Genomic DNA, 72089 nt, shown 5'->3' with positions numbered 1-72089 from the left:
CATGAATCTTTTAAGTGAGGTGAAACTACTTCTACACAAGGAAAGTGCAATATTAAATCAAAAGACAAGGCTTAAATGGATAGAACAAGGGGATACTAATTCAAAGTACTTCCACTCTAGAATTAGATGGAGGAGGGTCAAGAACGAAATAAAAGGGGTGGAATTGAACAGGACATGGTGTGAGGATCTAATGAAGATAAAGAGGAGATAAGGCAAGTCTTTCAGAAAAGGTTTTCAGCACCTAAACTGTAACATCCCATTAGGATATTACTGGTTTAAATAAATAAAACAAATAAATATATAAAGACATCGCATTTATGAATAACCTCATTTCCCAAAACCGCGGGAAATTTAAAATTTATTAAATGTTCGCATAAAGTTTATGAACATCTATTCCATAAACTAAAATAACAATGTTATAGTTTCACCCATCAAGGTTTACAACAGTTTCAAAAAACAAATCAAAGTAAATATAAGAAGTTCCCCCAGTAGGACCCCTACTCGCAGCTAAGCATCACCGGCTCCACCTGCATCAACATCCTCTGCTCACGTGTATCGCGTACACGATCATTGCCAAACACAAGCAGATAGGGTGAGCTTATAAAAACAACATACATCATCATAGATATCATATAATCAATTTATCAGATATAAGCTCCATAAGTATCACAGTACCATCACCTAACCAATTCTCTATCATCTGGCCACAACCAGATCGTTCGGGTTCTACCTCTTCTAGTGATTTCTTCAAGGTAATTTGCTGCCAAACCTATCGGCCACAACCGACAGAGCACTGCGAGAACCAATGCTACGGATCACACACCGCAACGCTAGGTGGAGTTCCCAATTACGAACATAGTTCGTACTGTCCCAAGACTACCAAACTCGTCAGTCAACAACTGAGGAGGGCAATCTAACTGGATCCATCCATACTGGTCACAACCAGCACACTCACACCGGCAACACTCGCCAACCCGAGCTCAACTCAAGGGTTCCTCGTGTTCATCCGCCATCCCGAGCTCAACTCAAGGGATGCCATTCCGAGCTCAACTCGAGGAATGTATGTGCTTAACCCCTATCCCGAGCTCAACTCAAGGGATACGTTCCGAGCTCAACTCTAGGAACCCAACAATCTTACCTTTAAAGCACCACCAAAAGCTTTGTAGAACACCCTACAAAGTCCAACAACTAGGACTTACAGCAACCAAATCGCCTAGCGGGGGACACTTACCGCTAGGCGCCACAGCTTCCAGACCGCCTGGCGGGGGACACGTACCGCCAGGCGCTAAGCGCCAAGCGCCTCAAAACCCTCAAACCCAGCAGTCATCGCCCGGCAGGATAGTCCCCACCGCCAGGCGGACGTGCTCCAGTGGTTCACTGTTTCCGCCGCTATCGCCTGGCGGGACCTTCCCTTCCGCCAGGCGCCACCTGCACCAGAACCCCTCTGTTTCCTTGCTATCGCCTGGCGAGTGCTGCTACGTCGCCAAGCGCTGCACCAGCGACCTAAATGGTACTATCATACAGGCCACCCGACCAGATTACGCTCTGATTTAATTACCGGACCTCCCTACATAATTTTCTCCTAATTCTTTTACCTTCACCCTTAATGGTTAACTTATTACTCACAGTTTGAACTTCCATTTAGATTCAACTATCTAAGTTCTTCAAAATTTGTTTGCTTAAGTAACCCCATTCGTTGCTGCATAACCCAAGGTGCTCACAGTACCTATTTCTTAATGTCACCATTGCCTCAACCCTAGAGTCACACTCGTGCTTATTCCAAATCCAGATTCGTATTACACCATACTTTAGCTTGGCAAAGTGTTGAATCACCAATATCAAAACAGTTCACATATCAATCATTCCCAATCTATTTTAAATGCTATCTTTATCCCCTGAACTGATTTTCCACCTGGTCATACTCTTTCTTAATCCAATCGTCAATTTCTAATATATCATTACTAAGCCTCAATAATAATTACGTTAAATGTTCTCACCTGAATTCACCTCCCAATCCATCCCTCATTCTCTGACTATCCACTACTAATCCCAATTATATTTTCCACAATACATTGCCCATCAAAAACCTCCACAACAGAATTATCCCTCGCAACCAAGTATAAATGCCAACACTGCGCTGGCGCCTGGCGGCAAGCCCCGTGCCGCCAGGCGGTGCATCAACCTTCTGGTAAATTTCCAGAATTTCAACACCTACGCAGCCCCAACTTTTCCCTGTTTTTCATTCCAGATTAATCTCCATCCCTACTCGCGCATCTCACTTATATATTATATTCCTCACAGTCTACACACACAAACCTTAGGAATTTTCCAAAGCATTTCAATCACTAGCATACTCACGACATCAAAACCCCAATTGTTCAACCCTAAACACTTGGTCACTGTTCCATTGAATTTCACTATCAACTACACTCGAAATCGAAGCATTACTACACCTGATCAACTCCTAAGACCCACCCCTTGATTTCCCTCCGAGCAATTCACGCCAAATGCTCAGGAACAACTTAAACCGCGTATCGAACCCGCGTCGCCTGACGCTCACAACCAATCCCGCCAGGCGGTTCATACAGAAACACCCAGAATAGCCCAGACTTTGAGTCGCCTGGCGGTCCAGGGATTCACCGCTAGGCGCTGCACCTAGAAACACAGCAATATGCGCAGCAATAGGAGCCGCCTGGCGGCTATGTATAGCCCGCCAGGCAGTTTCTGGAAAATTTCCAGAATTCAACAAAAATTCAGAATGAACACAGTGCATGCATAACATAAATATTATTTTTACACAATTCACGCCAAATAACAATATAATCGCGGTAAACTCCCCTAACCTGGATCCTTTTGAGCTTTAAACCTTGAAATTTGGATAATTCTCCTTCGACACTAGCCCTCCTTGGTTGCTCTCTTTTCAGCCTCTCAATCTCTCCCAAACCTCACCAAGTTCCAAAATTTTCTTGCTCTCTCTGTAAGTCAAATTCCCAGATTGCCAAACCCTTCTCTCTACCTCACTATGGCCTTTTAAAGGTGCCCTAAAAACTATGTGATAACATAAAAACGAACATAAATTTAATTGGGATTTTAATTGCCATTCATGGACCCCTTTATGATCCGTTTTCAGCCTCTCTTCTCCCTCTTGGCTGTCATTTCTTTAGGGTTTACGTTAACCCTTCATCTTCATGCCAAAAACCAAAAATGACTAAAAAATGTTCACTTTAATTTCACCAAGATTTGAACCCATGACCATGCTAATGCCAACTCAATACACAACCACTTAACCAATTCATTTTTCAAGCTAACAATCATAATTCAATTATCATAGTATTTCACCACACGATCATGCTATATTAAAGTAACAACGAATAATAACACAATATGGCATACATAGGACTCGAACCTAAGTCCTCTCACACAATTGAAGTGCTCTCAACCACATGAGCTAGTACTTTTCCATGTCATTCCACTCATAATTAATGTCATAATTAATTCTCCTACCCGCATTTATTAATTAATTATTTATTTAATTAATTAAATTTCACGGGTCTTACATAAACCATTCAGTATTAACCTCCAAAACATCAAGTTCCAAACTATATAAGAGGAAGATAACATGTTACTAACAAATGAAATTGGAGATAAGGAAATAGAGGAGACGAAAAACCAATTTGGGAGACTAAAAGTCCTGGCTCGGATGGGTTTAACTTCCTATTCCTAAAGCATAATTAGGGTGCTTTAAAGAATGATGTAAACCAAGCGGTGATATGGTTTTGGAGATAAGGGAAAATCCCAAAAGGTTGTAATGCATCTTTCATTGCACTAATACCAAAAAAGCGAACCCTACTAGGTTTGGATGATTATAGATCAATCTCACTAGTCGGATGTGTGTACAAAATAATCTCCAAGATCTTAGCAAATAGGCTTAAACTTATGCTACTAAGGTTATAGACAGCTCTCAATCAGCATTTATTAAAGGAAGAGGACTTATGGATATTACCTTGGTAGCCAATGAGATAGTGGAGGAATGTAGGAAAAAGAAAAAGAGGTTCGTAATAGTGAAGGTTGACTATGAAAAAGCATATGACTCAGTTAATTGGGATTTCCTATATTATATGATGAATAGACTAGGGTTCTGCAACAGGTGGATCGATTGCATTAAAGAGTGCTCGAGTTCCTCATCGATTTCAGTTCTAGTTAATAGGAGCCCTACCAAGGAGTTTATCCCTATGAGAAGTTTTAGGCAAGGTGATGAAGGATTGACCCCAAGCAAGGATGGAGGCACATGCTTAAGAAGACTAAGCATGTTTAGAAAGGAAGTTCACTAATCCTTCATCCCTTTCATTTGTGTTTGTTATTTTTGATTCCCTAAGTTGACTTAGTTGAATCAACTTTAGTTGACTTGTTGACCTTTGATTAGGTTTGACTTGTTGACTATAGTTAACTTGACTTAAGCCAACATGCTAATCTATGTTTATTTGCTTTGTAGGTTAATTAGGAGTAAGAAAGCAATGCTAGGTGGCGCATGGTGATTGGGGAGCATAAATGATGTGGAGGAGAGAGTAAGGCAAAGGCATAAAGCATAAAGCATAAAGTAAAAGGCATGAAACAAGTGTACCTATGTACCTTTGGTCTCCTTTGTTTTTAGCACACTTTAGCCACATTTTGGAGACATATGAGACACATTCTTTGTTTCCTTTTGTGCTAGAACGAAATTAGCCTTGCACACACCATAATTAGCTCTTTTGTCTCTCATTTTTTGTAACCTTATTTGACCTAGTTTCTAGTAGCTAGGGTTAGGTTTTTGCAGAGACATCCTTAACTATCTTTTATTTTCTTAGAGGCCCCTAAACTCTTCTATTTAAGGGGTGCTCTACCACTTGTAAACGGGTTGAACATTTTAAAGTAAAACACTCTTGTGTCTCAACCATTTGTCAGAGTTTCCTCCCTTCGGAGTGAATACTTTTAAGCCTTATCTTGCATTGCAAGTAGCGGCACACATCCACTCATCTTCAAGGTTGTCATGGCTTCTAGCCTAGCCTTGTAGTGGCGTGCTTCTCACATTTTTACCATTTCTTTCCTTTCCATTTTATGTTTTCTTCTTCCTTTAATTGTTCTTGGTTTTCTATGGTTTATGTACCTTCCATTTCCTTTTTGTTTTGAATCAATCCATCATCTTCTTCTCTTGAGCTTTGTGAAAGGAACCTTCACATCTAGATAGCTTGCTATCTTAATGTTCAGTGGGGATTTCCCTTAGCTTTCTTAATCAACTCACACCATATTCAATAATCTTAAAAAGGAACAAGATAATCCTTCATCACAAGGAGACCCTATGGCCCCCTTCCTATTCTTTATTATAGCAAAGGGCTTAACAGGGTTAATAAGACAAGCTGTTAAGAAAGAATTGTATAGTGGGATAATAGTGGGCTATAAGGGAACTAATGTGGGGCTATTATAGTATGCAGATGATACGTTATTCTTGTGCGAAGTAAAAGCTCAAAATGCACGGATCTTAAAAGTCGTACTATAAAGTTTTGAATTGGCATCCGGGCTTAGGGTTAATTTGTCCAAAACCAAAGTTGGGGTGATGGGCTTGGATGAATCTATGATAAAAATCTTTTCAAAAACTCTAAATTGCAAACATATGAAAATCTCATTTGTGTACCTTGGATTGCCGATCGGAGGAAACCCAAGGCACAAACAATTTTGGCAACCTATGATCGAGAAGGTTAACAACCGCTTATCTAATTGGAAAGGCAAACTTATTAGTATGGTTGGGCGATCATGTTTAATTAAATATGTACTATCCACGTTGCCAATATAATACTTGTCCTTCTATAAATTGCCAACAAGCGTGTGCGCTAAACTTGTAAAAGTCCAAAGGAACTTCCTCTAGGGATGGGGCTCGAAAGATAAGAAAATAGTGTGGGTTAAATGGGATAATATTTGCAAACCAAAGGAGGTGTGGGGCATAAGAGACATTCAAAATTTTAATGCCGCACTCTTAGCAAAATGGAAATGGAGGTTACGCATGGAAGACAACGGCCTGTGGAAACAAGTATTAGAATCTAAGTATGGAACATGGAGAAACATCAGTGATCCCATCACGTTAAGATTTGCGTCAAGGTGGTGGATAAACATCCACAAAGTTTGCGGAAGCACAATGCAAGGACTATGGTTTGATAATAATGTTCAATGGGTGGTAGGAGAAGGGAAAACAATGAAGTTTTAGGATGACAAATGGGTAGGGGGAGATTCACTCAAAGATAGGTTCCCTAGACTATACTCGATATCAGAATGCAAAGATAGAGTTATTGGGGAAGTTGGCCATTGGGAGGATAATGTTTGGCTATGGGACCTAACTTGGAGAAGATCTAGATTTGATTGGGAAACAACTATGGAGGAACAATTCCTCTATGTTATTCATGGTCAACGATTCTGCAAGGGTCGCCCTGATTCCTGGAAATGGAAAAGAGAAGCGGAAGGGGAATCTCGGTAAAGATTGCTTATAATACACTGCATGGGAATGGTGAACAAGAAGAGGATAAAGACTTTAAAATGCTTTGGAACACAAAGGTAACTCCAAAAGCTCAAATGTTAGGCTGGAGGGTATTTCTAAATAAATTACCAACCAAGGACAATCTTCTAACCAGGGGGATCCAACTACAAAATAACCTTTGCGAATTGTGTTGTGCACACGAAGAGAATGTAGATCATTTGTTCTTCTCATGCACAGTATCCCAAATGGTGTGCAATATGTATGATAGGTGGCTGGGACTAAGCACTGTACACCACGTCAAAGCTAGGGCTAACTTTCAACAATTCCATCTATTTGACCTTAATAGTACACAAAACTTAGTGTGGAAAGGAATGTGGCTAGCCATTATAGGGGAAATCTGGAATCATAGGAACGGGGTAATTTTTAATCATAGGAAAGTTGACCCGATAGAAATTTTTGACCAAGCTCAAGCGGTAGCTTGGGCATGGATGAAATATAAGATTCAAAATATGAAATTTTCATATAGTAATTGGCACTTCTCGCCACATACATGTTTAAAATTTCTATGATTCGGTAATGTTGTGTGCTTAAATGTGATAGGTAAGCAAACATTGATATCAAGCAATGAGCCGAAGGAACACTATAATGACAAAAGGAAAACGTGAAGAGGAATTGTCAATGCGCAAAGGCAAAAATAACCAAATTTCAAGATTCAACAGATTATAAGATGGTGTGTAGGAATGGAAGTGGCTGCAGCATCACTGCATTACTAGCTGGAACAGACAGGACTGGCTGAAACACACGAGTAGGATAGTCATCATTGGCAGGCTAATTACTTCGATGGAGGCGCACATTTGTTGGAGGCACATATTGGGGTTGACAGACATGTTGATACATAGCAATGCAAAGAAGCTGTGGCTGAAAGAGCCGTGACAGTAACTTTTGGTGTGTAGATAGACCTTGTGGAGAGTTCAACATGGCCTAATAGTAACAACATCTACCATCATGAAGAATAGCTACGACAGAGTTGGAAGATGATTAAGTATTATAACATTATTAATCGATGCAGTATAAGGTTTTAGGTAAGAAGTAAATATGTCATCAATTGGGCTGATTGTAGAAACATGACAGATTTAAGGGAGGCATACATACTTATAACACTTTTGTCAATGAACCACAAAGCTGGTTCATATGGGTTTGATTCCGGAACAATTTTGTTCTTGGAGATATCATGCTAAACTAGAATATCAATGTGTATAAATCGTTCTGTCTTTAATTTAAATTCATTTTTTGCTGATAAAAAAAAAAAGTTCCCAAACCAAACACTGAGGTTTGAGATTCCTTACCAACTATTTGATACGAGAATCGCATAAGTGTCGAGATCTCATGCCTTTGGATTTTCCAAATGGGACTAACTAAGCAGAAGAAATATTTGAAATAATGTATGCCTTAACTTTTTCTACGTAAATAAAAATAACAATCAATGAATCGATAACGTCGATAAACGGTTACCAAATATTCTGTTTTTTCACACCTCTTGTCTCTATTTACTTTTTCTCATAATGTTAGTGAAATATGAAAAAAGAAAACTAAATAAAAAGAAAAAACACTATTTTTTGTGCTCTTCAATTAGTTTAGTTGATCAAATTTTACCAAGAAACAATAAATTCTATAAAAACTTTGCCAGCCAAAGAAAACAAACAACAATACTACTTTTTTTTTAAATACAACTATGTGATATTTATTAACATTTATACAATAAATTAATTTCATCTATAGTAACATTTTTTAAAAGTGTTACAATATTACTACTAATATTAAATATAATGACATTTTTAAGAAAATGTTACTATAACATTGTACAATTTTATATACAGTAACATTTTTTTAATAAATGTAACTTAAAATGTGTTACTTAAACTAGTATATCCTGTAGTGGTACAAAGTTGCCAATTACACTTAAATTTCCTCTATTTACTTTTTTTATTCTATATTTTCTTTAATTTCACAATCACTTGGTTGCGGAATGAGGAATATGTATTAATCATAAGTTAAGATGAAAGCATCTACTACTATTTTAATATTCCATTTCTCCTTGTTTCCTTTCCTTATTAGAGGAAATTTATCCTTCCTAAATTATGGGATTTGGTAAATTTGTAAATAAATAAAACATATATTAGTAAAATTTCAAAAATATCATTTATGAAACTTTACTAAACAGTTAATTACTAAGTACAGTTAGGCGTTTTCAATTTTGGAATTAGTATTTTAAGTTAAGATTTCTCAAATTTCAGACCTTTATATCCTTTATATTCTTATCTCTCCATCCAATTATAATACACAAATGCCTTAAAAGCATCTCTAGAAATCGTTCAGGTGAGTTTTTTCTTTCTTTTTTTTAATGTCTTTAAAGCATCTCACAATCATTTGATCGGGGAATATATATATATATATATATATATATATATATATATATATATATATATATATATATATGTATGTTCATGTAGAGAACAAACAATATGAGTCAGGCACAAGTGTCACCTTACCATGTAATCCGCTATCTCCTCAATTGGCCTCTTTCCGGTTGATACATGACGGTTTGCACCCAGAAGGGGTTACCTGCAGAAAGGACTCCGAAGCTCAAGTGAGTCAAAACTCTAAAAAAGGTCAAATATGTGATTAATGAATGTGTACCTTTAATTACTGGGGTCCACGCGTATTTATAGAGTATTAATTATGTCTGATTATCTCATGGGTCGGGCCTTGGTTTGGGCTGTGAGTGGGCCTTGGCTTGGGCTCTAGCTTGGGCTGTGAGTGGGTCTGGGCCCTAACCTAGGCCCTTAAGACCTATTCAACGCGGGAGCTTCCATTTTACTAAGTCTTTAAGAGCGGTCTTAATCCGTTTACTTCTCAACTTGTCGGATGTCGGCCTTAGCCGCACACTGTCCTAGGTTAGCCGTTTTGCTGTTTGTATAGCCTTCGTTAAGTTACGAGTTTAAGTCCATGCCGGTCCAAGTCGTGTACTTGGGTTGTTTCCGGCATATATGTGAGGGTTGCCATTTATATGGTTAAGTTCCCCACCCTTACCACAAGTAAGCGGCCTGGGTCGAACACCCTTAACTTGTGCTTAATTCGTTTAAGTTCCCCACCCTTACCATAAGTAAGCGGCCTAGGTCGAACACCCTTAACTTGTGCTTAATTCGTTTAAGTTCCCCACCCTTACCACAAGTAAGCGGCCTGGGTCGAACACCCTTAACTTGTGCTTAATTCATTTAAGTTCCCCACCCTTACCACAAGTAAACGGCCTGGGTCGAACACCCTTAACTTGTGCTTAATTTGTTTAAGTTCCCCACCCTTACCACAAGTAAGCGGCCTGGGTCGAACACCCTTAACTTGTGCTTAATTCGTTTAAGTTCCCCACCCTTACCACAAGTAAGCGGCCTGGGTCGAACACCCTTAACTTGTGCTTAATTCGTTTAAGTTCCCCACCCTTATCACAAGTAAGCGGCCTGGGTCAAACACCCTTAACTTGATGTTAAATCGTTTTTAGTTCCCCACCCTTACCACAAGTAAGCGGCCTGGGTCGAACACCCTTAACATGATGTTAATTCGTTTAATGTTCCCCACCCTTACCACAAGTAAGCACCTGGGTCGAACACCCTTAACTTGATGTTAAATCGTTTTCAGTTCTCCACCCTTATCACAAGTAAGCGGCCTGGGTCGAACACCCTTAACATGATGTTAATTCGATTAAAGTTCCCCACCCTTATCGAATGTAGCCGGCCTGGGTCGAACACCCTTAACATAAAATAGCGTACGCAAACATTCCATACATACACAAATATAAAGAGCAGTTAACCCGCAAGTAATCGACATTCATATCAAACATCAAAATAAAGCAATGTACGAGTTATTACAGACTTAGAATCATTAAACCAAATTGGAAGTATTAAATTAAAAATCCTAAGCTGCCTTCTGCTCGATGTCTTCTACCACCACCTCATTACCACCAACATCAGCGTCCACCGCCTCCCCATTACCTTCTGGGCTAGATTCCGCCTCATCTACAAGCACACCATCGACAACATCCTTATTCACATCAAACCTAACATCATTAGCATCAACATTCTCAAAAAATAATGACGCTTGTCGAACACCCTTCTGAAAGCCATTGATATGTTCTTGTATTATGCAGCTCTTCAAGTCCTCCAGTTCACCCTCCAGCCCATCATTCTTTTCCTTAATATCATCATAGTCGGCCTCAAGATCTGCAATTTGACCCTTCAGCTTTTCCTCAGAATCAAGGCATCGTACCCTCCACGAAGCGAACCGCTTCCTTTCCAATTCCCACTCCTCCTCCTTCTTCTTCCAAGCTTCCTTCTCTTCATCGTGCTTATCAACTTTCTCCTGCAACTCTTCCACCTTGATCTGGCTTCCTTCTCTCAGCTCTCGTTCGTATAAAGAACCCACACACCAACTAATCAGCAAGGTCTTGCTGCTAAATTCAACCATGGACTTCACCAAAGCTCTTGGCTCCATATTGTCAATAGAATTTATCAGCGCTTTCGACACATTAATCTCAATGTCTTTGCTAACAGTAGTTTCCGGAAGCTCAATCAACCCAACTTCCGGCCCCTTCACCCCACTGGCCGATCCTAACCCCATCACGGCAGCAAGCACTTTCTTCACGTCCTTGCCCTTGCCCGCGCTAATAGGCAACTCTGCCTTCCTTTTTGTACCTCCATGCACGTGAACGTCTACTAGCGAATCCTGCAAATTGGGAACCACAGTGTTCTCGGCAGCTTTAGCCTTCACCGCCTTCTCCTTACGAAGGGCTTGGAAAAGTGTCAAGTTCTTCTTGCCAAGTTGCGCCATATGCCCTGAAGTACACAACACACAAATCGTCAAAATACTCCAATCAATAACAACACTCAAAGTTACAAAAAAAAATACCTTCAATATCTAAAATAGGGTGAACTGAATTATACACCCTAACTAAGCCCTTAGTGGGCATCTTATCGCTAAATTGCATCAAAGTATCCACCACATCCTTCTTACCCACCGACAGATCTTCCCTCGAAATCACCTTATATCTCCAAGGGTTGTCGGTCCAGAAGAACTAAAACTTAGTATTACCATCAACAGTATAGAAATGTGACCGACCAACCGATTTTACTACAACTTTGAAGAACCCATCTTTGAAATGCTTAAACGATTGAGTGAAGGCCTCCAATTTGTTGAGACCAGGCCGGCTGATTAACGACAACCATGTTATCGGACTCTTCGGCCTCGTAACAAAAAAGTATAGGAATGCTCGGGGAGACAGTTCCAGGTACAGCACCATGCACAGTAATTTGAAAGCTTGCAAGTATGCCCAGCTGTTCGGATGAAGCTGAGTAGGGGCAACATTCAACAATCGCAGCACTCCCATAGTGAATTCGTCAAAAGGTAGACGGACGTGCAGCTGTGAGAAGTGGCACATATACATATAGAAGAATTCTTCGGCTGCTCCTTCTCGGCCATGGCACGCGCATTCAACGGTAGTAACCCGCTCTGGAGCGATTATGTCCCTTCGCACACCTTTTTCGAAAATGGGCGTACAATTCAACCACAATTTTAGCAAATGCGACCATCGGAACAACGACCGCTGAGTCCGCACATCTGCCGCTACCCATTCATATCCGGTCTTCGCCGGCCAATTACTCTCAGCCAGCTCCTCGGGCGGATCTTCCCTAATTTCAACTATCCTCTCCACTGGAATTCTCCCTACACTACCCACTTCTTCCCTATCACTACTATCATCTCGACTACTCCCGTTATGCCTAGACCGCTGACTACCCGAGTCTGACAACGAAAACCTATCGCTACTACTAGACATACCTGATTTCTTTAGAAAAGATGACAGATGAGGAAGAGAAGATATCAGACAGCTCTAAACGCACGCGAACGAATTTTTTGCAAATGAGACAGAGTGAATGAAATGCAACTTCATCTTCATTTATACACACGAATTTCAAGCGTCATAACCCTTTCACGCCAAAAACATAACTCTTTTCAATCATCACAAAGTACCAAAATGGCGGCGCCAAACCTCCCTAAGCAAGCCTTCAGACGCCCTTTCACCTGCCACAAACCTTTTCAATTGCCACAAGCTTTTCACTTGCCACAAACCTCTTCTAGCCTTAACACTGTTAATCACACTTAAAGACTGGGGGACTGGTGTATCACACGTAGCCGATCTCGACTAGCATATCAATACATATCATACTTCACCGACACATCGTATCGACAAAGGCTGGGGGACTGGTGTACCGGACCTGGTCAACTTAACCATATAAATGGCAACCCTCACATATATGCCGGAAACAACCCAAGTACATGACTTGGACCGGCATGGACTTAAACTCGTAACTAAACGAAGGCTATACTAACAGCAAAACGGCTAACCTAGGACAGTGTGCGGCCAAGGCCGACATCCGACAAGTTGAGAAGTAAACGGATCAAGACCGCTCTTAAAGACTTAGTAAAATAGAAGCTCTCGCGTTCAATAGGTCTTAAGGGCCTAGGTTAGGGCCCAGGTCCACTCACAGCCCAAGCTAGAGCCCAAGCCAAGGCCCACTCACAGCCCAAACCAAGGCCTGGCCCATGGGATAATCATACATAATTAATACTCTATAAATACGCATGGACCCTAGTAATTAAAGGTACGCATTCATTAATCACATATTTGACCTTTTTGAGAGTTTTGACTCACTTGAGCTTCAGAGTCCTTTCTGCAGGTAACCCCTTCGGGGTCCAAACCGTCATGTATCAACCGGGAAGAGACCAACTGAGGAGATAGCGGATTACATGATAAGGTGACGCTTGTGCCTGATTCATCTTGTTTGTTCTCTGCAGGAACTATATATATATATATATATATATATATATATATATATATATATATATATATATATATATATATATATATATATATATATATAAGAGTAACAAAAACTTTATGGTCCAAAAGTAACAATAAATAGAATAATTAACGTTAACAATAATATTTCGATAGATTTAAAGTCTTCGGAACACAAAATATCATGGTTCCTTTTAAGTTGTAAAAATGTAAAATGTAAATAAGTTTCAAATTTCAATGTGAATTTACTTAGTTAAATAATTCCAGTTCTCTATACTTTATAAGTATAGAGTTTTAAAATTTAAACAATTTAGATTAAAATAATATTTTTATTCACATATATTTCTCATTATGAGAAAACTAAAGGTCATAAATATGTTTTCATATCAATTATAGTCCGCATCTTACGGCTTTATATGAGAATAATCATAATATGTTCTATTATAAAACAAAATTATATATTATGTCCATTAAAAGAAAGTTCATCTAAACTTATATTTATTTTCCTGTCTATATATTATTTTTAAAATATCTTATTGACTTGATATATTTGCATTACAGAGAAATATTCATCCCTCGTAAAAGCCAATGCAGAACCAACAATGAACGATGGAGAATTGTACTACCCTGATGGCGGTCCCTCTGGTAAGAACACTATGGAAATAATTAGGGATGGCAAAATGGGCTGGGCCCGACGGGCCAGCCCGCCAGCCCGACAAAAAAAACATAGGCCGGGTCAAGAAATTCAGCCCGCCAACCCCATACAGCCCGGCTCGTCAAGTCTGTTGGCCTGTCAGGCCAACCCACGTGCATATTGTTTTCAGTATCCTTCCCTCACCTCACACACTCTGCGCTGTGCCCCACCCACCCAGTCCCTCCCTCCACACTTCACACTCTCTCTTTGCGATTTCTCTGCGCTCACTTCTCTTCTACTCACGTCGCCGCTGGCCACCGCGAAACACACAGGCCACCACGTCATCGCCGCTGGCCATACCCGCTTCTCTTCTCCTCCACCTTGACATGCACCACGTCGTTGGCTATTTCGAGAAAACAGCGTCCACGACCACCGCGAAAACAGCAGAGCCACCGTCAGACTGCGATTGGCAAACGATTCTGACCGCCACGACCACCGCGAAGACAAGTATGTTCCTAATTTGCGTTCTGGTTCCATTTCTCCCGATTTGTAACCTAAATTCCCAATTTTCTTAACCCTAAATTTCTGATTTTGTGATTTCCGACCACCACGACCCATTATGTGAATCATGAATCGTAATTGTTGTTGCTGCTGTCGTTAATCGATGTTCATCGTTAAATCTTCCCCAATTTCAATTTGCGTAGCTGCTGTCGTTAATCGCTTATTTTGATTGGAGGTAACCATATCGATCCATTGCTTTCAATTGAGATGAACGATTGGTCTGGATTGTTTGTTGATGTTTGTGTAGTAAAATGTTATTGGACTGCTGTATAATGGTATAATGGTATTGTGTTGCAGTTTTGAGCTCCTAATGTTGATATTTTGTGCTAAAAATTGTTGATATTTTAGCACACGATTTTGTGCTAAAAACTGTTGTTGTTTTGAGCTCCTAATATTGATGTTTGTGTAGTAAAATGTTGTTGGACTGGACTGCTGTATAATGTTGTAATTGTGTTGCTGTTTTGAGCTCCTAATGTTGATGTTTTGTGCTAAAACTGTTGCTTTGGTTCTTGTTTGTGTTTCTTTTACTGAGTTTTGTTATTCTATTTGTTTTGTTTGTGTTAGGATTTAGTGAACCAGATTTAATATCATGGATGAACAAGAGTCTAATACTAGTCCTCCTCCAAGTAAAGATCATGAAACTGAAAATGTGTGTACTGAGTCTGAGAATGTTGATGCAGTTGAAGAGGATATGGATGATAGTGTAAAACTTAGAGAATCCTCTTGTAGTAAGAAAAGTGAGAAGTCAAGAACTTCTGATGTATGGAAATATTTTACAAGGGTTGGGGTTGGTGATGATGGAAAAGAGAGGGCAAAGTGTAATGGGTCCAACAAAAAATATGTTATTGGTAGTAAAAACTATGGCACATCTCATTTGAAGCGTCACATGGAGAAATGTAGTAAACTTAAATTTGAAGATGTTAGGCAAATAATAGTGGATGGGCAAGGAAAGTTAAAAGCTAGAAGAATAGATCCAATGGTTTCCCGTGAGTTGTGTGCCAATTTAATTATCCAACACGGTTTACCTTTCAACTTTGTTGAGTATGAAGCTCTTAGAATTTGGATAAGCTATATCAATCCTGATGCATGTTCAGTTTCTAGAAATATAATAAAGAGTGATGTCATGAAAATACACATGAAAGAAAAAAACATGCTAAAGGAGGAGTTCAGGAAAATCAGAAATAGGATTTGTTTGACATCCGATTTGTGGACTTCTATAACTGGTGAGGGATATATTGTTCTGACAGCATATTATGTTAACACAAATTGGAAATTGTGCTCTAAATTTTGAACTTTTACCACTTCCCTCCACCTCACACTGGCTTTGAGCTGTCAAAGAAAATAAATGGATTTTTGCATGATTGGGGAATTGAGAAAAGAGTATTTTCTTTGACTTTGGATAATGCATCTTCTAATGATGTTCTCACTAGTGCTGGGAAGGGAAATGACAGCGGTTATTTCTAGTTTTTGGCTTCTGCTCCATCTGAGATCGTTCAAAGCCAATCCTTAACTTCTCAAACTTCTTCCGTCGAAGTTCTTGTATTGATCGTGCCTGTGACAAATATAGGAGTCACACAGTAAGTAGAATAAAGCAATCATTGACGTAGAATTTGGGAGGGGAACACAGTGAAGCATCAAACTGTATACCTGTTTGTGGTATATAGTCTCTACTGCATTATATTGCATTGCGTTTGAGCAAATTAAAAATATATCACTCTGCATCCAACGTGTCATGCAAGAGCCCCGCAACCACAACTGTAGAATTGGAACCAATCAAAGCCAGCAACACAACAGTCTCCAAACAATGTTGCACGTAAGGATCCCCACTAGCCTGCATCTAAAAAAAACACAAACAAAAAATCAATTCACCAAAAGTCCAAACAAGACTCCAACACATTCCTCACAAATCCATGGAACCTCTACTGCTACCACTACACGAAACAAGGCCATGAAAACCAGATACGGGACTCTGATCCCTCTTCCACAAAGACCCACCAAACTTGATCGGAGAATACGAGAAGGAACTGCTCAATCTCATCGCAGTGAAGTGGCAGCGCAGCGGTGCTGGCGAAATGGCACAACAACGGCGTTGGCGAAATGGCGCAGCAGCGGTGTTAGCAGAACGGCGCAACAACGGCGCTGGTGGAATGACGCAGCAGCGGCTGCCACAAAACCACCTCCTCCACGGTGCAGCGGTGGTGCAGTGATGGTGCAGCGGTGGTGAAGCTGGAACAAACGGCTAGGACGCAGTGGAAGAAGAAGAAAATATTTGGATCTACATGGGGATGCTTAGAGAAGAAGAATGGAAGAAGATGCTTTGCGCGACTGCGAAAGGATTTGGGTTTTTTTTAACCCTAAGAAGCCATATATGCCTTGGTTGGCAACTGGCCCGAAGCAAAAAAGCAACCTATGGCCTCAGTTATAAAGGAACCGAGGCATATTCTGTCAGTGAATTAAAAATTAAAAAAATATAACCAAGAAACTGCATCGAGTAATAAAAACCTGAAGCAAGAAAGGTATTAGGCCTCGGTTCTGTGGTAATCGAGACATAAAATCAAATAAAAAAATTCAAATTTTGTGGAAAGCGCGAATTCGTAAAATTTTTTAAGCTATATGCCTCGGTTAGTATGACAACCAAGGCATAAAAGGTGCCTTTTATTACAAAAATGCCACCGCGTTTTTATATGCAGCGGGTGCGCAGGAACCGAGACATATATTATGATGTAGAAACTCTAAAATGCACCAGTGTCTAATCAGAACTTTAAAAAGTGAGCTTCGTTTGCAAAATTCTTTGGTATGTGATGGTGAGTTTATGCATATTCGTTGTTGTGCACACATTCTTAACTTGATTGTGCAAGAAGGACTAAAAGCTCTTGGTGATTCATTAGATCATATTAGGGAGAGCATAAAGTATGTGAAGGGTTCTGAAAGTAGGATGATGAAGTTTAAACAATGCATTGAAAAATTAGGGGACATTGATGCAAAAACTGCTTTGTGTATAGATGTCCCTACAAGGTGGAACTCTACTTTTTTTATGCTCGAAAGTGGCCTCAAATATAAACGAGTGTTTGCAAGTTTGCACTTGGTTGATGAGAATTATAAGTATTGTCTGTGTGATGAGAAATGGAAAAGAGTGAAAAAAATATGTGTTTTCTTAGTGCCCTTTTATGAGATTACAAATATGATTTCTGCCACAAGCTACCCTACATCAAACTTGTACTTTTTACAAGTGGACCATCCAAACCCATTTACTGGAAAGCTTAAAAGATGAAGACGAAGTTATCAGAGATATGGCTGAAAGGATGTTGGTAAAGTTTGATAAATACTAGGATGAATATAGCACTGTCCTTGCATTTGGGGCAATTTTAGACCCAAGGATGAAGTTGGAAACATTGGGCTATTGCTATGAGAAGATAGATCCTCTAACTTGGGAAGCAAAGTTAGAGAGGATTAAAGAAAAATTGTACAAGTTGTTCTCTGAATATTGCTGCAAGAATGATACTTCCAATCCCCTAAAGCGTAAGCATAGTGATATGCATATGTCAACAACATCATCCTCAATTGATTCTATCAAGTCCAATGCACTTCATGTATGTCATATTACTTTCTAGTACATAAATTACTATGCATAAACTTATTGATTAAACTATGATTATGGTTTTTATGTTAGGAATAAAAACAACGCAAGATTCAAGCTTCTGTTAATACGGGAAAGAACCAACTTGACATATACTTGGATGAGCCAACATTGGATGCTGATATTACTGAAAGTATGGATGCTCTTGAATGGTGGAAGAGTAATAGTCAACGTTTCTCAAATTTGTCAATCATGGCTAGGGACTTGCTGAGCATCCCAATCACTACTGTTGCATCTGAATCTACTTTCAGCATTGGTTCAAGGATCTTGAATAAGTATAGAAGTCGTCTATTGTCAAAACATGTTGAAGCAATTACTTGTACTAGCAGTTGGATGCATGGGTTTCGTGAATATGGTAACTTCTGACATTTCAATTCTGACTTAAATATTTTCAATAATAATTCCATGTATTTTTGTAAGATGATGATGATGACAATGGAATAGCTGAGGGGAGTACTTCTAAGGCTGCATCTAATAACCTTGGCACTGAATTGGATATTGATGAAAATTCAAGGTGAGTAACTTAGTTAATATAAATTACAGATACATTGTTTGTTGATAAGTACAAGTACTGCCACACTGCATATTTAGATGTGTGTGTGTACTATCCTCTGCATGTTTCTAAATCTTGCCTACTGAATAAACAAGTCTTGCCACTATGATGAAATAACTACTGCCACTGTGATCAAATAACTACTGCCATTGTGATCAAATTGATGTGTGTACTATGATAGTATCCTCTGCATGTTCGTGCGTGCCTTCCTTTTATTACATCTGTTGTAACTATATACTTGCTGTGAACTTTAATATCACTCTGCTGTGATTATTTATAAGTGCAGTATTCACTTGCAAACACCATTGTATTTGTATATTACCATTGCTCCTATTGATTTGGAGGGTTTATTTTATATGCTTCTGCATCACATTGTATTTGTATATATATTCACTGTGATAATTAATGCTTCTGTTTTTTTTATGTAGCTTGCACTTTGGTTATGTTCCATGCCTAAAGTACTCTCATTCAGACTTGTTATTGATGCTGCAACTGCAACCGTGACCTTGATGACTATGAAAGAGCCAGACGTCATTTACATTTTGTTTTTAATCATTTCAATTTGTTTGAACTTTGATGATGGACTATTGTATTAATGCATATGCATACCACCCTGACTATTATTATAGTCACTACTAGTACATTTATATATTGGGACAATATTCAGTCAACTAAATTTGAAATGAAAAAAATTAAAATCTGATTTTGGACCACAAAATAAACATATCAGGAAAATGATGGCGGGCCAGCCCGCCAGCCCGCCAGCCTGCGGGCCTGGCCCAGAAACACAACCTGTTTTGCCTTGTCGGGCCAGCTCGGCCCAACCCATTTAAAGCGGGTCGGGCTTGCCCGTTTTGCCATCCCTAGAAATAATAAGTGTGGAAACGGTGGTTCAAATTTACACACACCTTGTAGAGGGTACATGCACATATAGACAATTTTTTTATCAGTTCCTGTTAAAAATTTAATTTAAAATTAACTTATTGTGATGATTGATTCTAAGTTATGAATAAATAATTAATTGAAAAGATGAGTTAGGGTTATCTCGTACTTCCTACGGGGTGGAGATGATGGGGTTGGTCGATAGATTTTTTTTTGTCACATTTCTCTCAAAGGGTTGAAGGGAGATAGTGCATCAAGGTGTTCGCAAGGGCCAGCGTGATCCTCTTCCCCATTAGTGAGAAGGGGTTGGGAAAAGTTTGAACCCAATTCCTACAGTGATGAATAAAAGTGCAATAAAAATTCCTTGGAAGTTATACATTTGTATATTGATAAGACCATTCACTATTCTTGAAGCTCGATCTCTCCCCCGGATGAACCATATAGCCAAGAGAAACCATAAACCAGAATAGAAGAGCTTGCTCCACCCATGAGTAAATATTTCATAGTAGCCTCATTATACCGTACATCTTTCTTGGTATATCCAGATAGTAGATAGGAACATAAATTGAAACATTCTAGAGCTATATTTTATCAATTCCTTTTAAAAACCTAATTTCAAATTAACTTATTGTGATGATCTGTTCTAAGTTATGAATAAATAATTAATTGAAAAGTTGAGTTATACTATGTTGGACCTCTCACAAAAGGGTTTAATGGAAGGATTTGACTAGAGGCGTAATTATCCATGGGTCAGTCCTAATTCACTCCTTCTTAAGTCCTATTAAAGGGACCCTCAAATGAAGGGTCAAAAGAAAGTTCCATATTTCGAAAGTCTCTTTCAAGTGGGTTAGGGCCATGCTAAGATGGGTTTCGACCACTAAAATACTTTAACTAATTATTAAAAGTAATATTTTGAGCTTGACTCAAAGATGGAGTCAAGTCATCTTAGGCCAACCTAAATCGAAGGTCGAGATTGGACGATAGGGCTACGGCGAACTAAATAACAAGCCAATGGTTGAGACGAGAAGGAACACTTTGGACAAATAGTCGAGAAAGGCCAAGTCGGGGTGAAGGAGAAGACGGGCCAACCCGAGATTACAAACGAGATGGGTCATCCTAGGTCCACACTAAGACGAGCCAACACAAGGTAACAATGCAAAATGTTCTGATAGTGGCTAGCCTAGACCAGCCCGAGCCAACGGCCAATAGTGGCTAGCTCGGGTCGAAAATCGAGACGACTTAGGCCTCCGACCGAGATGGTACGGCCTAGTACTAATGGCCGGGTATAGAGGACTGGCGAGAAGGGTCGGGTCAAGCCAACGATCAGGAAGGGCCGCCACGGATGACAACCGAGAGGGTCAAGACAGGTCCACGATTGACATGGGCCAGCCTTGGCTAACGATCGAGATTGTCCGGCTTAGGCGGTGATAAAGATAGTCTTCCTCGGACCGACGATAGAGACAGTTTGGCCCAGGTCGAAGATCGAGACGATGTAGCCTCGATCGACGAAGGCTAATATGGGTTTTCCCGTGCCAATTGTTGAGACGGGCAGGCCCGAGCCCACGTTAAAGACGGGTCGACCTAGACTAACAACCGAGACGATTCGACCTAGGTCGTCGACCAAAATGACATGGGTCAAGCTGAGACGGGTTGGGCTGATCCCCGAGACTGGTTGTCTTAGGCCAACAATCAAGACTGATCGGCCTAGGCCCACGACAAAGATGGGTTGGCCTAACCCCACGACTGAGGCATGCTTGCTTGAGTCCACGACCGAGACGGACCGTCCTAGGCCCACGATCAAGATGAGTTGTATTGGCTTGATGTTTGTGATTGGCTGGCCTAGGCCTATGATAGAGACATGTTCGTCCTGGTCGATATTTGCGAAGTCGAGGCGATTGACAAGATGAATGGTCCAAGGTTGATTGTCTAGTCAGGCTAACATGAAGCAAAAAGTTTAATGGTATATTTAAAAAATAATAATATATTTTTTATGTTTAATAAGGAAGCCCATGGTCTAGCCTTCATCCACAAGGCTTTTGTGGACTTTTTGGTCATGTGGGCTTATTAAATTGGGGGCTTTTAGGCTATGTGGGAACTTTTGGCCCCAACCAACGTAGGCAAGGCCCAAGCCTTGTGGTTTGGAGGTGTGTAGAGAATCTACTAGAAACAATCTATTAATAGTGTGACAGAGAATCTAGTGCAAGTAAAAGTCACTAAGGAGGAGACGAAGAAGATTCAAAATAATATCTTTGTCTCAGATGAATAAGATTATTAGTGCCATGGTTGTGTGTCTTAGTGATAAGGCACTAAGAAAAGTCACTACGGAGAAGACTTCCACATTGATATGGATGAAACTTGAGTCATTGGAACACAAACTTTGTTTGAAGCAACAATTGCATTCATCAGGATGACAAAGACAAGAACAATGGTGGAACAACTAACAAATTCAACAAGATTCTAAATGAAAAGAGAACATTGAGGTAAAATTGGGGGATTAGATAAGGCTTTACTTCTTCTTAATATATTTCCTAAGATGTACGAACACTTCAAAGAAAGTTTCTTATTCTGGAAGAAGTGTGCCATTACTTTGGAGGAGATGATAACCTGATAAGAACTAAGGAGCTTCAAAAAGTTTCAAAAGTTTAAGAGAAAGGATAATGAGTTGAGTCTGAATGTGTCTAAGTTGAAGGGGAAGAGAGAAAAATAGTTTAAAGGAGAAAAGCAATAGTCATCAAATGATCTAACAAAAGTATAGTGTTACAACTACTACGTGAAAGGTCACTTCAAGATGAGTTGTCTACAAAAGGAAAAGAAGAAATGGGAAAGGTGAGAAATCTCATTTCAAGAAGAAATTTGTAGTTGTTGTTGCTTCTCATAGCTACAAGTCTATTGGGTTTTTAATGGCATATATATCTAATGCATAGAGAAGTTGGGTCATGGACTAAAGATGCAGTTATCACATTGTCCATTGAACTGGTTCTTTAAGGCCTTAGAACTGGAAGAAGGTGGAATGGTCCTTCTTAGAAACAATAAAACTTTAAAGTGAAAAACTTGAGGTAGATCAACTTAAAGATGTTTGATAATTAGGAGATGTTATTGCAAGAATTGAAGCATGTTATGAAGACCAAGAGGAATCTTTTGTCAATCATTGTGCTTGATCAAAGTGGTTTAACAACCAAGATCTAAGTGGAGTGTCTAAAATTGCTAAGGGGGAGAAAAAACGTATGTACATCTTAGACGACTCAACAGTGGTCACACTTGCCTTCATGGCTAGTCAAACAATGCATGACAAAGTAAAGTTATAATAAGGAGGTGATAAGATGAGAATGATTTATTGGAGCTGGAGAAATAAAACCTACAAGAAGGTGATAAGATGGAGTGACTAGAAAAGTCTCGTAAACTAATGTTTTAAACTAGCAAACATATGGGCAGTAGACACTTTGAGTATGGTCACGCATACCTATGGGTTCAACGTGAACTCAAACTCATGGTCAATTGTCTTGTTTCCTTATCATCAAGTAATTACCCATGAAGGGTGTGGATTTGTATCTTAAAAGGTAAGAATGAGACCTCTCAAAGGTTTAAGGAGTAACACACCATGGTGAGTAACTAGTAGGGGACCAAACTGAAAGTGTTGAGGATAAACAATGGGTTTTATTGAAGCTTAATGAGTTTTTGCAAGATAGAAGGAATAAATAGGCATAAGGCAGTTGTAGATGCACCATAACAAAATGGTTGATGAGAGGAATAACACAAACATTTTGAAAAGGGTGAGATGTATGCTTCTAAGGATTGGATTGCCTAAGTCCCTCTAGGGGGAAGCTACATAAATTAGTGTGCACTTGACAAATAAGACTCCAGTGTTGTTGCAATGTGGCTCTAGAAGGGTGGTTGAATAGAGTTTGTAGACATTTTTAAATTGTTTTACACAGATATATTATTGTAAATGAAAATAATAAAGAGAGTAAGGCAAAGAAGAAAGGACACAAAGATTTATATTATTTAACCTCATCCTAAGGTTACGTCAAGTTTCTTAAGCCATCTGCTTAGCAAAATCACCAATTAATACCTTTTACTAGCACAAGTATCAAACTCTCTAGGTTACAACAAGTATCAAGCTCTTCAAGTATCACGAGTTTAAGCCTCTCCTGGAAATACGAGTATAAATCTCTCCATGTTACAACAAGTTTAACCTCTCTAGGTATGCTTTCTCAATCTTTTCCTTAGATAGAGAATTCATAATTACAATGATCAAAATGATCTCTCACGTAGGAGAGTATAACCACGCTCACATGGTATGACTTCACTATGTGAAGGGTATACAATGGTTTACACACAACCCAATGTCACTCTATACAAAAATGAATATGAATTTTAAGCTCACAATGTTTGATATGATAGTATTTTTTATTGTTATGATATTTACTTAAAGCTATGTATAGGTGATGCTGTCATGGCAGATATGGATATGGAAATGGTAAAACCAAGTATAATCATGCGGACGTTCTCGAAAAATCAAAGAGCCCGATCACCAGCCATTATAGCAATCTTAAAAGAGAATAAAGGTAATTTTTGTTGTATAATTATAAATATTCTGTTATCCATAATAGGACAGTAACAATTGAAGATATGAATCATTATCTCTCCACTTTCTTTGTGTGTAGATGGAATAATCAAATTTTAAAAAATGTTAAATTAAAAGGGAGGTTCTTGAATTATTTAATAATTTTTAATTAGGTTTACAAAAACTTTTAATTAAACAATTAGACTTGTATTTGTTTATTAACTGGACATTTTATTTACTTTTGTTATGATTGTATACATGTACTTATGATTTAGAATAAAAACCTTTCATAGCTTAATTGAAAATTATTTTAATTTTAAAATTAAACAATTAAATTCTTTTATTTTCAAAATTTTGTACTTGCACCAAGTTAACAAATTTATTTATTATAAAGAAAATATTGACTATAGAATTTAAATGAAAGAAAAGCATTATGTATGTTATGTTATTTTTTTTCTCTTTTGAATATTCAATTTTTTTCAAAATGTCATGTATTTTCTTTAGGAAACTATTAGATATGATCTACTCATAACAAGATATAATGAATTGGTTAACTTGTTTTTCCAACCATTTTTATTTATTGGTCATATTTTTCCAATATTTCTTTCCTTCTCCAAAATAATTCATGCATTCAGTACTTGTTAGCAATATTTCTACTCATGATTGGCCATTCCTAACACATGACAGGTATTCTAGAGAAAATAGTAAACAAAAAGAAAGAATGGATTCATGTTAAGGATCAAAAAGGAAGAAATGCTCTTCACTATGTAGCTTCCACGGGTTACCTAAATGGTGTTGAGTGCTTGCTTCAAAATTGTGATACTTGTAATATGGAAAGAGATAAAAATGGTTTTTATCCTCTTCATCTAGCTTCGGCTTATGGACATATTGAAGTGGTAAAGAAATTGCTTGAAAACTGTCCAAATCCTAGAGAAATAATTGATAAGAAAGGTCGAAATATTGTTCACATTGCAGCTATAATGGGACAATTTGATGTGGTAAGGTACATCTTGCAAGATGTAAATGATGGAGTTAAAGATATGATAAATGACAAGCATTGTGATGGAAACACTCCCCTGCATTTGGCTGCCTCACACTGCCATCCAAAAATTATACAAGCCTTGACATGGGACACAAGAGTGAATCTCGATTGGCTTAACAACAACAACCAAACAGCTCTTGATGCTTTTGAACAATTTAAACAACAAAATAATCCACCCATTGCACAGTCAAGTATATATAGAGTATTGTGTTTGATCAAAAGTTAAAGATTTAAATATGTTTTTTTTAGTTTACAAATATTTTTATGTTAATATGTCTCCCACTTAGTTCTCAATTAATCAAAATTCATCTTCGAGGAGTTTGTTTTAATTTCTCATTTGCCCTCTCTCTTTTTTCTTAATATGTGGTAAATTTCAAGAACATTATTTGTCTAATTGTTTGGAAAATTAAACAACATCATGACTACTCCCTTACACACTTAGACTACCTATGTTTTATCTATCATCGTGTTGTTGAATGTAACATTGGCTTGTATTTGCAGCGGCTAACATGGTGTCAACTAAAATCTGCTGGTATACAAAATGCTGGAAGAGGGTCACACTTTATTGAGGTCCCTTCTTCTCCTTGGAAACCAAAAGCCAAAGACGTAGAATTTTATAAAGACAGAATCAACACCCTTATGTTGGTTTCAACCCTTATAACTACAGTAGCATTTGCCACAGGTTTTACTTTACCTGGTGGAACTAATAGTTCTGCTCCAGGACAAGGCATGGCTCTTATGCTAAATCACGTGTGGTTTAAACCATTTATTTTATGCACCACAATATCCATGTATGGTGGCATTATTGTCACTATTATACTCATTTGGGCTCAATTAGGAGATGTAACTTTAGCTCTTTTTGCCCTTCAAGTGGCAAGACCCCTTTTAGGAGTCACTCTTGTAGCCCTATCAATTGCATTCTTGGCTGGTGTCCACCTTGTTATAAGCGATCTCAGTTGGTTGGCCACTACTATTCTAATTTTGTGTGTGATCTTCATTCTTCTGCTTTTGTTGTTGTACATTCTTCTTTGGTTTCCCTCAACATCAAACAACCAAATAATGAGATACATTTCTTTCTATCCTTTCGAGTTTCTCACATGGTTACTTGAAAAAGACTCAATTGAAGGTACGTAATTTCTGATACACTACTGAAGTCTCTCCAACTTTCTAGCTTTTTTTTCATCTTTTCCTCTTTAAGATGGAAATTGAACTTCGTTTTCATGTATATTTATTTGGAGTTCTGCATCTTATATAAATATATGATATTGCTCATCATTTTTACGTAAAAATCATTTGGCATTTAAGCTCTAAAATCCTTTATTAAAGTTTTATAAAACTATAAGAAAACCTTGAATTACCAAAGGAATTTTATTGATAAATACCAATTCATTATTTATGTATGCAATGTCGTTGGATAATTACCGATAGAGTGTTTGTGGAAGACAAAGTGCACATTACCGACAAGATAATTCATCAGTTAAGTATATTTGTTTAGAATGTAAAATATTTATGTATCAAATCTGTTGGTATGTTTGATACTTTGGAGAGGGAAGAAATGTATAGCACACAAAAATTCTTTCAATAAGAAAATAACAATCCCAAATGATTTAAAACCCTTAAAAAATTTTGAACTTGTTATCATGTGTTGTCCTTTGCCAACAAGTATTTTCTTCCATTAAATAAGTTTTGATATAAAAAAAATTGAAGTGTTGAATTATCTAATAAAGCATGTGATGTTTTTATTTTAGTTGCCTTTCTGTCAAACTTTCTATTTTACCAATCTAAGTTCCAACCATAGTCGGGCTCTATTTGGTGCATGTTTGGAAGAGAAAATTAATATAAACCTCAATTTATAACCTCACTTCATGAATCAATTGAAAATATCTTCACTTTGTTCCGTAATTTTTGTTATGGTTTAGGGAAAGGATAGGGTTAGGAATCTTTTCCCTATGTTCCATGAATCAAAGATATTGTGGATAAAATGAAACATTTTATAAGCGTTTAGGGTCTATTGGTCTAAAACAAGCATATCCACAAAATTTTTTGAATTGTGAGGGGTAGTTCAATAACTTCTATTGAAATATTTTTGAATTGTCTTTTCAATCTTTCTTTTTTAAATAGTTAATATCGGGAGTCTTTCCATTCATTTTTTGTAGTATATAAAAAATATAGTTGAATTTAGTTAAATTTGTTTGATGATGCTTGGTAGATATATTTTACTATCTCTTGGTTAAACCAAAAAGCAAGTGTAACATCCCGTCAGGATATTACGAAATTAATAAAATAAATCAAAGTAAAATAATTACACTGCATTTAATAATACCTCATTTCCCAAAAACACGGGAAATTTAAAACTTTAAATATACGAGTTATAAAACCAGTAGTCCAAAATTCATAAAACTGAAATAAAAGTCAATGGCTCCTGCCAAGTTTACATAATCTTCACAAGGATAAAATAATAAACATAATACATAGGTATCTACATAATATCCCATGCTAGCCCTCTCTCCAAGTCTAAGCATCTCCTGGCCCACCTGCCACATCATCTGCTCCCGGATAACAAGTTACCCGATCATCGCCATACACACACAGAAAGGGTGAGCTATGCACAACATATATATAAAGAAACATGAGTATAAATATGTTTCCCAACCCAAAATAACATAACAAATTTCATATTTCATATTTCATAATCACCCAACCATGACCTCATAGTCCTTCATGAGTCATATGCATGAACTAAGTCTTGGGACTTCCCTGTGCTCCCACGAAACTGACTCATTCGTGGTCCAACCCTATGAGTCTATCATGCTCATAGTCCTGCCCTACAGACTCCTCGTCTGTAGTAAAAACATCCAAGTCTCACACTTGGACCCTGGCACGCACGCAATCACCATACTATGGACTCCTCGCCTAATAGTAGCCGACGGGAACATCACAGTTCCTTGCCCATCGTGCGCCCGACACATGCAATCACCATACTAAGGACTCCTCGCCCATTAATAGCTGACGGGAACTCAACCAGTTCCATGCCCATCATGTGTCCAACCATCGAGCACATCCCAGACCCCTAATGGGCTTAGTGCATCAAGCCCACACACCACAACACATGCATATAAAATCTAATCATGGTATAACAATCAAACACACTCACAAACACATAGAAACTTAGTGAATCGCATAAACTCGCTTAGGCTAGGGACCCCTCGCCCAAGCTAAACCCTCCATCTCGCTTAGGCTAGTCCACCTCGCTTGAGCGAGTTCAACTCAGCAACCAAAACACGTCGTCTTGCTTAGGCGAGATCCTCTCGCCTGGGCTGAGATACACACAAAACATCAAAACATGACCAAGACATCTCGCTTAGGTGAGAGAGTTTGTCGCCCAAACCCCAAAACCCCTCGCCTGGACGAGAAGTCGAGCTCAACATGTGCACTCACCTGGACGAACCTCACTCGCCTGAGCGAGAACCTTGAGTGAGGTAAGAATATGAGTCCCTGCATGTCTCGCCTAGGCGAGCCCTGCTCGCATGAGCGAGACTTGTAGATTCTGGGACTATTTCACGCACACCAGTACTTCCATTCTGCTAGGCTTTTCTTTACCCCTTCACATTCATACCACAACTATTAGTTAACAAAAATAAAGCTTATTCTTTGCCAACCAAGGTTTGAGCCTGTGACCTTCCATTCCTAAGGCCAAGCACAACCACTATGCCCAATCACATTTAGTGCTACTCACAAATCAACAATATGTTACAATACTAGTCACATACTCATACATATCCTTAAAATCAATAACAAAAACAATCACACATAAATGGCATACATAGGACTCGAACCCAAGTCCTTTCACACAACCAAAGTACTCTCAACCACTTGAGCTAGTACTTTTCCACGTCACATTAAACAACAATTAAAGCCATAAAGGCGGCTTCTACCCGCATTTATTAATTAATTAATTAATTTTCTCGGGTCTTATAGCAAGTGAAGGAGAATTAAGCCTTGAATTTTTATGCATAACCAAGAAATTTAATGTGACAACTTGTTAGAAATTTTTTTCTTCTAGCTACAAGTGCATTTATTGTCATTTCAATGATAAATCACAAAATTATTAAGTAAAACTAACAAGGGTTGCTAGTCTTTTAAGAAAAACACTTTAAACATCAAGATCCTAACCAAGTGGGTTCACAAAAGGTAATAGGAGAACCATTGGCAAACCTAAAATATCTATTGGTCTAAAACAAGAATATCCACAAAATTAGTATCCAAACTCTTCTTTCTTGATTAGAGGATAGATTAGGAGATTGTAATCAAACAACAAAAAACTAAGTAATTAGTGAGAATCCATTAAATATAAAGACCCTAACCTACCCAAGTGACTTGCCAAATGTAATAGGAGAAATATCATAAGAACCTAAAGGATGTATTCGTTTAAATGACACAAACCCTAAGTTTGTGAATTTCAAACTTACAATGATTGATAGGTTAGTGCCCCTTGACGAGATAAACCAAATTAAATTTATATTTCAGTATGTAGTGTGACTTCTTTTCAGTAAAGTACTTTCTTCATTCTATAGTCAAAATTAAATGCACATTTGTTTTTGTTGCTAAACTTGTAAATGCATTTGAATTACATGACTTTGATGTTGATCTTGAAGAATTGGAAGAACAAAAACATGAACAAGAAAAAGAAGATATTGATGAGAATGATGAGTATGATGATGATGATGATGATGATCATGATCATGATCATGATTATGATGTTGATCATGATCATGATGATGGTGATGGTGATGATGAGGATGAGGATAATGATAATAATGTGGAAGACGAGTAGGACGATGATGATGAGGATGAAAACAAGGATAATGATGATTAGTATTTTTTTATACAACTCAAAGCATAGGTCAATTATGCTTCCAATTGTAATTCGGTGACTACTAAGAAAAAAAATTAATTACTCTTTTGGTCCTGTTTTCGTTGAACAATATGAAGTTGGTCCTCTAGTTTTTTTAGTCTTAATTTGGTGCAAATTTTTGAAAAATTGATGTAATTTGATCCTTTTCATTAAATTTCTTAAAGTGTGTCAATGATTTTTCATCAAAATTGACACTAGGATTATGTTAATTACACCAAAATGCAAACCATCCTTATTAACAACTTCAATTTTGATGAAAAATCATTAATCCGTTTCGAAAAGAAATTAACAAAAGGACCAAATTGCATCAATTTTTAAAAAATTGGAACCAAATTGAGATTAAAAAAATTTAGAGGTCCAACTTAACATTTTTAGATGAAAACAGGAATCAAAAGAGTAATTAAACCAATAAAAAACATTTCCAGTACCATGCAAATTGGAAAACATGTCAATTGAAAAGTTAAAGGAAATTATTTGAAACATTAAATCCTTTTTATTGGATTTCTCTATGCTATTTACTTATGCAAATATAATTTACACCAATAAGTGTTTTGATATGATGTAAGAAATTGAATTTTAAGGTAAAATAAATGGAGAAATAATTGTCTGCATTTGTAATTGGGTTAAGTTAGCTTTTGTGGATAAATGAAATGCAACAAACAAATGCAACTTGTGCAATTGTTGTATAACGAATAAGTATAATAGTATATTTTACCTAAATTATTTTATTTTGTTGAATTTTTGAAGAATAAAAGTTGTTAATTGTCGCAAACTCAAAAAAAATCACGATGGCACGACGAATGTAAAAAACATCTTTTTAAAATATAAATTTAAGGGGTTAAATATGTTTTTGGTCCCTTAACTTTCGGTGGAAATTGGAAATAGTCCTTCCTTGAAACTTTAGAGTAATTTAGTCCCCCAACTTTTGAAATGTGTGTATTTAGTTCTTTTAACCAAATTTTTTTAAGTTTATTTGACGTTTTAAAATTTCATGATAGTATTTTAGTTGTTTACATCGTTTAACTCATTTTCGCTTCAATGTTTACTTAAAAAAATTGTGTTTAAAACGTTAAATAAACTTAACAAAATTTGGTTAAAAGGACTAAATTCAGTTTTATTAAAGACGAGGGACTAAATTGGTCTAAAGTTTCAAAGAGGGACTAATTCCAATTTTCACTAAAAGTTGAAGGACCAAAAACATATTTTAGGTTTGAAATGAGAGTTAAAAAATAATAGGTGTTAAATGAAGCGTAAAAAAATTTTAGGTGTCAAATGGGTGTAAAAATATTTTAGATGTCAAATGGGTGTAAAAATATTTTAGGTGTTAAATGGGTGAAAAAGAAATTTAGGTGTCAAATAGGTGAAAAAGAACTTTAGGTGCGAAATGGGTGTAAAAAAATTTTAGGTGTCAAATGGGTGTAAAAATATTTTAAGTGTAGAAAAGGAGTAAAATAATTATAGCTGTAAAATGAGAGTAAAAATATTTTAGGTGTCAAATGAGTGTAAAAATATCTCAGGTGTCAAATGAGACTAAAAAAATTATAGGTGTCAGATGGGTATAGAAAAATTTGAGTTGTCAAGTGGGTATAAAACTATTTAGGTGTCAAATGAGTGTAAAAATATCTTAGGCATCAAATGGGAGTAAAAAAATTATAGGTGTTAAATGGGTGTACAAATATTTTAGGTGTCAAATGATTGTAAAAATATCTTAGGTGTCAAATGGTAGTAAAAACGTTGTACGTGTCAAATTTGTGCAAAAATATTATAGGTTTCAAATGAGTGTAAAAATATTTTAGGTGTCAAATGCGAGTAAAAATATTTTAGGTGTTATATGGGTGAAAAAAATTAGGTGTCAAATTTGGTGAAAAAAAAATTTGGTGTCAAATGGGTGTAAAAAAATTTTAGGTGTCAAATGAGTGTAAAAATATCTTAGGTGTCAAATGGGAGTAAAAAAATTTTACGTGTCTGATGAGTGTAGAACAATTTAAGGTGTCAAGTGGATGTAAAAGTATTTAGGTGTCAAATGAGAGTAAAAAAATGTGTAGGTGTCAAATTGGTGTAAAAATATTTTAGGTGTCAAATAAGTGTAAAAAGATTGTATGTGTCAAATGGGAGTAAGAAAATAATAGGTGTCAAATGGGTGTAAAAAAATTTTAGGTGTCAAATAAGTGTAAAAATATTTTAGGTTTCAAATGGGAGTTAAAAAATTATAGGTTTCAAATGAGTGTAAAAATATTTTAGGTGTCAAATGAGTGTAAAAATATTTTATATGTCAAATGGGTGTAAAAATATTTTAGGTGTGAGTTTAAATATAAATTAGGTATCAAATGGGAGTAAAAAAATTATAGGTGTCAAATGGGTGTACAAATATCTTAGGTGTCTAATGATTGTAAAAATTTCTTAGGTGTCAAATGAGAGTAAAAACGTTGTAGGTGTCAAATTGGTGTAAAAATATTTTAGGTTTCAAATGAGTGTAAAAAGATTTTAGGTGTCAAATTCGAGTAAAAAAATAATAGGGGTCAAATGAGTGTAAAAATATTTTAGGTGTCAAATAAATGTAAAACTATTTTAGGTTGGAAATGGGAGTTAAAAAATAATAGGTGTCAAATGACTGTAAAATAATTTTAGGTGTCAAATGGGTATAAAAATATTTTAGATGTCAAATAGGTGTAAAAATATTTTAGGTGTTATATGGGTGAAAAAAAAAATTAGGTGTCAAATATGTGAAAAAGAAAACTTTAGGTGTGAAATGGGTATAAAACATTTTAGGTGTCAAATGGGTGTACAAAAATTTTAAGTGTAGAAAAAGAGTAAAATAATAGGTGTAAAATGGGAGTAAAAATATTTTAGGTGTCAAATGAGTGTAAAAATATTTTAGGTGTCAAATGGGACTAAAAAAAATATAGGTGTGAAATGATTGTAAGAATATCTTAGGTGTCAAATGGGAGTAAAAAGGTTGTAGGTATCAAATTGGCGTAAAAATATTTTAGGTTTGAAATGAGTGTAAAAATAGTTTAGGTGTCATATGGGAGTAAAAATATAATAGGTGTCAAATGGGTGTAAAAATATTATAGGTGTCAAATGAGTGTAAAAATATTATAGGTGTCAAATGGGAGTTAAAAAATAATAGGTTTCAAATGAGTGTAGAAATATTTTTGGTGTTAGATGGGTGTAAAAATATTTAGATGTCAAATGGCTGTAAAAATATTTTAGGTGTTAAATGGGCGAAAAAAAAAATTTAGGTGTTAAATGGGTGTAAAAATATTTTAGGTGCCATGTAACATCCCATTCAAATAATAACCTTAATTTAAATGAAATGTCACACAAATAGAATGAGAAACAAGTCATAGAGTATAACGTTACTCCTTACTAATATCCAAGGAAATCCAGGAAAAGATTTAAGGCACACCACGATGCCAGATACAAAGTGAAGTAAGAGATTGACAATAAATCAAATAAATCCCAAGGTAAGACCATACATAGGCCTTAGCCCTAAATGAAAGCTGGAATCCAACCTAGAGAGGCTACGCAGCGGAATCATCGTTTCCCTATTGACCACTGGTAGTCCTTGCATCTGCTCACATCAATAAATTGATGATCATCGCAAAGAGAGAAAACCACACAGACAAAACACACAACAAACAGAAGGGTAAGCTAGAGCAGAAGACAGTTTATCATACAGTTATATACATCTCCATAATCCAAAATGCATATGTCATCGAATCATGTTATGACTTGCACACAATACACTAAGACTCGAGACACGACTCATCCGGATACATATAATTAGTCGGATTCAGCGGATGCTTGCACTTGTGGTGGACTTCCCTACTTTATCGAGCTGCTCTACCGAGCTAATTGTTACAATGTCTCATCCCCCACACACAAGGTTAGCCCTTAATGGGTTTCACGCCTCCTGCTACTCTCACCACTAGAGTCAGTACGCTCTATGTGAGACTAACTGACTCTTTAGAGTGTCAGGATGCAACCTTACCTTGAATCATTACTAAATTATACAGATGGGGCACCACTATGAACTCACACTAACAGGGGTCATGGAATTACATTTCGACCAACTGAGGCAACACCATGAGGTCTCACCTAGAGGCTCATGGAATTACGCCCTAACCAATGAGGCACCACCACGAAACTATCGTGGAATTACGTCCTAGCCATACCAACATGTTTCACCAACCAAGTATGTATTTGTCATGCATACCAATCTCATGCCAAACTCATCATCTTTAGTCCATGAACCATTCCATTTGTAAGACCCGTAGGATTTAATTAATTAATTAAATAATTAATTAATAAATGTGGGTGGGGAAATGATTATGACATTAAATTATGGTTGGTATGACGTGGTAAAGTGCTAGCTCATGTGGTTGAGAGTACTTTGGTTGTGTGAGAGGACTTGGGGTTCGAGTCCTATGTATGCTAACTTTTGGTGTTATTGTTTTATTATTTAAATCTATGTAATCATGTTCTAGTATAATATGATAATTGAATTATGATTGTTAGCATGAAATCTAAGTTGGTTAAATGGCTTGATATTGATTTGGCAATTGCATGGTTATGGGTTCAAGTCTTGGGAAACTCAAATTAAACTTTATTTTTCTTTTGCTAATGTTAATTTTGGATGGAATTGGAAGGGGTAAAGGAAACCTAACTAGAATCAACAGCTAAGGGTGGCTGTAACCACAATTCATAATGAGAAATGAATGGCCATTAAAACATAATAAGGTGCATTTTCGTGTTTGATTCTTGGGTTAGCCTAAAGCATTAGTTTAAAAGGCAAAAGTGAAGGTTTAGGCAAGGTTTTGCATGGCTAAACATAAACCTAGAAAACAGAGATGAAAAGTGAGTGTGAGAGGACGGGCGTGAGTGAATTTTGAGGCTGAGTTGAGGAGAATCAAGAGTGGCCATTGGCGACCCAAGGAGGAGCTTCGGAATTTCTAGTGTAGCAAAGGAAATCAGGTTAGGGGAGCTGGACTCCGCTGTTTTTGCTTCAAACAATATTATGATGTGATGTATGATAATTTTGGTGCCTATATGTTGTTGTAATCTCGAAATTCTGCGTTTTTGGGAAATTTCCAGAAACCGCCTGGTGGATGATGAACCACTGCCAGGCGACTCATCTGTTCTGTGCTGTTTTGGGGTTCTGGGAAGGGAACCGCCTGACAGCCGGGAGTGTGGGATTTACACTGGTTTCTGGGTTTGCGGATGAAGCGCCTGTCGGGGCTGGTTGAACCGCCAGGCGGCGCGGGGCAATCTTTCTTGTTTTGGGGTTTTTTGGAATTCTGGGCTAAATTTGATCGGTGGGAAAGTTGTTTGTGGTTAATAATAGATGAATTCGATATTGTATGATGTGCATTTTACGCATTAGTAGGTACAAGTGAATGAAACAATGATTTAATGTCAAGGGGATGAAAGCGGGGTACTCTTGGGGTGTAATTATTGTGGTCCTTGCAGGGTACAGTGGTAGTGAGATTGGAGGGCTGAAATTGTTGGATTTGTTATGCCAAAATGGGAGAGATTGTATTGAGATGGGTGATAGGTAGTGGTTGGGAAGGTTAGTAGGGGCGAAAGAGAGCAGAATGGTTCTCAAGTCTGATACACCGCCTGGCGGGGGACTAGTTATCGCCAGGCGGCAGCATTACAGCAAGGCCAGGCTGGAGTTCTTGGTGGGACTGGTTCGGACTGGATGTGGGGTAATTCGTGCAGTGGGTGTAATAGTCTTGGGCGTGAAGAAATTTGGTTACGAGATGAATTGGATAATTAGGAGAGTGAAGACTTAAGTATGGTTAATGAGATAGGGTGAATTATAGGGTGGATAGTGAGAAGAGAACTCTGACAAATAAGTTTTAGGGCTGAAATATACCTACAGTGGGGTGAATGCTCTTTGGTCAGATTAGGTACCAAAATAGGGGGCGTTCTGTGAGCTTAAGGAAGAATTGATCATGCTATGGTCAGACTATGGAATAAAATGTATATGTGTGATATTTGGTTGTTGGGGGATTTCTAAATAATCTTAATTATTGTAACTCATAGGCAAGATAGGATGAGAGGGCTCATACTGATATAAACCAATCTTGGTGTTGTCATATTCAACTAAAACGAGTGTTTCGGATAGTACAAATGCAAGTATGGAGACTAACAGTGGAATGGAGTGTAGATAAATCAACACCTGATGAGGTTCTAATATGGCGCCTGGCGGTAGGGTCCAACCCGCCAGGCGATAGCAGTAGTACAGGGGATTTATATAGCGGGAGGCGCCTGGCAGTGAAAGGTATTCCGCCAGGCGGTAGTGAGAACAGTGGTAGGGTCTAAAGCGGTAGCGCCTGGCGGTGGGGGGGCTGACCCGCCAGGCGGTAGCTGCTAAGTCTACATAATTTAAGGCGCTGTGCGCCTGGCGGTACGCAACACCCGCCAGGCAGTTAGAGAGCTAGCAGCGCTTGGCTGCACGTGTCCCCCGCCAAGCGATTTGTACTGTTGCAGCTTGGACTTTTGATTGAGAAATTGTGATCTACAAGGCGTCTAGCGATGCTTTAAAGATGGGTTGCTGGTGTTCCTTGAGTTGTGGCTCGGAACGTATCCCTTGAGTTGTGGCTCAGGATAGGGGTTAAGCACGTGGTATTCCTTGAGTTATGGCTTCGAATAGCATCTCTTGAGTTGTGGCTCGAGATGACGGATGAACACGAGGAACCCCTGAGTTGTGGCTCGGGTTGGCGAGTGTTGCTCTGTGAGTGTGCTGGTTGTGGCCAGTACGGATGGGTCCAGATAGATTGCCCTCCTCAGTTGTTGGCTGACGAGTTTGGTAGTCTTGGGACGATACGGACTATGTTCGTATATGGGAACTCTACCTGGCGTTACAGTGTATGATCTGTAGCATTGTTTCCCGCACGTGCTCTATCGGTTATGGTCGATAGTAATGGCAGCAAGTCACCTTGAAGTAATCATTAGACGATGTAGAACACGAATGATCTGATTGGGGGTTAGATGGTAGGAATAAAAGTATAGAACAATGTGGGATGTTAAGTTATGTACTGTGATGTGTGTGTATGTAGATCTATATGTTTGTAACATTATATATATGATTTATCTGCTAAGCTCACCCTATTTGCGTGTGTTTGGCGATGATCGTGTACGCGGTACATGGGAGCAAATGTTGTTGATGCAGGTGGGTCAGGTGAAGCTTAGTCGCGGAGAGGGGTTCGACTTGGGGAACTCTTATGTTTTCTTTATAGCTTTTAGAAACAATTGTAAACCCTGATGGGTGATTTTATGACATTGTTCTTTCCGTTTTTGGAACGTTTGGTTATGAACATTATTTGCTCATTAAATAAATTTTAAATTTTCCCGCGTTTTGGGAAAATGAGGTATTATTAAATGCGCTGTTATTTGATTATTTCTTTTATTTTATTTAAAAATCCATAATATCCTGACGGGATGTTACACCATACATGCAACATCACTCAAAACATGCTTTAACATAGTAATCCAACCAAGTCATGGCTCATCACGTAACAACACATCCAATCTAGTCCCATCCAAGCATACATAACCACCTGATCACATATATTGAGTAAGGAACAATAGTGAAAATAACCATGGAACAAATAGTAGCCAACACAACACTTCCCGCCCGAGTCTCGCCCAAGCTAGAGGGTTCTCGCCCAAGCAAAAAGGGGTTTCTCTCTTAAGCGAGCCCTTCTCGCCTAGGCGAGAGCTCGATAGTGGTACTGCAAGGTTCCAGCGAGTTCTCACTCAGGCGAAAGCGTCACGCCTAAGCGAGACACTTGGTCGCTCAAAAATGCACTTGGTTGCCTAGGCGACAACTTGTGTTGGAACTAAGGGTGAGTTCCTGCTACTCTCGCTTAGGCGAGAGTCACCCGCTTGGGCGAGATCAGCAGGTCCTAGCCTGTTAGGACCTGCAACTTCTCATTCAACCAAACATACCCACGCACCAAACATTTTCATATGACCAACAACGTCATTCAAGAACCAACAAAACAAGAACAGTCCAGAAATAAACCAGATACTTAAGAAAACATAAACCCTAGCTTCCCTTACCTAGACAAAGGATAGCAAATACCACAAGCACACTACGGAGGAGCACCACAGCTCTAGGAACAACTTGGTGAGCTAGAAATACTAACACTAGAAGCAAAACGAGGTCACTACGATGAATCTGGTTAGGAACACGAAAATAAAGCTAGAGAAGAGAAGTTACGGATTGGAGACCAACTTACGTGGAACCGAAGTGGAGTTCAACTAGCTTGATGAAGAACGGGGCCATACCCTAGCAGAGCTCATGAAGCAACCAAGGGAAAGGGAAAGGAAAACTGTTTCTGGAAAAATGCAAGAATGAAGGGGTTAGGGTTGGTTTAGGGGTTTTGGGCACTCTATGGGCCAACCTTTAGGCCCAACAGATGGGACTGGGCCCTTTAAATTTTTAGGGCAGTGAAAGAAGGTTTTACATGTCAAATGGAAATAAAATATTATAAGTGTCAAATGAATGTAAAATATTTTAGGTGCAAAGTGGGAGAAAAAAAATTAGCTGTCAAATGGGTATAAAAATATTTTAGGTGTCAAATGAGTGTAAAAATATCTTAGGTGTCAAATGGGAGTAAAAAAGTTATAGGTGTCCAATGGGAGTAAAAAAATTATAGGTGTCATATTAGTGTAGAAAAATTTAAGGTCTCAAGTGGGTGTAAAAACATCTAGGTGTCAAGTGATTATTAAAATATGTTAAGTGTCAAATGGCAGTAAAAAAATTATAGGTGTCAAATAGGTGTAATAATATTTTAGGTGTCAAATGATTGTAAAAATATCTTAGGTGTCAAATGGGAATAAAACATTTGTAGGTGTCAAATTGGCGTAAAAATATTTTAGGTTTCAAATGAGTGTAAAAATATTTTAGGTGTGAAATGAGAGTAAAAAAAAATAATAGGTGTCAAATTGGTGTAAAAGAAATTTAGGTGTCAAATGAGTGTAAAAATATTTTAGGTTTCAAATGGGAGTTAAAAAACAATAGGTTTCAAATGAGTGTAAAAATATTTTAGGTGTCACATGGGTATAAAAATATTTTAGATGTCAAATGGATATAAAAAGATTTTAAGTGTTAAATGGGTGAAAAAAAATTTAGGTGTCGAATAAGTGAAAATGAATTGCAACTTGTGCAATTGTTGTATAACACATAAGTATAGGCCTAGACAATGAAACATAATAGTATATTTTACCTAAACTATTTTATTTTGTTCAATTTTTGGAGAATAAAAGTTGCTAATTGTCGCAATATCGAAAAAAATCGCGACGGCACGACGAACCTAAAAAATCATCTTTTTAAAATATAAATTTAATAAAGGGAGTCGCCACCATAGTTTTGGGAAACTATGGAAAACCTAAAAAAATGGTCAGCGAAATTGAATCGGATCTGGGAGTCGGTTACGTATGGGGAAGGTATTAGCATCCACATGTCCATCCTAAGACGATTCCCTTTAATCAAGTCACTAGTGCAGAATTTCCTTTTTACCTCGCCTTCTATGCCTCGGTTGGCCAGGAACCGAAGCATATAATGGTGCGGTGGCATTTTTGTAATTCCAGCCAAGTTTTATGCCTCGGTTCAGCTAACACCCGAAGCCAAAGACAGCTATAGGCCTCGGTTCGCGCAAAACTGGTGCCAAAGAGTGCTATAGGCCTCGGTCCAATAAGACCCGAAGCCAAAAAGGGACTGCATTTTTGAAAAAGTGAAGTAGACGTTAGGTGTTTGGCCTCGGTCCAACAAGACCCGATGCCAAAAGGGAGTATATGGCTTCGGTTGTTAGAGGAACCGAAGCCATAGGGTTTATTTAGGGTTTTAATTTCGCGAACTCTTATTCTTCCCCGCGCCTCTACAACTCTCTCCTCTCTCCTTCGACCACTACAACCACGCGAACGCGAACGCGAACCCTCTCTGTGCTGCACCTCCCGTCACTGTCGCGTCGCTCTTTCGTCTCCTTGAAGAAGTCCTTTCGATCCCAAGGCAATGGTTCAGGCGGCATCAAAACCAACCCAATAGCATGGGCAGCCACAGAAAACAAAACCTAGGGTTCACCATAAAGCAAACCGCAGCGCCGCGAACGCGACCTCCGATTCCAGATCCGACGACCTAGGGTTTGCAGGGCTGAGCCACACGACGCCGTTCAGCGAGATCACAGAGATGTGGATTCAGACCAAAACTGTAGTGTTTTTAAAACCTTATATTTTTGTTGTAAAATCAGTTTTGGGGAAGGGTAAATCTTCCTCAAATCTGGTCTTGATTGTGTTTTTCCTATCATGTTTAATTTTTGAAGATGGTGTTTTTTGTTTGTGGATTTGTTTCCCAAGATTTACAGCACTTGGAATTTTCATCTCAAAATTGTGGCTGTTGGTGCTGCTGCTTTATCACCTTCCCTGTTGCTGTGAAAAATTGCAGACAAATATTTTTCCTGCTACTGAAATTGTAATGGTGATGCAGTTGTTGTGAATTAAAAAATCTTGATGCTGTGACAGGGAAATACAATAACTCCAAAAACCTTGACAATGCGGTGATGGTGAGCCACCGTTGCAGCTTTTAATTAATTAATTTTTTTTGACACAATGGCATCGGTTCACATTAAAACAGAGGTAGAAGAGTATCTCTATGGCTTCGGTTCAGACCCGAGGCCAAAAGCCATCCCTTTTGGCCTCACCCTAATATGCCTCGGTTCTGGAACCGAGGCAGAATATAAAAAACAACCGGGACCAAAAGCCCTTACTGCACTGGTGAGTGTGCAAAACTAATGCCATTTTAATATATTTGTTTTTTCCCAAAAAGCAAACAAAACAAATTAAATTGAATGAAGAAAACACTTTTTAGATTTTATGTGTTTAACCTTGCTCCTTTGTATTCTCATAAAAAATTAAAAATCAGGGTTACGTAGTTAACATTTAAAAAAACAAATTATTAAAAACTTCAATTTAATTAATATCTTTTATCATTATTGTTTTTCATTTTAAATTTTAAAGTATAGGTATTATTTATCAAAAGTGAGTCTGAGACTCAACATGATAAAGATTTACCATCAAGCAAGTCCAAAACTAGACATGATAGTTGAAATTTATTTAAGAAAAATATTTAATTATCAATCAAGTCTGAGACTAGACATATAATCAAACTTTATTTTAAGAAAAATATTCAATTATCAAGCAAGTCCAAGACTAGACAGGATAATCAAACTTTATTTGAGAAAAATATTTAATTATCAAGCAAGTCTGAGACTAGACATGATAATCAAACTTTATTTAAGAAAAATATTTAATTATCAAGCAAGTCTGAGATTAGACATGATAATCAAACTTTATTTACGAAAAATATTTAATAACTAAGTAAGTCCGAGACTAAACATGATAATCAAACTTTATTTATTTTTTCATCATTAAAAAAAGTAATTTTCATTTAAAATAATACAAACAGCTATGTATGAAAGCATGAAATAGCAAATATAATAATACGGTTTAAAAACATATGCCGAAATGAAAACATGGAAGGGAGTATGGATATCAAAAGCAGGGTACAAATAACAATATGAGAGTGCATGTATTAAAATACGGGAGTGCGCAAAAGTAGTATGAATGTTAGTCCAACAGTAAAAACAACTGCATAAAAAAAATTGAGGATAACAACCGTGGGTGGTATAGAAAGAAAATTAGAATGAACCTAGGCTTCCTACACACTACATCATCATCATCTCTTCAATCGCAACATCTAACAACTTTAGCTTCCTAAACCACCAATCATTGCATCACTTTAATCAAATTAGAAACAAATTTTGTATTCCATTATGTACAAAGCTGAACCACAGACATTGGAATCATGAATGCAATGTAACCAAGCTTATGTAATAAAAATATTCTATTACCAAAGGGACATATTAAATATTACCCTCTCTGTTTAAATAAATCACCAGTTTCCAGTGTAGTATATCTATTTTAACATTTGGTATCAAGAGCCCCCACTGGGCTTGATAGATATATTTAAGCTGCAGAAAAGTAGAGTCACGTACGAAGATGAACATTATAACCATTGGAGTGAGTTGATGGAGAACCTCTTTCGTGCAAAGGGTCTCTGGAAAGTGATCAAAAATGGTGTTGAAGAGCCCATTGAAGGCACTGTTCTAAGTGTGGAACAATCAAAAAAATTAGAGCAGTCCAGAGCTGAGGATTACAAAGTCAAGCACTATTTATTTAGGGCCATTGATTGATCCATTTTCGAACAAATCCAGGATTAGAGCACGGCCCAGATTGTTTGGGAGTCCTTGAAAAAAAAGTTTGGAGGCAATGCTCGAGTAAGAAAATCCATGCTAAATGCATTGCGGAGGGAATTTGAGGTGCTTTAAATGATTGAAACAGAAACTGTCACAGAATATTTTGAAAGAGTAATGACAGTAGCAAACAAAATGAGAAGTAATGGTGAGGATATGCATGACTCAAAGATAGTGGAGAAAATACCTCAAACCTTGACAGCAAGACTCACCTACATTGTTGTCTCAATTGAAGAATCTCAGGACACGGAAGCAATGTCCATTGATGAACTTCAAAGTTTCCTTGTGGTCCATGAACAAAAATTCAAAAGAGTCAACCAAGAAGATGGGCAAGTCCTCACGTCAGAAAGCAGTAGAGGAAGAGGAAGAGGAACCACCCAAGGTCGTGGACGTGGAAGAGGGAGGCAGTCCTTCTCAAAAGCTACAGTGGAATGCTTCAAGTGCCACAACTTGGGCTACTTTCAATATGAATGTCCCTAGTGGAATAAGGAAGCAAATTATGCAGAATTAGATGAAGAGGAAGAGCTTTTGTTGGCTACGACAGAAAAGGGAGTCATAAGGAACAATGCTTGGTTTTTGGACTCAGGATGTTCTAATCATATGTGTGGAGACAAAGGTATGTTTGCTGAAATAAAGGCCGACACTCAACATTTTGTCAAATGTGGAAACAATTCTCGAATGAAAGTAGTTGGAACAGGAAGTGTCAGATTGAAGTTCAATGGCACTACCTTTCTCATAAGTGACGTATACTATGTCCCAAAGCTTCAGAAAAATCTCTTGAGCATAGGGCAACTGCAAGAAAAAGGTCTTGCCATCGTCATACAAAATGGGGCATGCAACATCTATCATTCAACTAAAGGCTTGATTATAGACACCAACATGAGTACAAATCGTATGTTTATTCTTTTCAATGAACGCTCCACCCTTGGAGAATGTTTACACACTTCCTCTGATCTCACCTATTGATGAATGCGTATTTTTGCCCTCCTTCAATGTTTAATTCTGGATATTTAATTGAATTTATGTGCTTAAAGAGTGATTTAATTGATAATTCTGATAATTAGACTATTTGAACTTGTGTGATAAAAATGTCTTAAAAAGTGATTTTTAGTTGTATAAATTATTTTTGGATATTTTAACGTTTGTTGCAAAAATCTGCGTCACCAGCGAATCACGCCACCACCACCAGCCACCATCGTCTTCGCACCGTTGCAGATCGTGAAGGAAGAAAAATGCAGCACCGGGAAGCATGGCAGCCGTCATTCTCGAACCTACGGCAGAAACAGAAACCCTAATTTGGGAGAGAGAAGGAGTTGCCACGTGTCAGCCTATGATTGCACAGTCAAACTGGTCAAATCTGGTCAACTGGTCAACGGAGCAGCAAAGCTGGTCAAATCTGGTCAAAAAGTCAAAAATTGGTCAAAAGAAAGGGGTTTAACTGCAAATATTAATATTTTTGGATGTCTCAGCAAAATTGGACTATAGGATTGAAAATAGGCTATTTAGAAAATTAATACAAATATTATTTGGTGATAATTTATTAGATATCTTTAAATAATTTATTTATTTAATTATATCATAAATTATTAACTAATTATATTTGTCAAATAGTCTATATCTCTCCAAATATCTTTGAATATTTATATTTATCTTTATTTTAAAAGATATTTGAGAGGTTTTAGCAACAGAAAAGTCAAGTCCAATTCCTATATAAAGAGACCAAGGGAGAAGCAGAAAAACAAGCTCGAGACTTCGGAGTTTAGGAACCCTCAGGGGGGCTTAATTTCGTTTCCTTTCTCTCTCTATTCTTCTTTTATTTCTATTTTGTATTTCATGGAGTGCTAAACTTCTTGGGTTGATTCCATTGTAATTTCTTAATTGGATTCTGAGGTTAGATCAATTAATTTCTTTGTTCCTTTTATTATTGTTGAGGTTTTAATTCATCTATGTCTTTTATCTTTGAATCACGTAAAAAATAATGATTTTAAATCTAATTGAGACTTTACTTTGATTTTATTTAGAAACTTTCATGTGATTCAATGAGTTTTTACCAATAATTGAGACTTTACTTTGATTAAAGGTATTTACTCTAACGAAAATTAATTGAGACTTTACTTTATATTAATTAAGCTTTTTATTTGGTGATGAGATAAAAGAATAGACATGATTAGGCATAGTAAATTTGATTGAGACTGTACTTTGGTTGAATTTACTGTGGATAATCTAAAAGTTATCACTTTTAATTGAGACTGTACTTTGGTTAAAAGTGAGGACGCCAACAAATTAATTGAGACTTTACATTGATTAATTTGTAAATTTACAACAATAATTAATTGAGCAATAATCTTTAGATAACCGATGATGAATCTATTTTTAAAAAGCAATGGAATTAATCTATTTTCTTTACTAATGTTTATATCTTATTTTATCTTCTTATCTTTATCCCTCATATTTTTTATAATTTTATTTGACTAACTCTTGTATAGTTTTATAAGAAATAACTTGTTAAAAATCAATTCTGTGTTCGTTGGGAGACGACTTTGGGTTATTTTATCCTTACTATTTTGTTGACTACTTTCTTAACAATACTGAAGTTGTTATAGATAAGTAGTATTAATTTGATCGCGTCAACAACAGCGTTATCAAATTTGGCGCCGTTGCCGGGGAACACGGTTAGAATTTTTATCATTTTAGTTCTTATTTTTATTTTTATTCTTTTGATTTTATTTTTTATATTTATTTTTATCTTGATTTTTATTTTTATTTTTTTTTGTTTACCACTAACATTTTCTTTTCTCAATTTTTGTTCTAACATTTTTTTTCTTTAGTTATTCTATTTTATTTTTTAGTTTTTTTTTAAGTTGTATTTTTGTTTGAGGAGTTTTGTTGGGAAATTTGTGAAACTAGTTGGGAAAAACTTTGGCTAAGGAAAGATAAGGTACTTAAGTTGTCCATTAAGACGCACCTCTCTTTCCTAGAAGTCTACTCAACAAGCTTTCAAATTATTTCTTTTCAAAAAACCTCTTTCAAAAATGCAAAATAATTTTTCATACGAAAATAATCAACATTGTAGTTTTCAAATGGATTACAATTGCTATCCACAACAACCAAATGATTTTCAGCAACAAATTTTCATACCTACTTCTACACCTGATATAAGTAGGTTAACTTTACGACAATTTAATGATCTATATCCTAGATAATCTTTTTGGGATATGAGCAACAACCATATTCTGAGTGTCCACCTTAGCAACCATATGTTCTAAATAGTTTTCAGCAACAATATGTACCACCACAGCAAGTTGAAGCAACCAATGGACCATCCTACATGGAAGTTATGATATTAATGGGTGAAGTTATAGAGAAATTAGAGTCCATGGATGAAAGGTTGCGAGTTGATCAAAGATGCAGAAATATTGAGCAAGAATGGTACGAAAATAAACAAATATTGTCTGATATGTTGAGGGATGCAAGTAAGAACAACTTCATAGAATTACTTGTAACTGTTAATACCACCCCTCAACCCCATCAGAGATTTCCTGAAAATCCAGATTTTAACGAACTTCGTCATGAAATCAAAGATGTGCTTCTGAAGTTGGCCATCAGAGCTGAACAAATGTTGGAAGATTTGAGTCAGCTAATGAATGATACAGTTAGAAAGGTCACTTTGGAAGATATGATGAATATGATGACTGAAATGAAGAAGATGAATCAGACAGATCAGAAAGAGATGATGAATGTCGCCACACAAAGCTTGCAGAGTCAGTCTGAAAAACCAATAGCGGAATCACATCACATTGATATATCTACTGATGGATATAATGATGCTCATAGTAATATGTCTACTGATGGACATATCAATTTTGCTAAAGATGTTGCTAATGAAGAAATTAAAGATTCTCACATAAACATATCTATTGATGGATATGTTGATGATGCTCAATGTGAATATAAAGTTGTACCCGTTGATGAGAATATGAGTACAAATGATCATTTTCAAGAGCAAAGTTGTGAGGATAATACAATAGAGGAACCAAGTGCAGTTGAAGAGCCAACAATATTCGAAGATGCAGCTGAAGCATTTACTATTGCAACTGACTTGGTTAATGATGAAGTAGTAGAGTCAACAACACCAGGTGAAAATTTTTGCTCAGAAGATGAAATTATGTGGATTACTGATGATCCGCTTAACCATCCGAATGCACCTGATGATGCTCAAGTTGAGTTGAAGCCACACACTCCACACATCAAGTTTGTTGATATGAATGATGCAAATATGTTTTTAGTGGTTATCTTTGTTGACATGGCTACAGAAAAAGAAGAAAGGTTGCTGCAACAGGTAAAAAGTTTATATTCAAATTCTTTTGAAATCATTGTTGATAGAAAAGTTAAATTGCATGCATATTTTTTTTCTGTTTTTAATTTTAGTGAAAAATTTAAAAAAAATTCAAAAATATGTTTTTGTTTCCTTTAATAAAATTGTACAAGCTGACTTGTACTTTATAAAATTAAAGAAAATAAATTTTGACATATGGCTAGATTGAGCCAATAGTCACAAGATTTTTTGTTTCCTCCCCAAAATAAGTCCATCAAGGACACTTTTGTTTTTGAAATAAGTGTGAGGGAAACAAATTGTAGGTAGGATTTTTTTTTTCTTTTTTTTGTTTTTCAATTTTTTGTTTTTGTTTTCATTTAAAAAGAAAAGAAATTGTGATTTCTTTTTGAGAAAATTCTGAAAGTATTAACTTTTTACTAAGTGAAACTTTTAAACAATATGTCTCATAAGAAATCCACCAAAAATATTTCCCTACTTTCAATAAAACATATTGACATTGGATTTTGGGATTAGATTCAATAATTGGGATGACCATAATTTTGCAAAAATAAAAGTCATGTTGATATGAGTGGATTGTTTCTATGATTTGCTAATTGAGTTGATTTGAGAAATTCTTGATTAAATCTTTTGTGAAAGAATTTGACCTTGTGAGTCTTGAGCCTTAATGCAAAAGATGGACCGCCATGTGTCATTCCTATTTTTTCTTGAGTGACTTGCTCATGTTTGTTTATACTCAAATGTTTAGCTTGACTCTTTTGTTTTGCATCTTAGGTGAATATGCATGATTTGATATGATTGAGGCATTTCTTATTTTTAGCTACTTGGCCAAATAAGCCACCTTGATATTAATCCATTGGTAGCCCCTTTGAGCTTTTAAACCTTTTCTTTTTCTTTTTTTAAGCCTATTGCATAACCTTGGAAAGAAAAAGACCATATTCTACCTTAGGAAGAAAGAAGGAGCTAATGGTTGAGGAATGGTTGAGGAATAAAGTGTGTGGGTGAGTACCTCACCCACAAATTAATAAAAATGGCGAAAGGAAAAATTGTTGATGAAAAAGTATTGAAATAATTGCTTTCAAAAAAAAAAGCAACAAAGCAATAAACGAAAAAATAGTTGTTTTTGAAATTATGCTCCATTATTCTTTCTATATTTTAATTTCAAAAACCCAAAAATCCTAAAATTTTTCCTACCTTTGCCTTGGCCCTATTATAACATGTGAAAAGTCCTCATGATCTTTGAATGCATATTTTTCTGAAAGTTTGTGAATATCTTAGTCTTGTTAAATATTATGAATGTTTACTTGCATGAGTATTTTGAGTGAAAACACAAGCCAAAACACTTGAGCAAATTTTGGTGATAAAATACACATTTAATGTGAGTGTTTTCTTTCATAAACGATTGTCTTGTGAATTCAAAAGATTAACTCATGTGTGAAAATTAGAATCTTTCCGTTTGTTTATCCATGATAACTTGATTTCTAGAATATTGATTTGTCTCAAGTAAGACTCATTCCTTTAATCCAGTGTTGATGTGAAATAAAATACCTCAGAAGAAGTTTTGAAATTGCCTAATTTTGCCCAGGAGTGCAAAAGGATAAGTGTGCAAATTTGATAACGCTGTCGTTGACACCATCAAATTAATACTACTTATCTATAACAACTTCAGTATTGTTAAGAAAGTAGTCAACAAAATAGTAAGGGTAAAGTAACCCAAAGTCGTCTCCCAACGAACACGGAATTGATTTTTAACAAGTTATTTCTTATAAAACTATACAAGAGTTAGTCAAATAAAATTATAAAAAATATGAGGGATAAAGATAACAAGATAAAATAAGATATAAACAATAGTAAAGAAAATAGATTAATTCCATTGCTTTTTCAAAATAGATTCATCATTGGTTATCTAAAGATTATTGCTCAATTAATTATTGTTATAAATTTACAAATTAATCAATGTAAAGTCTCAATTAATTTGTTGGCGTCCTCACTTTTAACCAAAGTACAGTCTCAATCAAATTTACTATGCCTAATCATGTCTATTATTTTATCTCGTCACCAAATAAAAAGCTTAATTAATATAAAGTAAAGTCCCAATTAATTTTCGTTAGAGTAAATACCTTTAATCAAAGTAAAGTCTCAATTATTGGTAAAAACTCATTGAATCACATGAAAGTTTCTAAATAAAATCAAAGTAAAGTCTCAATTAGATTTAAAAACCCTTAAACTCATATGATCAACATGCATATAGATTTAAAATCATTATTTTTTACGTGATTCAAAGATAAAAGATATAGATGAATTAAAACCTCAACAATAATAAAAAGAACAAAGAAATTAATTGATCTAACCTCAGAATCCAATTAACAAATTACAATGGAATCAACCCAAGAAGTTTAGCACTCCATGAAATACAAAATAGAAATAAAAGAAGAATAGAGAGAGAAAGGAAACGAAATTAAGCCCCCCTGAGGGTTCCTAAACTCCGAAGTCTCGAGCTTGTTTTTCTGCTTCTCCCTTGGTCTCTTTATATAGGAATTGGACTTGACTTTTCTGTTGCTAAAACCTCTCAAATATCTTTTAAAATAAAGATAAATATAAATATTCAAAGATATTTGGAGAGATATAGACTATTTGACAAATATAATTAGTTAATAATTTATGATATAATTAAATAAATTAATTATTTAAAGATATCTAATAAATTATCACCAAATAATATTTGTATTAATTTTCTAAATAGCCCATTTTCAATCCTATAGTCCAATTTTGTTGAGACATCCAAAAATATCAATATTTGCAGTTAAACCCCTCTCCTTTGACCAATTTTTGACTTTTTGACCAGATTTGACCAGCTTTGTTGCTTCATTGACCAGTTGACCAGTTTGACTGTGCAATCATAGGCTGACACGTGGCAACTCCTTCTCTCTCCCAAATTAGGGTTTCCGTTTCTGCCGTAGGTTCGAGAATGACGGCTGCCATGCTTCCCGGTGCTGCGTTTTTCTTCCTTCACGATCTGCAACGGTGCGGAGACGATGGTGGCTGCTGGTGGTGGTGCGATTCGCTGGCGACGCAGATTTTTGCAGGAATGGCGTGGACGGTGCTGCAACAGATGCATAAATAGTGGTGATGCGGTGGCTGCCGGTTCAGTTCAGTGTTTCTGGTTCATGTGCGTTGCAGGTGTTGACAGAACAGTGGTGCCTGTCGCGGTGAAGATGATGAAGATGGTGCAGGTGCGAAGCTTCACCGACGAGAAGGAAGATGATGGAACTATGGTGGCCGGAGGCGGCGGCGGCTGCCGTGGAGGGTGGTCATGGTGGTTGAAATTAGGGTTAGGGTTTCATGTGTGAGATGGAGGAGATGATGACATGGCAGTGTCTAATTGGTGTAGATGTGTTTGCAAGGATTAATCCCACATGGCTTGATCTGGTTGGCTAATTTTAAAAGTTGAGGATTGCCACATAGCCTGATATGAGTGAGTTGGGTTTAAGTGGTAGGAGGGGGTGTGAATAGACATATTAGGGGGTGCAGAATAGGTTTTTGGTGAGACCCATTTAGAAAGAGGGGAGTGTATAAGCAAAAACTGGGGTGCAGAAGTGATTTTTCTAGAACTTGCTAATTTCAGCCTTATTTAAAGGAGTTTTTTTAATTTCAATCTATTTATTTTCCCACCTTTAAATAAGCTTAATCTTAACTTCAGCTGCATCAACAAAAGTTAAAATATCCAAAAATAATTTAGGCAACTAAAAATCACTTTTTAAGACATTTTTATCACACAAGTTCAAATAGCCTAATTATCATAATTATCAATTAAATCACTCTTTAAGCACATAAATTCAATTAAATACCCAGAATTAAACATTGAATGAGGGCAAAAATACGCACTCATCACCTACCTTTGGCATAAAAGGTATGGCCACTTACATTACAAAGGTTTGAAAACTCTCCAACAATGACATATGGTACGTGGATTGCCCAAACTTGAAGCATCAAATATCACTTGTACTAACTGTTTCACTGGCAAACAACATTGTAATCCAATTCCTTAAGCAAGTGAATCTCATGCTAGCAAGGTCTTGGAACTCGTTCATGTAGACATATGTGGCCCTATACAACCCATCTCAAATAGTGGAAACGATATTTCTTAAGCTTTATTGATGATTACAGTTGTAAAAGTTGGGTCTATCTACTTTCAAAAAAATCAAAAGCTTTGGATTTCTTCAAGTTTTATAAGAAATTGGTGGAAAAGGAAGTTGAAGCATTCATCAAATGCCTACGTACAGATAGAGGAGGAGAATTTAACTTACTTGATTTTAAATTGTTTTGTGAAGCAAACGGAATCGAAAGGCAACTTACCACACTTTATACACCACACCGAAACGGAGTAGCTGAACACAAAAATAGAATCGTCATGAACATGGTACATTGTTTACTTTTTGCCAAACATGTTCCTAAAACATTTTGGACAGAAGCTGTCAATTAGGCATTTTATCTGTTGAATTGATGCCCAACTCATGTTGTAAGGAACATCACTCCTCAAGAAGCTTGGAATGAAATCAAGCCTTTAGTGAAGCACCTTCGAGTGTGGGGTTGTGTGGCACATGTACACATACCAAAGGCAAAAAGAGGTAAATTTGATTATAGAGTTTTCCTTGTATTATGTAGGGATTAGCAATGAATCAAAAGGTTATCGTTTGTTTGACCCTAAAACAAAAAGAATTATAGTTAGTAAAGATGTCATGTTCGAGGAGGAGAAGAGTAAGGACTGGGGTTCAAATTATGAAGAACAAATAAACACCAAATTGGTTTGGGGTGAAGATGATTTCCATACTGATAAAAGTGAGGAGGAGTACAAATGTGCGGATGACAACTTTGAAGAAAATGTCAACAGTGGTAGTGAACAAGATAATGAAGGCAAAAATGAATCAAAACATTCGTAAGAGTGTGATATTCAAGGGAGAGAAAGAAGAAAGCCGACTTGGATGGAGGAATTTGTAAGTGGTGAAGGGTTGAGTGAAGAAGAAGCCGAGGCTTATATGATACAAGATGTTTTGGGTGAAGATCCAACTCAATTTGAGGAAGCTGTTAAGCATAAGAAATGGAGAAAGGCTATGGGCAGTGAAATCCAATCAATTGGAAAGAACCAAACTTGGGAGCTAATGGATTTGCCAACTGGAGCAAAAACAATTGGGTTCAAATGGCTCTTCAAGACAAAACTGAATGAGGAGGGTGAAGTGGATAAGTACAAAGCAAGATTGGTGGCTAAAGGGTACTCTCAACAACATGGAATCAATTTTTCTGAAGTATTTGCCCCTATTGCACGAATGGACACAATAAGATTGATACCAACACTTGCCTCTTGTGAAGGATGGGATATCTTTCAGTTAGATGTGAAATCTGAATTTTTGCATGGAGAACTCAGTGAAGATGTGTACATAGAGCAACCAAAGGGATACGTCAAGAAAGGGAAGGAACACAAGGTTTACAAGCTACATAAAGCTTTGTACGATCTAAGGCAGGCACCAAGAGCTTGGTTCAGTTGTATAGAATCACATTTTATGAAAGATGGTTTTCAAAAATGTCCAAGTGAACAGACTCTCTTCATCAAAAGAAGCAGTGGTGGAAACATCCTAATTGTCAGCATTTATGTTGATGATTTGATCTATACTAGTAACGATACATGTATGATGATTAAATTTAAAAATTCTATGATGCAAGCTTTTGACATGTCTAACTTAGGAAAGATGAGATTTTTCCTTGGTATTGAGATCTTACAAAAAACAGGAGGTATTTTTATGTTCCAAAGGAAATATGCAAATGATATTTTGATGAAATTTGGAATGTCTGAAAGTAAACCTGTGAAGAGTTTTATTGTTCATGGCATTAAGATGAATAAGGATGTTGATGGGGTGATTGTGGATGATACTTATTTCAAGCAAATTATAGGAAGCTTAATGTAGTTAACAGCTACAAGGCCAGATATAATGTTCAGTGCAAGTCTCATTAGCAGGTATATGTCAAAACCAACAGAGTTACACTTGCAAGCTGCTAAAAGAATATTAAGGTATTTAAAAGATACTTCTAGCTATGGGATATTCTACAAGAAGGATGAAAAGAAGAACTGCTTGGATTCATAGATTCTGATTATACAGGAGATGGGGACGATTCTAAAAGTACTTCTAGTTATGTTTTCTTGTTAAGTTCAGGGACAGTTTAGTGGATGTCAAAAAAGCAACCAATCGTTACTCTTTCAAGCATCGAGGCAGAATTTGTTGTTGGTACTACCAGTGCTTGTCAACCAATGTGGATGAGAAGAGTTTTGAGAAATTTATCTTATGCACAAGATGGTAGCACTGTTATTATGTGTGATAATAGTTCAACAATTAAGCTTTCCAAAAACCCAGTAATGCCTGGTCGAAGCAAGCATATTAGAGTGTGTTTCAATTTTTTAAGAGATCATGTGAAAAATGGAGAAATTGAATTGGTGCACTGTGGAACTCAAGAGCAGGTTACAAATGTGATGAGTAAAGCCTTAAAGTTGGAAGCTTTCGAGAAACTTAGAAAAAAGATGGGAATGCTAGATTTGACTAAAGTAAACTAACTACGATATAGTTAGTTTAAGGGAAAGAATGAAAAGGTTTTTTTATTATAATTTGTTAAGAGTATTTTCAGTTTGAATAAATCCTAATATTTAGGAAGCACGTTACTTTTTAGTTTCAACCCCTGGACACATCGCTTACGAGTGCTATTTTTATGTATTCTGTTACCAGAGGGACATATTAAATATTACCCTCTCTGATTCAATAAATCATTAGTTTCTAGTGTAGTATATCTATTTTAACAGACTCTAGCCCGCTTCTTTGTCCCTTGATCTTTCTCCTTTTTTCTTTTGCTTTTTTTTGAAACCCCTCTTTCTTCCTTTTCGATCTTTCTTTTTCGCTCTCTTTTATGTTTCTCATACTTTTCCAAAAAGATCCCCCAAAATCGCCCCAAATTAATCCTTTTCTACCCTTTTTATATATTCCCCAAGCAAGTGAAGCGTCCAATTAATTCAACGAGTGAGTTGCATGATGCGTGTGTTTTCTGTTAAGTTAGTTAGTGTAGGTTAGTGTTTGTTAGGTTAGTTAATGGTGCATGTTTTAGGGCATCAGGTGAGAGACAGTGTGGTTCAGTGAATTAGTGTGTGCGTTTAATGTCAATGGTCTAAGCATGAACATAAGTGAAATGGTAAGGTGTGTGTTTGTGAGTTTGGTATGTGAAAAGTGGAGTAGGTGCGTTTTACTGAGGTCTGGGTTAGTATAAGGTTGTGTGTGTGCGAGAGAGATAAGTGTTGTGAAGTTGCATGTAATTAGTACGTGGTGTAGTAAGGTGATGGTCAATTGTGAGAATCGTTGGTGTTTGGTGAGGTGTGCAGGTAGAGATGGCAAAAAGGGTCAGATCCGACAGGTTGGCCCGCTAGCCCACTCTAAAAAATACAGGTTGGGATAGAAAACATAGTCCGCGAACCCACATCAACCCGGCCTGACAAACTCGCCAACCTGCAGGTCAAATCAAGCCCGTCTGTAGCCCTTCTCTTAATAAAAAAAGCTTGTGTAATGACTTAAACTAATCACACGTGCAATGGTAATTTCATTTACTCTCTCACGAAAACCTGGTGCAGCTAGTCCACTACACACTACCACAACACACCACTCACTCACCCTCGCGAATCAGGACAGCCAGCCTCTTCCGTCACCACCACAGTGTGTTGCCTCAGATGACCTAGTGGTTTTTGCCTCCTCTGTTTTCCATGACACCTTGTTGGCTACAAAGGCAAGGCAACCACCACGCTACGACCTTGGCAAACTTAGAGCCACCACACTACGACTTGACCACGAAGGGCGACCACCACGACCACCACAAACAGGTTCGTTCTATTCCTAATTCGCCTTTTGCTTTCTTAAGACTCTGATTTGTAACCCTAATTTTTATTTCCCTTAATTGGAGACCAAGGTACCTACGATTGGTGTTTGTGTGATCCAACCCTCAATTTCAAGCCATTCTGTGATTGGTGTGGTTGTGATTAGTGTTGTCGTCATTTTCCCCCATTTCGATTTGCTAGTTGCTGCCATAAAAGGCTTATCTAGATTGGAGGTGCAGCTAATATGATCTTCTGTATATTATTTTGGTGCATTGAATTCTGCTATTTTTTCTGTTACATTTGAAAATTTTTATATATTCTAATGCATTAATTTTCGTTGATAAGAATTTATGTTACATTTGGGAATTGTTATATATTCTACTTCTTTAATTTATTTTTGCTGTTGTTACCATTATTGGATTCTAGAATTGTTATACAAAGCAACTATGGTTTTCCAATGCTGCAAGATTGACGCACTCTGGTGATGAGATAATGAACTATGTGAATGTGGATGGTAATAGAACTTAGTAAAAAAATTAAAAGAAAATAGAGAAAGCTAGCAAGCCAACTTGTCAGCCTGCTAACTTGTTAGCCCGCCAACCTACCGGCCCACCAACCTACCGGCCCTCAGGCCGGGTCCAATGATAAAACTTGTTTTTTTTCAGCAGGTCAGTCCAGCCTGACCCCTTTTGGACAGGTTAGAATCGGGTCGAGTTGGCCCGTTTTGACACCCCTATGTGTAGGTGAGTGGTTGTTGGGTGAGTTAATTAGAGAGAGAATAAGCATCACCTAAAAATAGGGGATTTGGGATGGTATGAAAAGAAAAAAAAGGATTGGATTATAAGTAAAAAAGAAAAGAAAAATGAGGTGTGATGAAAGGAAACATTTTCATTATTTTTAATTAACTCAATTAATTTAATCAATTTCTTTTTCTTTCAATTTTATTTTTTTATTTTTTTTATCTCCTATTACTCTTTATTTCACTTATTTTTACTCCTTTTTATTACTATTTACCATATACTATTTTTTTAAATCATTTTATTTGTCTGGACAAAATCGGGTGTTGACACTAATAAGTAGCCTAAAATCCACTTCTCTACCACCAAATCTTGTTTATCATGAATTTTGATGATCACCATCTTCTAATATTTGTAGTATGCCAATTGACTTGACAACTACTAGGGGTTAACAATATGAATTTAGGACTCTTAAGATAAACTTCATGCAGTAATGTGTGAGATTCACACTGGTCTTACAAATATATGTTATGTTGTGTGGTTCAACTATGAATAAAAGCAAACACCTGCTTGAATGGAAAATGTACCTGTTGGATTACATCATTTGAATATAGGGAGCCCGCCAAAAAATGGTGATTCAGGTAAGAAAATTCAACGCACCGGCTCGCCTCAACCCGCCCCACTAGACTCAACAACCCGGCGGGCCAGCCTACGGGCTTCCAGGCTAGCCCGCGACCTGTTTTAAAAGTAAAAAATGTGTTTTATTTGTGTTATGCTATGTTTCTTTTATTTTCTTGTTTCAAAACAAAATCCAAATACCACTCACTCACTCACATCGTAGACTCCTCACTGACTGAGAAACAACTACAAAACTAACTCTCATCTCATTTCCTCACTCCCTTATTTTAGGTCTCCCCTGGCAGCACACCAATATGACGAGGTCGTAGGACAAAGCAGCCACGACATCGACGAAGTAGTCACCCATAATGACAAGTGTGTTGCATCGCGACCCAACCACACATCACCAAACAAAAACGCCTCAATAGAAAATGGTGTCGTCCACCACTAGCGTGACTAGAGGGACACTAAAGGTTCCAAATCGAAAAATACGTAGCCACCACGATTCGACAAATAGGTTTTGTAAGACCCAAGAAATTTAAATAATTAATAAATTAATTATTTAATAAATGTGGGTAGTAGAAGCCTTTAGGGCATTTAATGCAGAGTGATATGACGTGGAAAAGTACTAGCTCAAGTGGTTGAGAGTACTTTGATTGTGTGAGAGGACTTGCTTTCGGGTCCTATGTATGTCAATAATATGTTGTGACTTGTGTTTTTTTGTGTGGTTATATATTGATGTAGTTATAAGATTAGAGGAATTATCACAAATATGAATTGGTTGTGCAATTGTCTTATGATTGAGTGGTTGTGGGTTCAACCCTTGTTGAGAACAAATTAATCTCTTTATTTTTGTTAAAATACTTGTGGTCTGAATGTGAAAGGGTGGGAAAACCCTAGAGACAATGGGCATCCAAGGGAGTTGGGGAAAAACAACCCATATTGGTCTATGAAAGGTAATTATAGACATTACAAAAAGGGTAATTTCGTTTTTTTTCATTAACCATAATTAAGAACCATATAAACAGACAAAATAAGGTAATTAGGAGGGTTTTGAGACTGAAAAAACTAGAGTGCTAATAGGAGGACGAAATTCATAGGAGAACAGTGAATTGGGTTGAGAGAAGAACTACTTTTTCAAGGGAGAACAAAGGAGGGTTTTGGGTAGCACAAAGCTAAGGCTAAAAGACCATTTGGAGCAAGGAATTTCAGGTTGGGGGAGCTCTTTTCGTATCTATATGCATACAGGTAACAATTTCATGCATTCTGCATTGGACATGAATAAATTGTATCATTGCCATGAGATTATCGTACTCAATGTGATGTGAAATTGGGGGTTTGATGGTCTTGATGTTGTATAGGTAATCCATTTTGCGAATGTATGCAATTTATGGGGGTTTTCAGTATTGTATGTGGGTTATGGAGTCAATTTGGAGTCTAAATCAGGTTCCTACCATTGGTATTATGTGATGAATTGTTTAGTTAATGTTGAATGTGAATTTGGGGCAATTGGTTTGGTTTCAGCGTGCGTGAACAGGGATACCATCTGCTAATCTCGCTCAGGCAAGCCAGGCTCGCCTAGGCAAGAGTTGTAGAGTCTTGATATTGTTTCTGCTCGTGCTACTCGATTAGGCAGAGTGCCCAGGTTTTTGGACGACCTGTTATCTCGCTCAGGCGAGTACCTCTCGCCTAAGCGAGAAATCGAGGGGTGTGAGACCCTGTTTTGGGCACCTCGCATAGGCGAGGAGGTTGATGTTTGGGCAACAAGGCTTTTCGCCCAAGCGAGAGGTTCTCGCTTAAGCGAGACCTCATGGTTAACTTTGTGTTGTACTTAACTCGCCTCCTAGGCGAGAGTTTTTGGTGTTAGGCGAAGGATGATCTCGCCCAGGCGAGGAGAGACTCCCCTAAGTGAGACTTCGCAGAAAAACCAGGTTAGCACGCTCGCTCAGGCGAGAAAACTTAGCCTAAGTGAGACAGGCCTGGTCGCTTAAGCTAAGGCTTCTAGCCCAAGCGAGTTTAGTGCATTTTGTGTATATTGTTTTACGCATTGATGAGAACGTGGATCAGGAGATGTTGGGCCATGAGCGGGTAGGTTCATGGATGGTGGTTGAGATGTGATGGTATGAGCGAGGAGGTTCATACATATTTACTCTCCTGTGGGGATACGAGCGAGGTAGGGTCGTATGTTCCATGCTTAAAGTTGAGAGATGCTGGGTACGAGGTGGTACGTAGGTAGTGGATCATATGTGTTGGACTACGGGCAGACAGGTCCGTAGAGTAAGACTACAAGCGGGGAGGTTCGTAGAGGCATGATCACGAGCGGACAAGTTCGTGTGAGCATCATAAATCCTGAGTCCATGGCTAACTTTGTTGTTAGATTGGAGGTTGTATTAAGTATGTGACCATGGTTTAACTATAAGAATATAATTGGCTGTATTTATATTATTTAATTGATATGTTTCTTATATTCTTTTGAGCTCATCCTTTTTGTTTGTGTATGGCGATGATCGTGTGATTCATTACACGGGAGCAGGTGATGATACAGGTGATGATGAGGGTGCTCAGGCAACGGAGTGAGGGCTAGCTGGGAGTAGAGCTAGGGATTTTTTTACTATGTTTTTATTATTTCATTTGCGATATTGGAACTTGTAATGCTTTTGCTTAATTTCAATTAAGTTTAGTCACAATAAGTATTAACTTAAATTCTTCTGCGTTTTGGATTTAATATTATTGCGACGTTTTAAATTTTTTTTCCATTTTATTTATTTATTTATTTAAGTAATAATCCTTAGGGATGTTACAGGTTTTATTTCACATTTTTCCTATTTGGCATTTTTATTTTTTCCCTATTTCACAATTTCCCCATTTTTTTTCTATTTTTCACATTGTTTATTTTGACGATCATGTGTAGCCATTGTTGATTTTGCCATGTTTGTAAGGATTAAGGGGATTAGGGTTTCTTTCTTAGTGTGTGTTTACGAATTATTGGTTATGTATGATGATATGATTCAATTTTTGTAATTGGATTGGATATGTTTGGAGCTGCATTCCATCTTTCTGCAAGTGAGAAAAGTGAGATGAATGGTAGGTAATCAGGATGCAAAGAGCATTTTTTTAAAGTTAAAATGGATTTTGATTTGGGTCACCTTCTATATGGCAAGATTTGTACCTTATATTCTCATCACAACCAAGCCCATGAAGTAAGCTCACAAATTTCAAAAGGGTGTAGAGTTATCATAGCCTCTATTGGGGCATGGTTGGTATGATAGAAGAGAAAATGCACAATATTGTACTATTTTTTATGTATGTATGCCTCAACAACAACAACATTACAACCATGATTTGTCCACAAATAGGTACAATCCAGGTTGGAGGTAACTGACGAAACCAACATGTTCAAAATGTGTAGCCACCTCCTCAACAACAACAAAAAGTTGTGCCTGCACAAGTTGCCCCGGTTGCACCTATTCCTACAGTCTCACAATGATATCCCTACATATTCAATTCCAAGATATGAGAAAAATATCTAAATAATTATTGTGACTTAATATTAAAATTGTCTTTACTAACCTATTTTTCATTATCCGCAACATATGCACATATTGGTGATCCAATATTCAAGTGTACAGAATGCAAAAGCTTATATGTGGTACCAGGAAAGGATCGATAAACATAAAGATAAGATAAATCAAAAATTCCAACTATGTTGCAGTAATGGTAAAGTTCAGTTACCTCTACTGAAAGAACCACAAACTATTTTGCAAAAACTTTTATTTGATACTAATTCCAGTGAAAGCAAGAATTACCAAAAACATATAAGAACATATAACATGATGTTCACATTTAATTCTCTTCGAGCAATAGATGACAATAATTTTAACAATGGTCATTTTCCTCCTAATTTATGTATTCATGGTCAATCTTGTCATATAATAAGGAGTGTGATAAGGGTCTAGTATTAGTTAAATTGTATATCATTTATACATTTATCTTGCATTAACCCAATGTAAAAATCATTAAAATAGCTTAATTAGATATAAATACAAAAATGAGGAGAGTAAAAGTCATAAAAAGTGGAATTTAGTATATTTGTATTGTTTTTGCAGGTAAAATGAAGGAAATTGAGAAGTTGGTGTTAAGTTGCAGAAAGGTGAACTAAGAAAATTCAAATTATAAGCCTGCAATTGAACAACGATATTGGCACTAGCCACGTTTTAAGAAACCTTCACTACAAGGAAACCCAAAGCTCTAGAAGGGAAGCTAAACACCTAGAGAAAACCTCTATGGTAGGGAAACCTCCATTGTTGATCACCAAGGTGACTGCCCAAGCTTGGAGCAAACCCACTCATGAAGGACACCTCCATGGCTAATCTTTAAGGATGGAAGTTAGAGCTACACTTAGTTTTTCTATAAATACAAGGCATGTTTCTATGATTCCTATGTTGATTTTGTAACTTATTTTAGAGAACGAAACTCCATAGTTAGCTTTAGTTCTTATTATACATCTTTGTAAAGTTGTGGAAGGAGGAAGGCTACTCCATGTTCATATTGTATACATCATTATGAGCAGCTAACTTCTTCTTTACTTGGGATTGGATGTAACTTCTAAACTCTCTATACTTCACTTGATTATATATTTATTGTGTTCTTATTTTATGTGTTGGTTACATGATTTGTGTTAATTGCTTTGGTGACTTAGCCAATCATCATACCTTATCAACACTAGATGTAGAGACATTTGGTCTAGTGTTTAGATCCAATCAAGTCTCCTAATGTTTGTCATATACTAGACATGGATATGTGGCTTTAGTTGGTTTAAACATTCTTCTACTTAGTGCAAGGGTTCATCCACTTGGATGGAGACATCCTACGTTTGTCACCCTTAGGTTCTAACTCTCAGACATGACGTTAGATCTACAAGTAAGCATACTTCCAAGAGCACTAAAATAAATAACATAATTTATAAATAATTAAGGGCAATGTAGTTGAGTGAAAGAAATCAAGTTCAATCTCAACGTCTTTAATCAACATCACTTCTCTTAATTTTAACTTCAAATATGTTTTTAAGTTATTAAACCAAACATTTGTTACTATTTTACTGACAAACATGAGTTAGATAACATATTATTGATTTAGTTACCAAATTCATGTGGATACGATCTTGTTGTACTATAGTTGACCTAGTACTTAACAAATAGTTCGTTCAACAACGCATAATCCTGTAAGACATAGTGATCATTAACCATTACTTATATCCAAAAATTAAATAAAATATAATGTGAAGAAAAAAGTTGAAATCTAACATTCAAATTGTGCATTTCAATTGTAAGCCAACTGAAAAACATTTTCCAACTAAAATGTTCCACCAGAGATGGCATTTCCATGGATACATGATATTCTATTTCAACATATGATGTACACATAATCCTAAACTAAAAGAATATATCACCAAAAATATTGTCCCAATATAGTGTATATTATACAACTTATAAAATTTCAAAATTTCATCGACACCAGCAAGAAACCCATTCTTAATCAAACCTCTTTGAAAAGAAATTTTAAGACATTTCCCATAGGATCTATGAAACAATTAACTTTCTATTTCAGCTTATCCCCTAGTAATGCATAAACGTATCATTAAGTTCGATATATTCATGTCCATCAACATATTATTAATTACAACATATTAATTTTTCATTAAATGTCATATTCCAACCCAATCCATTTTCATTAAATACAAAAATTATAAACAAAAAACTTACCTTCCTATGATGAAAGTACGCTAACGAATTTTGGAAATCTTTGCTTAATAATCCTTTTGATGCAGTCATGAAGCCATCTTTCTTTTTTATCATTTATGGTTAAACTTTTTCTTTAAACGTAGACAAATCCATGAAACACTTTTTTCTTTCTTAAAACAACCTTTTAAATATATTACTTGTGCAATTTTGTATTCCAGAATAATAAAAAACAATTCCTCTTTCTTAAAACAAAATTTAAACTTTTAATTAATATCCCTATAATAGGGGTGGATCTTCTTAGGGGTAGGGAGGGGCCATAGCCCCCCAAATTTTTGAAATTTTTTTAATTATATATATATATATATATATATATATATATATATATATATATTTTTAAATTGTAGGTAGTATATTTTAGGAATTGATGAAAATTAAATTGTGTATTTTTTTATTTATTTTTATATACCACAACATTTAATGTTAATAGATAATAAAATATAAAATTTAATATACTAAAGAATAAAAATATTTAGGTTTAATTTATATTTTGGTCTCTGTTTTTGTCCAAAAACTCACACTAGGATTATGTTAATTAACCAACAAATAAAATCATCCATACTAAGAGTTTCAATTTTAATGACAAAATCATTGATCTGTTTTAATAAATTTAACAAAAATTATCGTAAAAGACTAAATTGTATTCGTTTTCCAAAAATTGGGACCAAATTGAGATAAATAACTAAAGAACCAACTTAACATGTTTAAATGAAAACATGAATCAAAAGAGTAATTAAACCAAATATTTGCTCACTGTCATATTACTCTTCACTATTGGTTCCACTTCTCACCACTATTTGTGTTATCTCGCCGACTCCAAATCAATAGCAAACTATTCTCTTTGCTTTTTCATCTTCAGTATTCCATTCACTCATGAAAGTACTTTTCTATTTAAGAGTTCATGGCGTCTTTCAATCTATTCACGATGTCAATTGATGTCCAAGGTTTCAATCTTTCACTATAAATCTGAAATTCGTTGTGACCTTTGCTTCAATAAATCAAAACAAGTTGTACTGCACCTAGGCAGACTAATAAAACCGCACTACCAAGCCCACCTACACATAACCCCGCAAATGAAATTATCAAGTAAGTAACCAGACATGCGAAAGCACATAACGGCCTAGGCCGAAATAGGATGACATTTCTTGACCACTCCAGACTTAGAATATTACAAACAAGGCCCCTAGTATCAACAAACATTAACTAAGGTCTTAGGCTAGGCCCAGGCCCATCTAAGACCCAAGTAATGGCCCAACCCACAAGAAGGGCAAACATAATTAATAACTTTATAAATACACGTGGACCCCAGCAATTAAAAGTACACTTTCATTAATCCCTTAATAAAGAGATTTGACTTTTTGAGAATCTTTTCGTTGACTTGATCGTCAGAGCCCTCTCCGCAGGTAACTCCTAAAGGGTCTAAACCGTGTACATCGACAAATAACATATGCAAGCCGAGGAGGAGCCAACTCGAGAGGTTGAGGATTAAGTAACAATTGGCGCCCACCGTGGGGCACCAAGTAACACCTTACCGAGCAATTTTCATACTGTCAAGAATGGTTTCTACTCGTAGCAGAGTTGGAGTCACGAAGCAACCTGAGGCAGGTCCTATTGCGCCTGCTAACATCACCCAAGACTTGGTCGCCATCCTGGAAGGTCAAGCCTAGATGCAACAAGAGCTCGCTGACCTCAGAAAGCGCAGTGTTGACGAGATGGAAGCGCTTAGGAAAGTAAACTCGAGGCTGAGAAGAAAGATCGAGGCTGACCCTACCCAGAAAGGGAAGGCCAAGGAATCGTCAGAAGCCCCCAAGTCCCCGGTTTACCAGCCTAGTGAGGAAGAAAGTGAATACAACCCCACTTCGCACACCTTCACCACCACTCAATAAACACCTATCATCTCTACCCATCACATAAACATTCATCATCCCACCATCCCAGGCACCCCGTAGCACCCACCCCTACTGCCACCCTTCCCACCATCCATATCCCACCTCACAACTTCACCACTACCTTCCCTACCCTCATCCACCATCCCATTCCACCACACCCGTTGCCACCCCAACCACCCAGGCTTCGCCACCCTTTCATTGACGCCACCACCAACACACTTCTCCCTGTCCAATGGTAACCCTTCACACTAGATCGCTATAAGGGAGAGACCGACCCCGACGAACACCTCAAAATATACATAAGCCATGTTGCCCTTTATACATCCCACGATGTCGTCTTCAGTAAAGCTTTTCCCACCACCCTCAAAGGTCCTGCCCTTGACTGGATCCCTAGCCTTCCCCCACACTCCATCAACTATTTTGACACGCTCTCCCATATGTTTACCACCTACTTCGCTGGCAGCCGCCCACATCAAACCATAACCTTATCCCTTCTTAGCGTCAGATAAGAACAAGACGAGACACTACGTGCTTTCATCAACTGCTTCAGTAAGGCTGCCCTCCGCACACCCAACCTCAATCAAGAAATGATTCTGCAATGTATGGCTCTCACCCTCAAACTAGGACCGTTCCCTAATAGCGTCTACCTCCACCCCCTGCCTTCATGCACGAACTTAAGCTCCGTGCTACAGATTACATATGCATGGAAGAAATGCATAACCTCCATACCAAGATCTGCAATGATTACACCCGCTCCACCACCGACCTAGATAAACCACATCCACGACCTGACTTTAGGCCCAGAGAGCCTTGACAACCACGCTTCACCAGATATGCTCTACTGTGCGTCCCCAGATCCCGACTCCTCGAAGAAGCCCTCCATGCCGACCTCAACCCACCACCTCGCAAAACATCCAACCCCCCAATGCACACATGACCAAGTACTGCCGCTACCACAAAAACAATGGCCACACTTCAAATGAATGCAGAGCGCTCCAAGATAAAATCGAAGAATTAGTTCGCGTTGGCCATTTCCGCCGCTTTGTTCGCAAAGACAAACCCCCACATCCATCACGATTGATGCACCATTCAACAAACCCACCAAGAATCGCAACCAGCCCACACTAACGTCAACCTAGTCGATCCCCCCTACACGGTATAATCAACATCATCTCATGAGGCTTTGCCAGCGGTGGATCCACCTTCTCAGCCAGAAAGAAACACCTCTGTCACCTCTAATCCGTTAATCACATAACTCACTCTCACCAAAGACATCGCATGCCTCCCATTACCTTTATTAACGATGATTTCCACGGCGTCGACCACCAGCAGGATGACCCCATGGTCATCACCATAGAGTTCCAGAACTACGCAGTAAAGAAGGTGCTTATCGACCAAGGAAGTTCAGTTGACATCCTCTATTGGACAACCTACCAGAAACTCCAAGTTCCCCTTACTGCCATGGTCCCCTATGATGAACCTATCTACGAATTCTCCGAAGAGAAGGTCTCCACCCGTGGGTATATAGACCTACACACTGTCTTTCAGGAAGCATCTCAAACCAAAACAATCCTCATCCGTTTTCTTGTCGTAGACGCACCAACCTCATACAACGTCCTCCTTGGCCGACCATCCCTCAACACTCTAGGCACCGTCGTCTCCACACCTCATCTAGCCATGAAATTCACTTCCCCATTAGGTGACATCCTTACAATTCACAGCGACCAACGACTCGCATGAGAATATTATATGGCAAGCATGCGCCCTCAACTTCCAATCCTAGAAACCAACAACATTAACCAATTTGGTCCCTATCGAAGATGTGACCAAATTTAATTTTTATATCAAAGTTATAATGATGTGAATTTTAATATATTATATAAAAATATTTAATAAAAAATGTGAATTTTAATATAAAAATTAAATTTCTTTTTAATTTGGAGAGAGACCAAATTGGTTAATGTTAACAAAAATTGGGATCTAATTGAACAAAAATAACAAATATAGGGACCAAATTGAATTTAGAACATTGACTTTGACATGTGGCACGCTATTGGGTTGACACGTGGACATTTAAAAAAAATTCAAATAAATTCAAAAAAACCACAAAGTGACACGTGGCACGTTCTTGGGTTGACACGTGTACATTTAAAAAAATTAAAAAAATTAAAATAAAAATAAGAAAAATTTAAAAAAACCACGAAGTGACACGTGATAGTTACTGTTCATAGCCGTTAATGATTTAAACGGTGTTAGCAAAAAAGGACCCAATTGAACAAAATTGATGAAAATTGGGACCTATTTGAACACAAAACCAAAATTAGGACTTATTTAAAAAAACTTGACGAAAATTGGGACAAAAAAGGTATTTTAACCTTTTTATTATTATGATTTGAAGTGTAAAATGTTGCCATGGTATAAACCTTATTGCTTTCGATTAATTTTAATATATAAGATTGCAAATGTTTGAGAGTTTTGAATTTACTATAAGTTGAAACTAATATATTTGGCTTCTTCTTCACTTTCTAGATAATAATTATTTTCCATATTTATAGGTTTTGCCTCCATGAATAAATGAATAAAATAATTGTTATATATGTTTGAAAGACTTGAATTTATTATAAGTTGAAGCTAATATATTTGGTACTTGTTAGTCTTCCAAATGATAATTATTCTCTTTATTTTATAGGCACTAGTGCAGAATTCTCATTTTACCTCGCCTTATATGCCTCGGTTGGCCAAGAACCGAAGCATATAATGGCGCGGTGGCATTTTTGCAATTAGAGCCAAGTTTTAGGCCTCGGTTCTCCAAATACCTGAAGCCAAAGAGGGGTATAGGCCCCGGTTCACCCAAAACCGGTGCCAAATAGTGGTATAGGTCTCGGTCCAGTAAGACCCGAAGCCAAAAAGTGGCTGGACGTTAGTTGTTTGGCCTCGGTCCAAGGAGACCCGATGCCAAAAGGGGGTCTATGGCTTCGGTTCCCCTAACAACCGAAGCCATAGGGTTTATTTAGGGTTCAAATTTCGCGAACCCTTCTTCTTCCCCACTCCTGCGCCTCTGCGCCTCTGCAACTCCTTCCCCTCGATCTCTCTCTGTCCCGCGCTCTCTCTCTATCGCGTGCTCTCTCTCTCTCCGCTGCACCCATTGCCACCACACCCTCCGGCCACCTTGTGCTGCACCACATTTTGCATCTCTCTCGCGCGCTCTCTGTCTCGTGGATCTGAAAGTCGTTTATTGCTATTCTTCGAATGGGGTCCCTCGTTTATCTCCGCGTCTAGGGTTTCCCCTTCCGAACCCCTCGCCTATGGAGTCACCAAAATGCCTTTCCTATGGATGAATCTCACGGAAGATGGGGACGTTCATTGTTGTTGTCATTGGGTCTCGTATCACTCATGCGCGATTTGGCCTGAATGGCCTCTGTTTCAAATTCCTTTTTGGGTCTGTTTTGAACCCTGTTGTTGTTATTGTTGGCTGCTAAATGTGGAAAAGAAAGGGAGTTAGGTTCAATCTCACTCAATGGATTTCTCTTGTAAGGGATGGAGGTTGCTGATTCTCGTTGAACGGTTTATTATTAGCATTTGCTCTTGCAAGAGACTGAGAACGCGGTGAGGCAGCACCAACATTTCGCTTCACTATTATCCTTTTGATGCCAGTGGTTGCTACAGATTCTCCACCACCACCATTGTTGTTACATCTGTTTTCGTTTACATTTTTTTATAATTATAAAAAAATATTTTTACCCTATGGCCTCGGTCCTATCTAACCCGAGGCAGAAAACTGGGTATATGGCACCGGTTTTGAAACAACTGAGGCATAAAATTGGGTATATGGCTTCGGGTGATAACCGAGGCCAAAAGGGGTACCTTTTGGCCTCGCCCCAATATGCCTCGGTTCCAGACCCGAGGCAAAATGTGGAAAATAACCGGGGCAGAAAGCCCTTACTGCACTAGTGAGGTTTTAATCTAATGAACATATAAATAAATTTTATGCTTTTACGAGTAGATATTTGTGATTAGCAAGATGCGAAAAGTTCATATATTAATTCTTATTTGTCACACATATTAGACCCTATTAGTCTAACACTTCCACTATCTTCTCCTACATGCCCTTGCCTTTTACTTTATTCACCAAAGATATATCGTTATTTGGTTTATTCATAAGTGGGTAGGAATTAATTCATAAGATACTATTTTGAAAAGTAACAAGTATTAGTTAAAGTTACTGGGAACTTTTTCTTTCATGTTTTACATGTGTAATGATAAGGTTCCTACTTTATGGACGAGAACATCATTGGCACATTGAGGGAGTAGGCTGCTTTGGGACTTGGCAAATTGATAAAAGTGACTACTGAACAATCACTCAAAAGGTTTGTCACCACAATAACATGGTATTTAATAAAAAAATGTTATGGATTACTATGTTCATGTTTTATCATCAACATCTGTATGAATCAAGTAAAATGACATTTGTGTGTTGTTGTGATGTTGTGTTACTGTGATGTTGTTTTTGATGGATTGTAGTTCATAAATTATATACCTACAAAAGTCAGTTTTTTCTTTTGCAGATTGATACAAATTGTAATTTGTTTAAATATTCTACTGTAGCAGAGATAGGACAATGTTGATTCAATATCCTTTCTTCTAAACTACTTTTTGTTTTAATTTCTAGCCGATAATTTACACATCAGGAAAATCAATTTCAATGGTCAAATTTACTACACTAGAAAGTAGTGCACTTCAGGAAGGTGGAAATCAGGTGTAAACTTTTTGTGCGCTAAATCTTGCTATAGATATCTTCAGTCTCTAATGTTAAAATCTCTTGTTGATTTTTATTATATCTAATATTTGCAGCATGCAAAAGAAATCTATTTTAAAGATTGAGATCCACAATGTCATTTCTTATAGCAGGTAAGCATGTGCTTGTTAGCTCTTTTGTTAATTGTAGACTACATTATTCTGATTTGCATTCTAGTTCCAACAATGTTGACAGGCTTCGGGATTTCATCAAGCATGTTTATGTGGATAGAAGATCCAGTGGTGAAAGGACCAATGATAAACCTCCAAGAGCCATGGTACCAAAGTGTTTTTCTTTGGATTTACCATTTTAAGCAGATATAAAATAGTCTGTCCCGAATTAAATTTTGAACCCATGAGACATTGATCCATGACTCAAGTTCAATACGGATTTTAAAAGTAGTAGGAAACAATATATAAACATAGAGAATTGAACACCAGAGTATATATGTGCTGTAGATACCTCCCACTAACAAAAACAACGAAATTCTTGATTAAAAATAAGATAAAAATTATTGAATATCCTTTTAGAGGTTCATAGATTTATGAACTTGGTTATTGTAATGGTAATAAATTGCACAAATCTGGATCAAATGAGCCAATCTCTAGGATATGACAATGCACATATATTTGTCTCCATGGTCAGTTAGTATTTGGAACTTCCTTGGTCGTGTTGGAGGAGGTTACATATTTGAGCTTGTTTTTCTTTTTTGGTTGTAAAAAATATGAGCTTGTTGTAATGTAAAAAGAGAAAAAAAGAAAAGCAATTCTTACACTCATTGCATGTTTAAGTAAGCTTAGAATTTGTTAAATGTCTCCTTTACATCTCATTTGATTTCAAATTCCATGGTGTTATTACTCTACGATAGAGATTATGCATATCCAAGATCAATTGCATTGGTTGTATTTTAACTTATTATGATTGTTGGGCATCTTTTCATTGGTATGGGATGGCCAAGGTCAATGTATGTTTGGCACTTTACTGGTTGGACTTGGTTACGGGGCTCATTGGAAAATTGTTCCAGCCATACTGCTTCAGAATTGTTTGGCCTCAAAAATGTTGGTGCACTACAATTTCATCACTCTAGCAAATCCTACAAGAACATTGGTCTTATCTAGTCACCAGCACCAAGTATGAGATCAATATTGTTGCATTTGCCAAATTCTCAACTAATTTTATGAAGTTTGATGGTACCGCTGTAACATACCGGTCGAATATTACTAATTTAAATAAGATAAAATAAAATAAATAACAAAGGCTTATTTATTATTATTGTCTTTCCCAAAAATGCGAAAAATTAAAAACATTTATTAAACTCATCCAAATAAACCATAATGTTCCAATAATCAATACTAGTTCATAGCCCAGTAAAAATATAGTTTACAAAATCCAAAAATAACATGATAGTAAAATTCCATAAAAGCTTTCCCACCCTAGCCCCTCTCCATCTCTATGCCTCACCAGAATAACCCGCAACATCATTTGCTTCGTGTAACGAATTACACGATCATCGTCAAACACAAGCAAATAGGGTGAGTTAACAGTTCAAATATAAATATAAGATCATAATTCAATCATATACATCAACATATCAGAGAAACATATTCCTTGTTTCCATCAATCATGGCCACCATCATGATTTTCCATGTTCTACATCTTTGGATGATAACCTCAAGAATACATTGTGTTGCCTCCACCTACAAGCCAACTCTTGTAGAACACGTGCAGAAAAACATGCTACAGACCACATTGTGTAACACTAAGTGGAATTCCCAATACGAACCATAGTTCGTACTCTCGACACAAGATTAGCACATCACTGGCCACAACCGGTGATTGCTCACAACAGTAACACTCACCATTCCGAGCCACTATTTAAGGAATGCTCGTGTTCATCCGCCATCCCGAGCCACCACTTAAGAGATGTCATTCCAAGCCACAACTCAAGGAATGCCACGTGTTTACCATCTATCCCGAGCCATAACTCAAGGAATGCCACAATAAAGTCCACCTTAAGGTATCATCCAAAGCTCGTAGACCACGCACATCCAACAAATACACACATTCTGCTACATTATCGCCTAACGCTGCTTCAAAGCCTAGCGGGACCTATTTGTAGTCAGGCACCACGCGTTCTAGGGCCTCTTGGAATTGTAGCTATCGCTTAGCGGGTCAAACACCACTCCCAAGCGCTACAACAGTACTCGTGCAATACTGGTTTTTTTTCTAATCTAGGCATAGTTGCTCACACTAACACCTATTGCCCCTAGTCGAAAGTACCACAAGCCTAATCCATTACTGTCTACACCACTTCCAATCATAACAACTCATCTTATGGACATCCATCCCTTTTAAATGTTGTAACTTATGTAACTCTCAGGTGTTCACACTTATCCTTTCATTATTAATTGATATTAGTTGCTCTCTCCCTTTCACACATAACCACAACACTCATTCCACATGGCTAACTTCTCTCTTAATCCATTGCCAAGTATACTTCATTCTAAAACTTGAATTGAATGAGAAGATCATCTTTTTCCCTACGCACACTTCTTTCAAAAAAACATTCTATTTTTTTCTCATCCATCATGTATTTCTCCCTTAGTCATTCACTCCATCATATTCCTAATCCTCTTCGCTATAATCTTCATTTGCTCCATCTTGCTCTTTCTCTTTTCCCTGATTCTTTCTTTCTCCATGACACCTTCAGCACACGACCCATCTTCAAATTCCATATTCATCCTCTTCTCTCTCGCATACAACAAACAAATCAAATCTCGCAAACAGTACAAAAAAGTTACAAATAGCTATGGAAAATTTCTTAGCTAATCCGTAACTAAAACATTTTGCAACAAATGAACTACAAAATTGCTAGAGAATGTTTCCTAGCTAAATCCAGGTAGCTTATTAGAGAGAGATATAATCCCTCATTATTCTGTAGCTAATTAATCACTAATCCCTCACTAATTGAAGTGAAATTTTTTTATAATTGCTAGTAAATTCGTGGCTAATATGTCACAATTTTGTTCTTGCAAATCTGTACTAATTTGTCGCAATCTTGTTCTCACAAATTCGTAGCTAATATGTCGCAATTTTGTTCTCGCAAATTGATAGCTAATCTGTCGCAATATTGTTCTAACTAATCCGTAGCTAATTTGTCGCAATTATGTTCTCGCTAATTCGTAGCTAATCTTTTGCACTTCTTTCTGACTAATACCTAGCTAATTTTTCGCAATTCTTTTCACGCAAATTCGTACCGGCAACACTCGCCAATCTGAGCCACAACTCAAGGATTGCTCATGTCAATCCAACATTCCAAGCCTCAATTCAAGGGATGTCATTCCGAGCCACAACTCAAGGAATGCCGCATGTTTACCCAATATCATGAGCCACAACTCAAGGGATACCATTCTGAGTCGCAACTAAAGAAATGTTATAGCAAAGTTCATCCTTAAGGTTTCACCCAAAGCCTCGTAGACCACACACATCCAAATCACTAAGC

At 37.1% G+C, this 72089-nt stretch overlaps 1 protein-coding gene, 1 long non-coding RNA gene and 1 pseudogene across 3 annotated transcripts; all 3 read left to right on the top strand.

The window, feature by feature from the left end:
• The first annotated feature begins 24135 nt into the window (after positions 1-24135).
• On the top strand, positions 24136-30155 carry LOC146888698 (uncharacterized; annotated as a pseudogene).
• Positions 30156-42634: 12479 nt separating this feature from the next.
• On the top strand, positions 42635-43483 carry LOC114188171 (uncharacterized). The gene is made up of 2 exons (XM_028076725.1): positions 42635-42943; positions 42998-43483. Exons 1-2 carry the CDS (start codon positions 42635-42637, stop codon positions 43481-43483), a joined length of 795 nt encoding a protein of 264 aa, XP_027932526.1.
• Positions 43484-54164: 10681 nt separating this feature from the next.
• On the top strand, positions 54165-58855 carry LOC114181213 (uncharacterized). 2 transcript variants are annotated; one of them, XR_014996740.1, is made up of 2 exons: positions 54165-54756; positions 58639-58855. It is a non-coding gene; the product is annotated as an uncharacterized LOC114181213 (long non-coding RNA). The 2 variants fall into 2 exon arrangements; XR_003603771.2 differs by having other exon boundaries at positions 54165-54983.
• Positions 58856-72089: the final 13234 nt, after the last annotated feature.

This window comes from Vigna unguiculata, chromosome 1 (genome assembly GCF_037176805.1).
Source record: "Vigna unguiculata cultivar grain cowpea cultivar isolate G323 ecotype 2 chromosome 1, ASM3717680v1, whole genome shotgun sequence".
Taxonomy (NCBI): domain Eukaryota; kingdom Viridiplantae; phylum Streptophyta; class Magnoliopsida; order Fabales; family Fabaceae; genus Vigna; species Vigna unguiculata.
This window is presented reverse-complemented; position numbering and strand designations above follow the sequence as displayed.

Bases quoted from the DNA above. Each gene is read 5' to 3' on its own strand.
- LOC114188171 (XM_028076725.1), top strand. From the start codon at position 42,635: ATGACAGTAGCAAACAAAATGAGAAGTAATGGTGAGGATATGCATGAC. The intron at 42,944-42,997 runs GTGGAATGCTTC...GAATGTCCCTAG, and splicing joins AGTCCTTCTCAAAAGCTACA to TGGAATAAGGAAGCAAATTA.